Source organism: Centruroides sculpturatus, unplaced genomic scaffold (genome assembly GCF_000671375.1).
Source record: "Centruroides sculpturatus isolate CEXI.00-Female unplaced genomic scaffold, Cexi_2.0 scaffold197, whole genome shotgun sequence".
Lineage (NCBI taxonomy): Eukaryota > Metazoa > Arthropoda > Arachnida > Scorpiones > Buthidae > Centruroides > Centruroides sculpturatus.
In genome coordinates this window covers 717760-789848 of record NW_019384591.1, presented here as the reverse complement: position 1 = coordinate 789848, position 72089 = coordinate 717760, and the positions used below count along the sequence as shown (strand labels likewise).

At 27.5% G+C, this 72089-nt stretch overlaps 1 protein-coding gene across 5 annotated transcripts; it reads right to left on the bottom strand.

Annotated features, from left to right (window-relative positions):
* Positions 1-18584: 18584 nt before the first annotated feature.
* On the bottom strand, positions 18585-67828 carry LOC111624749 (protein crumbs homolog 1-like). 5 transcript variants are annotated; one of them, XM_023367688.1, is made up of 11 exons: positions 52979-53285; positions 52737-52874; positions 33842-33945; positions 29676-29887; positions 28550-28686; positions 27438-27591; positions 25914-26138; positions 25613-25849; positions 20769-20897; positions 20437-20695; positions 18585-19759 (listed from the first exon to the last, which is right to left on the bottom strand). In XM_023367688.1, exons 4-11 carry the CDS (start codon positions 29809-29811, stop codon positions 19630-19632), a joined length of 1407 nt encoding a protein of 468 aa, XP_023223456.1. In that variant the 5' UTR covers positions 29812-29887; positions 33842-33945; positions 52737-52874; positions 52979-53285; the 3' UTR covers positions 18585-19629. The 5 variants fall into 5 exon arrangements, with proteins under 5 accessions (XP_023223456.1, XP_023223453.1, XP_023223454.1 ...); XM_023367685.1 differs by lacking the exons at positions 52737-52874; positions 52979-53285 and adding an exon at positions 67482-67828; XM_023367686.1 differs by lacking the exons at positions 52737-52874; positions 52979-53285 and adding an exon at positions 67482-67828 and having other exon boundaries at positions 18585-19754.
* Positions 67829-72089: the final 4261 nt, after the last annotated feature.

Below are 72089 nucleotides of genomic sequence, written 5' to 3'. Positions count from 1 at the left end.
AGTATGGCTCTTTCTTTATAAAGAATGATAGACGATTAAACGATGAGCAAATCATGCACGAATTGCCGATTGACCAATAAAGAATCGTCTCTCACAAATAATAATTTTGTTTATACAGTTAACAAAATCCATATTTCGTTTCCATAACCAGAAAAGTCGTTGAATATTCATGAATTCCACGTTTAATTCTGTCAATATCCTTTTCGTTTTATTACAGATTTTCATAATTCTTGTCTCACGAGATTATTTCCAGTTTGAAGAGAAATAAACATCATTTATTTATTATTAAACTTTATTATTTTTGAATAATATTAGCCTGAAAGCGACGTTGACAAATTGAATATCCAGTCGTAATTCACTCAACAAATTTCCTTCTTTCGTAATTATATAAATTCTATCCATAAATATTCAACACGAATTTGTATCACAGCTTTTAGCGCAATTTTTTTCCTAATCTGCTTCCATTTTTCATATTAAAATGTCCCATTTTAATTATATTATTTTATATTTTACATTCTAATACGAAAAATGAAAGCAAATCGAGCAAAAATTATTGTGACATTGTCACAATACCGGGCTGCAATTTTTAATCATATTTGTAATTTATTTAATTTAAAATATATGCTCTTCACCTCAAATTAGTAGTGTCTTGTCCCTGTAAATCATACTTTTCCTGATAATAACAGAGTCATGTCGATCATCTATGTAACTTCCGTTATAGGAAAAATTTTTGAATTAAAATCACGTGTCTTCCGGTCTAGACAGGAAGTTCGTATATAGTTAATTGTAGTCTCCTGCTCCTAAGCTTTCTATATATGGTCTCGACTTTTATCTATTTAACACCGTTCAGGACAGACAGACGAACAGACGGTGACAGTGAAGACTTATATGTCTACAGTATTTTCAAATTGCAGCTCAACATGAAAAATTTGAAATAAAAACTGTAATACAAATCATGTTGAATATTATGTATATATTATTTTAGTCATATTCTTTTATTTTGGATTTATCTTCTTATTTATATCAAATTTTTTATTACCTGATTTTTTATTGTTTTCTTCATATATTGTAACATTATTCAGTTTATTTCTATTATTATTGTTTTCTTCATATATTGTAACATTATTCAGTTTATTTCTAGAGTAATTGGTTTTTGTGTTCTTGCAGTTTCTCTTTTTTTTTTCATTAATTTTTTAAAATTTCTTTCATCTGTCAATTTGAAAATAAAATAAAACCAAAAAAGACTATTCAATTAAGTGCAAAATCTTCAAAGCAAATTAAAAAAAGCTGAAAATAAAATAAAAGAGGAGACTGAAAAAGTTAATAAATATAAATCAGCGAAGGGAAAAACTAATAGATTGAGAGTATTTTTTTCTTTTTTCTTTCTTCTTTCGTGTTGTAAATGTAACGTGGAATTGCGTGATTGCTCTTTAGGAAATTTTATTCACCTTTAGGCTAAATAGTTTGTGTTATGTGTACATTTGCTGACTAGAAAATACTATAAAAAGTTCTGATTAAGAATTTTTAAATTTTAAAGAATTAATTCATTACCGCATGCATACAATCATCTCATCTACATGTAAAAGTAATGCTATTTATCCTACTTAATTAACTATTTAAAAAATATGTTTAAGTAAACAAAACAAATTTAATTGTAATTACTTAAAATTAAAAAGATTTAAGATATATTTTGCCGAGTTTCTAAGTAGCTCAGTTAAAATTTGATATTTCTTTGATATTAAATAAAATAACTTTTATTTCTGTAAAAGTCTAAGGAAGTAAACTATATTTTTATGTAAATATATTTGGAAAACACCAGAAAAATTTTCGGAAAAAAACTATTTTTTTTTTATAGAACTTATTTTGAGAAACTCGTTTCAAGTTTTTCGTGCCATAAGGAAGAATATGCAATATCTTAACAAGGAACTTCTCGTTCAACAACCTTAATATTTATAAAAGAATAAATAAACAAACAGCATAACTATATTCTATTTTGAATATTTCAGTTTCTTCGTACGTAAGTCTACATTAGTGGCACGATTTTTATGCCTGGTATGATTTTAACGTGGTGATAAGGATTCTACATACGTAGCTTGTAAGACAGATATTGCTAAATGCTACGAGATCAGTAGCACCTTTCAAAATTGTCGTTCCGAAGCCGCATTTTCCTTCTCGCATCTTTCGGACACATCGTAAAAGTTTTATGTCGGTGATCCGATACTTTCACCAATAACACGGTACCATCGAACACGTGCTAAAGTCTTGCGGTAGGTTAGCAAATATACAACCACTTATTCGATGGCAATCGTCTCTTCTCTGTATTGGAAAAATCTTGCCAAAATGAGGGCCAATTCTTCCAAATTAAAGACCAATTCTGCATCAATATCAAGGCAAATTTTACCAAAATAAAAACAAATCTGCTAAAATAAAGGCAAATTCCGCCAAAATGAAGACAACAAATTCTGCTAAAATATAGGCAAATTTTGCCAAAATGCTGCTAAAATATAGGCAATTCCGCCAAAATGAAGGCAAATTCTGTTAAAGTGAAGGCAAATTACGCCAAAATGAGGGCAAATTCTGCCAAAAATAAATAATATATATATATACAATCACTGTTTGAATTAGATTTATACCGTATAATTATAGGGCAAAACAAAATTGGAGAGAAGTATACGATCATCCGAGCATTTCCTACAGAACAGATGCGACTTGACTTAGATGGATGATGTCAGTTAAGCTTGGACAGTTTGCACTGGATCTTTGTCTGCCATACATCTTTGCAGAAGCGTCAACGTATAAATCACAATTTACGTAACCGCACGCATTTGTTACGGAAGTAAAATAAGCGTAAAAAGGAAACGTATAAGTTGACAAACGTCGTCGAGCCACACAAAATGCAATAGGGAATAAAACGACGACCGCCTGTTGAACTGGGTTGTTGCTTTATTCGCAAAAATCTCCAATTTATGCTGATTCGGCGTAATAGGGATGCTTTCTTGCTGATTTATGAGTTGGAAGAATAAATATGAATATGCTATAGCTTCTGTCAGCCGCCATTTATAGTGGAAACATGCTTAAAAAATAGATTTTTTTCGTCATTCGTGTTCAACATTTATAATATGGGTTTATAATAATATAACGCAAGATTTTTCAGATTTTTTTACAAAATGAAGTCATTTTAACGCTTTATATTTCATAAACTTTGCGTAAAATCTTTTGTATATAAACGCTTCAATTTTCGGATTTAGAAATGAAAAATCGAGAATTTTTACTGTAAATGAAACTTTCACACATTTTAATAAAGATTAATTTCTTTTATTGAGAATTTTATTTCCAAATTTTCTTTAAAATTAAAGTAAATTTACCATTATTTACAAGAATATTTTTTACTCTCCAGTATTAAAATTTTCAAAATTAATCTTTCGTAAAAATAAAAAAATTTTCTAATTTTTCATAATATAAAAAAAGTATTAAATGGCTAATAATCAGTGTTAAATTTGGTGTACATTTTATTAATGATCGAGCGCAAGAAAGTACTTAATTTTTTGCGAAACATAAAATTAATTCTTTAAAATTTCGTTTTACTGAATAAAACGAAATTTTATTTATTATTATTATTATTATAAAAACGAAGCGAATAAAAATATGGATTATACAAAATATATATTTTTTTAATGTATAAGCCTACACCGAATTTCAATTATTTGTTAGTTTATCTGGACGTGGAGTCATGATAAATAACAAATGTATGAAAATGCATTCGTTTGATAAGATCATAAGAAAAAAATAAATAAATATTTCAGATCGAATCTATCAGAAAAATTTGTAATCTAAATCTGAAGTAATCTCGACTCAAATTAAATCAAAATTTTATGTAACAAAGTTTAAAAACCAGCTTAAAATTCCTAATCTGGTAGTGATCTCTTTTTAATGCCTCCTCCAGATCTCTTCCAATAAACGTCACTCCCTTCTGAAGCGATTTATATTATTGATGCTTCTTTTTGCCAAATATACCCGAGTGAGTGCTCTTTTTTACTTATAGAATTGCAAATCGTACCTCCTCTTCGAGACGTTGTGAATGTTTAAATAATAATAATATGTACATAAATACACAGCGAGTTATAATTCATTCGAGCCAACAGACACGCTGACGGCCAATACAGATTAATTTATAATTTCGTTTTGCGTTTTTTTTTTTCCTTGAATTATTACTTGAATTGTTTTCTTTACTTGGATGATATTATCAATGAAATTTTGTCTAAGTTTCTTCAATTAACGATAAAGTTTCATCTAAAAGCTTGAATTATCAATGAAATTTACTCAATTTAGAGGAAATTTTATCGATAATTCAACTTTTTACATGAAATTTAGATAAAACTTCATTGATTTCATCGATAAATTTCATCTATTTAGACAAAATTTTATCGATAAATTATAGAAAATAAAATATTCTTCGTCTCTATTCGATCCTTCAAAAATGTTTCGATTCACCTCTGTCTGAAGGACGTTTTTCTTTTGTTGTCACTTTTTTATCAGCCAAAATCGACAAATAATGACGTCAAAACTGCGTCTTAAGCAAAAGTTCCTTTTTCTACACACGAAAACATTGTTCTTTTCTTTGATATCGGCTTGGCAACTTTTCCAAAAAATCAAAAAATTTAAGTGGAGAAGAGCCCTATGCCATTCTACATTTTGAATATTAACTACTCGACTTTTTTTCTAAATAAATTTTGCATGTGAAATAATTAGATGTCACGCATCTTCACGCATCTCTATGCTTATAAAAATAGGCTTATCTAACATCATTTCTCATAAGTTTAGCATTGTGTGAGTGAAAATGAAAGGATCGTCGACTATTGTAATTCTACCTGGACGCGTAACTTCTTTAAAAAAAACTGTTTGACAAAGGATAAAGTTTTGTATGAGAAGTTTTATCAAGATTCATTATCATAATTCCTGTAAGTCGCTGTTTTCTTCGAGCAAACAATACTAAAATTGCTTCTTTAAACCCAATATTTACGCATATAAAACACTAAAGTAAATGAATTTTAATTATTTTAAAGTTAAAATTATGCATATTTTTACTTTGAATATAATTTCTACAAATTTTTTTTCAATATATTTTCATAATATTTACGATAATCCAAGATATATTTTTCTTTTTTTATATATCCACGTTCAAGTTTATAAAATTACAATGTAAATTAATAAATAAAAACGAGCAAAAATTATTGTGACATCATCAAAATACCGGTTTGAAATTTTTAAAATATAAAATATATGCTCTCGATCTCAAATTATTAGTGTCGTGCACCTGTAAATCGTACTTTTCCTGATAAGAACAGAGTCGTGCCTGTTATCTATGTAACTCCGTTCTGAGGAAAAAATCTTTCAATTAAAATCACGTGACTTTCGGTTTAACCCGGTAGTTCCTATATAGTTAATCGGGGCCTCTTGCCTTAAGCTTTCCATATCTGGGGCCATATTCTGGTCACTGTCTCTCGTCTCTCGTCTCTCACAATCTGGTCGCTGATTGTCTAATCATTTGGATTAACCAATCAGCGACCGGCTTGTGAGAGACAAGAGACCAGAAACGGTGACCAGAATACGGCCTCTGGTCTAAAATTTCATTTATCTGACACCGTTCTCGAGATTGAGGAAAGACAGACAAACAGACAGACGGACTATAGTGGGAATTTATAGCTGTACAATTGTTTCAAATTGCTGCCCAATTAATTTATCTAATTATTTTTATTTATTTTCGAAGTACTAGAAGCGCTCGAGCTATTTTTTAAACGATGCTATTTAAAATAATGCTAATTAACCGTTAAATCTTAAGATAATGATGACTTTTTAATATAAAAAAATAATAATAATTACTGTTTTAAAGATAATGCTATTTTTATTATCGTTATAAACAATATTACGTTTTTTAAAAAGTAATTTATCTATTTTTTATGTTAGAAAAGCCTTTAGGTTCATAACATGATTTGTAATGATAATAAAGATGATATTATCAGATGAAGATTTATCTTCTTTATCATTACAAATAGCATCATCATAAATAGCATTAAGATTTATTGTTATAAATATCATCATCTTTAAAAAAAATAACTTATTTATAATGATAAATCTTAATGCTATTTGTAATGATAAAGATGATAAATCTTCATCTGATAATATCATCTTTTAAAAAAAATTAACTTATTTATTATCGTCATTAGAAATAACATCGTGTAATAAATTACAACATGATTATTATTTTTTTAAATGTTAGAAAAATCATCATTTATCTATTTTTTAAATGAGAAAAATTATCATCTTGAGATTTATTAGATGATGCTACTTGTAAAGGGAGTTGTAAATAGCATCGTTGATAAATCTCAGGATGATAATTATTCTAATGTTCATCATAAATATTATTAATTAACTCATCAAATTTACTTTTTCAAATATTTTTAACAACTGATCATTTCTTTGCATCTTCATTTGGATCATCGATAACAATGACTTAACCAATTTAAATTAATCACTATTAATTATGCTGATTAATCATGAAAAATGGAAGAAAATAATAAATATTTTTCTTTAAAAATATTCATTGTAATTCCTTTTCTCGGATAATAAACACGATTTTTTGTAAGATGTCATAACTAATTAATGAAATTAAATTTCTTCTTCTTCTTGTATTTTTTAACTGATAAGTAAATAAAATTATAAATCAAATTAAATATATTATAAAAGTATTATTTCTAAAATTAATTACAAAAATTCTAATCCCTTAAGCAAAATAATTCAGTCTATCCTATACGTTACTATGTAACATATATTAATTAAATCGAATTTATTTACTTATAATTTAATATGGGATAAGTAAATAAATTCGATTTAATTAATATATCTATTTCTATTTTATATATGTATTATAATATATATATTTTTTTCTATTTTATTTTCTATATTGAAGATAAAATATAAAAAATATATATATCATTTTATCATTATTTTGATGCAGTTTTTTTTAAATTGAAGGAAAAGAAATATTTATTTGTCATAAGAAAGTTTAATGTTGATCTTCAAGAAGAAAAAAAGATTGAAGAAGAAGGAATTGATATATAAAATTCTCGTAGAGTTTTCTAATTTTAACATTTTTATCGCTAAAATATTAATGAAATTCATAAGTTCAGACTATTTTACAAAATAATTTCCCTTTTTTTTTAGATTCTTCCATTTTTTTGGTTGATTTTAAATCATCTTTAACTTTACAAAGCACGTTCGATCTTTACTTAGTTTTTAAAATTATTTTTTTATCGAATTAATTTGTGTGTAAACAATAATATTAATTTAAGAAATAAAAAATGAAAATCGTAGAAAATGAGGAAAAAATTAATCGATTTATTTTAAAAAATTTGATTTTTCGAGTAGTTTTCTCTATATTAGTTTATTTTAATGGTTTATTTATATGAAAAAAGAAATATTCGAACATATTTAGAATTATTTCATGCGGAAAATACGATTTTTTAACTGTATAAAAAATGTTTAAATAATAAAATAAAAGGTCAAGAAAATCATATTTGAGTGATGTCAAGCAAAAGATGTACTATTTTAGATTGTTTAAAGAGCACAAAAAACCCAAAGATTGATTATAAAAGTTATTTTAATTCAAAAAATAACTTCTATGAAGCATAATATCGTGTTTTTCGAATGAAAATCTACAGAAAAAAGGAAAATACGTTGCGGAATTTTAATGCTTTCGAATGCAGACATCGTTATATTTAGTCGAAAAATGGAGTAACAATATGTTAAGACGTTGTAAGAAAATAATGATAAACATATTTTGCTGGATATAACAGAAAATATTCCATTATATAATAGTCAAAGAAGATGAAATATATCGAATATTCTGAAACAAATGTAAGTATATGATAAATATTATGTAAACCAGTTTGAAAATGTTGGAATTTTCTCAAAATCGATTAAAGTTTTGTCTAAAAAATATGCTTCAGTCATTCATTTTTTCTTCCAGAAATTCCTGTCTGTAGCATATTTACGTCGTTTAAAAGTAATTGGTTAAATAGTTTTAAAGCATTTAACTATCGTTTGATATGAAACTTCAATAATAATAATGCGTTGTATCAAAAACACGTGGCTTTTTTATAGTAAATTATAGAAAAATTAGTAATATTATTCGTATATCATCAATAATTGGGCTGTAATTTGAAGAAATTGTAGACCTATAAATTTCCACTGTCGTCCATCTGGTTGTCTATCTGTCCTTCCTTAATTTCGAGAAGAGGTGTTAGATGGATGAAATCCGAGACAGAATATGGAAATCTTAGGGCAAGAGGTCCCGATTAACCATATAATAACATATTTTAATTCAAAACGTTTCTCTAAAAGGAGTTAGTTGACCTGCACTACTCTATATATAGGGAAAGTATTATATATAGGAGAAGTCATCACTAATTTGAGGTGGAAAGCATTAAATTAATTAAAAATATGATTAAAAACTGCAACCCGGCATTGTGATGTCACAATAAATAATCTCTCGTTTCAGATGTATATCCTCAATGCAATAAAAAATTGAATTTTTGAAATATTATTGTGAAGAAATTCGCAGTTTTTATTTAAAAAAATGATAATATATAAAATATCTTACAGAATAATATTTTTACTTCATACGTAATATTAGAAGCTGTTCATAAATTACGTAACGTAGATATAGGTAGATGGGCATGCAGGTAGTCGTTACGATGCGTTACGGGATGGGAGGGTTTACACAAAAGTTATTTAATATTAACGTCTCGACTCTTGGGTAATGATTTATTTTTGTTTCTGAAGTGTTGTAGTGAATCCTACTGTTTGCTACAGTACGCTAGTGACGTAAACAGTAGCGAACCAAACGTCACTGTTTTCTACTTTATTGGCCTGCATGTAACTAATACAATAATATAACGTTTGTTAACTCGTGCCGTATATTATTTTTTAGTAGCCTACAATTAAGGAGGTTGATCGAGGATCTGCATTATGTAATTTTGGGGTGCGTATGCGCTACAGCGTTACGGAGCTTTACATGATGTGAATGGCAGTTGGAAAGTGTAAAAATCGCGTTACGTAATTTATGGACGATCCCTTATATATAAACAAATTATAATTGAAATTAAAATTATGATTAGATGTTTGGAATTGCATGTTCTATGTTGCTTTTGTAGTAATTGTATATGATTATTTGTTACGAATGTAAGTGACTTTATTGCAGTTTATGTACGATTTTTTTTTTTGTGGGAGGCATAAAATAGAAGATAATTTGGAAGATTTTTCATTTTATGTTGCTGTAATATTTTGGAATCATGTCATTTAAACTGTTATATATATCAAATATTACTGTTCAAACTTTAGCTATAATTTACCGCCATAGAATTTAATATTTTCTATGATTTTTCTACTTATTTCCCCTTGTATAGAGGATATATTCGATGTGTTTTCATCTTTTCTGGAGATCAGGCTCGTTTAGGGCTTTGCTCTTTAACTAAGTGTCCGGATACACTCACTTTAAAAAGCAATAAAATCATGTGGAAAGCATCCTTTTCCAAAACGCTGGCACCAACGACTAGAAGTATAGTATTTCTGTTGTTATTACTCAGCCCGAAGACAGTTGTTGCAATCAACGTAAAGCCCTCAGGGATTGTCGGCATTAGTTCAAACTCCCTTTATAATCCTGTTCCACTTAAAGATCTGTCAGCTTTTATGGCAGTTCGTTAAAGATGAGGACAACCTATTGATGTATACTTTACAGCAGCTTTCATTCGTTAATAAATTACTTCTACCGTGACTTATTCTAATAAAAATATTTAATACTTCCTCAAAAACAATATTTAAAGTTCTACAAAATATTTTTCTTTTTTTGTCTAAGTATATTTATTCTGAGCACGTAAAAAAGAAGAAATTCTATTTTATGGTCTCTTGCCTTTTAGAACTCATCTCGAGAGGTCATCTGAAAACTTATCGTTCTAGTAAATATGCTAAGAGCGTAAACTATATTCTTTGCATTAATTAATTAAATTTTTCATTCCAATCGATTTTTTTCTCATTCGAGATGCTTATATAATTTTTAAACTTAAAAAAAAAATTCATTTTAAAATTAAAAATGGATTGCGGTTTAGTAATTGCAAATTATTTACAGAACTTAATACGAGGAACAAGCATTAAAAGTATTCTCGTTACTTTAAATTTCATTAAAAATAACGGTTTTATGAAGAATTTTCCATTGAAGAAATGCTTTTGAGACATTTCTAAATTAGCTAGAAATTCTTCTAGGCCATCAAACCGAGGTTAAATGGTGATGTTAAGTTCTTTTTATCTTTTTTTTTCTGTAGTTCTGGTGTGAGAAGTTTTAACTGCCAGCATCATACGATTCTGTTTATGGTCTATCTCTTCTCTCCAGGAAATTGGATATTTTGCCATGCTATTTACTTTGTGTGGTTTTCCGATAGAGGGATGTTCTACTTGATACATTCCATACAGTCTGCCTACTTAAACTTTCTTATTTAATATAGAAATAACCATTTTGTCTTCTGTTTTTTAATCTAATGATATTTACTTAAGGCTTCGGTATGAGATAAGAAAAAAAAATAATCTATGTTATTTTAATAAGAAAAATATCATCCATTAAAAAAGTCAACTCGTGATTTATCTTATATTTTCTCCTCTTTTTTAAAATAGAATTCCCGCATTAATTTATTTTAGAAAGTGAACTACTTTCCAAACTGGAAGACCCTCAGGCTTACGTGCATTAAAAACTTCACTCTGACGATAAAAATCTTTAATTCTCTCCTGATTTAGTTAATTATTTAAGAACTTTGTCAATTTTTAAATTTTTAATTTGGCAAAAGACTACTCGCCAGGGCCAAAAAACCTTATGATATAAACACACGACTCACGAATATAATTGAATCCCGTCCCATTCTTTTCACTCTGTTGTTATGATTTTTGATCTTTACTTCATATTTTTCCGATAAAGTTTCTAAAAATTAAACTTTTCATCAAGCAAGAAGCTTTTCCTTATATATTTTGCCGTATTTTTAACTAAAAAAAAATTATAACCTATTAAATATGATAGAGTAGTAAAGTTACTACTCGTAGATTGAAACGTTAATTGTTTAAGCAGACATCCCACTGAGAAAAATAAAGATAAGGTCAATTCAAGGTTGAATTATTAAAGTGTCTTCCACGGTTCACATTGCCAGATTGAATTGGATATGACACAAAATCAATATATAACAACTGGAAGAAAAAGCGCAGGCGGTGTTAATTTGAAAGAGTAGAGAATTATCAATATGTTTTCCGCATCCTACACTCTCATAATTATCATAAAATTTTCAAATTTTTTTTTTACTGATCCGAAAAGAAAATAAAGCCGTGCAACGTTTCCTATTTTAACAATTGTTATACCAAACACGTAAAGCGTGTTTACCGAAATGATTATCATTACAATTTACAGAGTGTAAATCGAAAATTCTAAAAGCTGTTAAATATTTAACGATTAGCAAACCAAACAGAATGAATAATTAGTAAACGAATATTCTAATTTCATAAAGCAGATGGCAAAACATCAAGTCTGTGTACAACTTATTCAATAATATAAAATTAAAGATATTTACGATTTGCTTTGTAAATTTAAAACTTCTAATTTAAAAAGAATTATTTAGGTAAAAAAAAAGTTAACGGAAAAGTGTGTAAAAAACTGTAATAAATGATTTCTTATATATTTTTTGAAAGATTTATTATGATTTTTTTATTCTGTTAGTATTTTTATGAATTTACATTTTCCATTTTTAAATATATATATGTAAACTAAAAACAAAATTGTGTAGCAACATTAATTATCTTTCATTTTGTATAAGCAATAATGAATGGACTGCCTTCAATTTCAAATCTGTGCCAACAATTATACTAGATTTTAATTGCATCCCATTACGAAAATTGAAATTTTGATTGATTTTCTGTCTTCTATCTTTTAATTCAGATACGCACAGATTTTTAATGACGAAAACATATTTTAAATAAAGGTTTTTTTTGAAAAAAATGATATATTATAGTCTATAATTTACGTGCTTTTCGATGATGAATTTTGCAAAATATCGTTTAAGTCCTCCGTTTCATTACATATAAAAAAAGAAAATGTTTATAGAGTGATGAACAAAATCTTACAGGAGCACAAAGCTATAATTTTGCTCACGTGCACGTGAAACTAAACAAGAAACTACTTTTTTCCCTTAATGAGGTAATTTTCTGTTGTTTTAGAGAATTCAAATTTAGAATTTCTAGAAAAAGTATGATAATTATTCTGAGTTTGTATGCAGCTAAAGCTCTTTTATTACAAACATATTTTCTTCTCTTGCATTAAAATTAATGTATTATTAAAACTGATTATGATTTATATATTTAGAAAATGAATTAAACTTTCTAAGTTCTTAATATATAAATTAAAACGTAATTTAGAAAATGCATACATTTTGTTATATTTAGTAGTAACTACATAGCATATTCTGCAAAATTAAATGAATATTTATAAACTGATAAGATGAGACAATTTGGAAATTATGTAAGAGAGGAAAAAAGAAGCGTATCTTTTCTTAATTTTAAAAACGAAAAAATCATGGAGAGAGGATTAAGAGAAGAGCTGATGCTGGATAGAAAAGAGTGGAGAGGATAACGACACAAGCTGACTCGTTAACATAAAGGAGAAAATAGTAAGAAGAAACAATGCGCATCGTACATTGGCATGTATACATATAAATATATTGTATTTTTATGTTAAATATGCATATTTTTTTCTTATATATCAATGTTCCGGAGCAGGGATGGAAAACCTCCACATGTGCCATACAGCATGCATAATTATCTTTAAAAATATTTATGCCAAGTTTTAGACTTTAAATAACGATTTTTAAATAAATAACATAAATAAATGTAAACTAAATATAAAACTGTAATTAAAAAATACTGAATTTAAGGTAAATTAAAAAATAGAAATTGTATATGTTGATGCCAGATAATTTTTTCTAACTTGCCACAGGCTCTCTCGTCCCTGTTTAGAGTGAAACACTCGTAAAAATTTTGGATTTGGACGATTAAAAGACTTTATCAAAGCTCTTAAAGGTTTAAAAACGTTGATTTTAATCATTTTTAGTATTAAAACATGTGTATTTCCGGATTTTAAGAGGTAAAGTTGACACAGATACGAACTATAAAGTGATTTCCTGACTTATGAGTTTTTCAATCTAGACCATCGAAACCTCATATAGATATAATTTTCTCTTTCTCTCCCTCTCATTATATATGAATGTGCGTACAGTTGTGTTGTGTAGGTGTGTAGATGTATATGTGTGTGTGTGTGTAGGTGTTTGTGTGTAGGTGTATGTGGGTGTTTTTCTTATTTCTAAATTTTTATTTAGTTTTAAAATTGAATTTACTACTGCTATTTATAGATCTAGATCTTCGCTCAATAAATTAAATTATAAGAGTGTTTTTTTCTTCTTATAATAATTTCTAGAACCATACTTCAAAACATTTAAAATTTTCTAATATATACATTGGAAAATTATGAAATGGCAAAATAGTATATGAAAAAAGAATACTGTACTGCAATAAACTTCGAATTAAATTTACAAGATTAAAGTATTTTGAATAAGTGTACGATATTAAACTATTAAATTTAAAATCATTACGACAGTTCTATATTTAACAGTGCAAATTTCTTAATAATATATAGTAATAATAATCATACATAAGTCACAAGCTACAAAACGTTATAAATTGTGTTAATTAAACTTTTATAAAATATAATTCTTATTTACGTTTATTTCTAGATGCATGTAATTAGTAGTAATTAGTAACAATTAATTAAATTATATAAAACTTTTTGACTTTTATTATCTGGCACGTTTTTATCTTAAAGAATTTTGAACACTTTCCTAAATGAAAGGAATAACATTTAATTTACATATTTATCATGCATTTGTTGTTGTCATAAGGGAATTCAAAAACAATCTTCAAAGATCTTTGGATGTTACATACAAATTCTTTGGCGAATACAAACATTAACTGATACACTTACAGAATGTGTTTATTTAATTTTATCTTCCTCTTTCACACTTCACAATTTTAAATTTCTCAGATCGAATAATTTTTTATTTTTCCTCCAAATTATGTGGCCCACCAGTGGCCGAGTGGATGAAACCACTGAACAGATCGTCAGCTCGCGCTTTACCAATGGCTGCACGTGCAGATTACTAGGTTTTCTTCACGCGCATAACACCTAAATAGGGGCCATTTCCCTATATAAGTCCTCCCGGGAGGCAGTCCCATTCGGTAGATTGCCTAAATGTTACATTTCCTTACCCATCAACCCAATCCAAATTACGTGAATAACAACTATAAATGATTATAATATAATATTTATATCTTATTAATCCCATTTTACTCAATTTAAATATCGATTTTATACATTTATTTCTATAAAAATTTCGAAACTTTATTTCAGATATATCATTTAAAAAGAGGTTTTCACTTAATAGTGATCTATAGTTTAGCTTTTTTCAGTTAAGGGTCAACTAGTCAATTATTTAGGATATCCACTTTGCTACAAGACATTCGACTAGGCGAAACGATTTATTTTTATTTCCTTCCAGCTTTTGCTTCTGGTGATAATTCTTCTGGAGTAGAAATGCAGTAAGTTATATCTGTTCAGAAGTGCAAATCTGTGTATCGAATTTTCTGTTGTATTCACTCGTCCTATCTCCAAGAATCGAAAAGCAATTAACTGCTACTGATCTTTTGATAGTTTAGCAGAGGGATTACCATAATTGTCTGGAAAATTTTGCATTTCGCCGATCGAAAATGGGAATTACCAAACTGATCCAAATCGAAAATTATAAAGGAATATTAAGCGAAAAAGTAAAGAAATAAATCCTCAAACTTGATGTGGTTTGACTCGCTTAAATTGCTATTTTAGAAAAACTGCAAGAAATAACCCAACTTCTATTCCGGTTGCTAAATTTTTCTATCGTTCGAAAAGAAACATTTTTGGAATACTTTTCGAAGATAGAGCCGAGAAGAAACCAGTATGTGAGGTAATAATGACTGAAGTTGAAACAGAACGATAAAAAATTCCTTCCAGATGTCCGAGGAAACATCAGCAATCCAAGAATTGTAGAAAATAAAAAAATTTTACATCTTTCTATATATATATATATATATGCGTATATATATCGAAAGATGTAAAATTTATCTTAAATAGAAAATCGAAAAACAGACAATCTATACAAATCGTGTTTTACTTTTTATTTATTTTTTTACCTAGCAATCACTTTTTCTACATTCTAAAATCTAACTCTTACTACACTTTTCCAATAATCTAGAGTTGAATTGGAATTTAGCAACCGTGGCATATTATAATAAGAAAAAGTCTTCCATTCTTGATGGAATTAAAACTTTTTACTTTTCCAAAGAATTTCTATCGTTGTGCCAATTAAGCATTGATCACGTCGTCTATTATCCTCCTGTAAATGGAATTTCTATTCCGTTGCGTCCACCATAAAAAAAATTTTTTAAAAACTGAAACATTAACATATCACCAGTTAGTGATATAAAAAGAACAAATGCATTGTACACAGTTAAGAAAAAGAGAAAGAAAAAAGGAGAAAGTGACATATGTAACTGTCAAATTCAGTGTAAAATCTATGAGGATTTTCTCCCCTTCTCTTACTTTTTGTAGAATACGTTATGAAATAATGAAAATAAATAACTGTAGAAAAATGGACCAAAGTATTTATTAAGAGAAAAGTGGTTGCCATTCTTTCGTATGCTTGTCTAACGGTTGGAATTCGTGCGATGGAATTGTATAATCCTCTTATCCAATCATTCTAAATTTATTGAGGTATTATAGGATCTGTAGATTGTTAGTATGTGAAACATGGATAAAGTTAAATCAATTTTTTATCGTAAAGTGCTTTCAATGTAGTCGAGATTGAAATCATCGAAGTTTCCTTCCTTTAAATATAAGAACTTTACAATTGCAAGCAAAAGTGACTTTTAGCATCTTTTCCTTCTTTATATTTCTGCTGATTGAAATCGATAGCACTTGTACTTTTCACTGATAATGAAATGAGCACTTTAACTTGTCTTCTTGTCACAATAAATGTAATTATATTCTTATTAGAAATTTCTATATTTCCATTGCTTTAAATAAAAATGCATAGTTTTTGCTGCATTAAAATATGTATAATTTTTCTGAAACGAATGAAATTTTAAATTATTTACTTTAAAAAATTTTTGCACATTTCCATTTTCTTCGTTAATTATATATATTTTTTGTTTTTCTTGAGTTACATTGCAGATAGATTAAGTAATAAATAGAAAGCGTTAGAATGAAACATTTCTAAGAGAAAAAATAAAATCGAAGCTATTGAATTAAGGATAGAAAAGTGAAGCAATTTTTTTATTTAGTTTCAACTTGATAAATACATATTTCAGATTCCTGGACTTCTCAATTTAAAAAAATAAAATAAATAAATAATCTTACCAGTGGCCGAATGAATGAAACCACTGAATACTGGTAGTGGTGGTCGTGGGTTCGCACTTGACCAACCAACTGGCCACGTAGAGTATTTTAATGTTTTTTTCACGTGCCAAACACCTAAATAGGACCAGTTTCCCATAAAAAGGGAAACTAGTCCTATTTAGGTGTTTGGCACGTGAAAAAAACCCCTCCCGGGAGATATTCCTCTTGGCAGATCGCCCATGTGTTGCGTTGCTTTATCCCATCAATCCCATCCAATCTTTAAAGAAACACTTAATAAAATTGATATTAATCAATTATAAAATTTTACATTATTTAGAAACTTTTTTCTATTATTTTAGATCATTTTTAATGCCTGTAATTATCAGAAAATCTGTAATATCAGTTAATAAAAGTAGGAGTGAATGTGATTACATACTAATACCCAGGATACCGGCAGTTGTAAAAGTGTATTTGTAAGGATTTATAAATTTTAGATAATGTTTTTAAAAATATAATAAAATATTTAATATTCTATTTTGTCGTAATTGTATTCGCTATTTCATTAGTTAGAAAGCTTACAGCAATATTTGATAATTTAATTATGTATAGCAATCAGAGAGTCGAATGAGTAGTTGATTAGTGTCCTATTAAATGGAGATTTTGCTTTGGGCGAATCAACAATAGTACATTAACTGGAATGGTTAGCTAAAGGGATAAAGTCTACCGCCCGTGTAAATCACTCTTTATGAGATTTATGTGGTCAAAGTAACTCATTAGAGCGTTTCGAGCATCGTCAAAGAATATTCTCAGCTACAGAGATTCAAAGAATAAATAACACGAATGAAACGAAAATAGCATTATGAGACGATAACTTTGTGTAACTCGAATCCATTCCACGCAAAGTAACTCTTCGAATCGCATAAACTTCAAAAATTCAGATGGAAAGTGGGTAAATTCCTTTTTTCTAGAGTTTTATTCCGCATGCTCCGTCGATTTACAACGTAGCTGACGTTGCAATGTCCGTCACATGACCAGACAAGCGTAGGTGATTGATAAGTAGGGTCGTGACAAATTGATGTGGTTCTACCCCACAGGACTTTACATCTAAAATAAAAGAATTTCTTCTAAAATCGTTTTGTCTACTACAATATAATAGCGGTGACATTGATGGACTGTTTAGAAAACATTACTTTTGGATATCAAAATCTAACTATCGCATGGGTCTACTTAGTCTTAAACGTTTTGTGGCTAGAGAGGATCGTTGCCATTTTCACTCCCTTTCCAAGAGTTATCGATATTCTACAATATACACTACGATAATTAATTAATTAATATTAAATTAGAGAATATTTACTGAAGTTTGTTTGCGCAAATATCACGAAAATGGATATTAAGTTAAAATATTCCATAAGGGAAAGGAGGAGACTTGGCATGCAATTTCTCAATTTTCGCATTGAATTTTGGCCATTAAATACCGTCGTTAGGTTCTAATGAACATTATCAGTTCAAAACTTTCAATCAAATTTTACGATCTCGAAATGTTTCTGAAACCGAAATTATTTTAGATATTTGAATCTTGTCGTTAGTAATGTTTTAGTTTCATCATTAGTTCTAGTTATTCAAGATGGCCACCGAACTAATGATAAACTTGTACAACTTTAAAGGGATGATAATCGTATCAGATACAACTTATTTTATTTTCCTCCCCGCTATAAAACTTTCATTAATCAAGTTTCCTAAACTATTTCACAAACTTTTTTAAATAAATGTTTTAAAAAATATCTAGACTTAGGTACATAAAAATGATTTTTATTAGAATAAGGATATACAGAAAAGAACTATAGAAAAATCATACACGTAACGTTTACATTTATATATATTTATTTATTATGTGAGATGAACACTAAATTGTACCGAGATAAGATTTACAGACATGATGTACAGGAAATAGCTAACCGGGAATAAAAAAAAGGCAAAAGAATAAAAAATCACTTAGACCAATAATCTTCCTTCGTCTATCTCTGTAGGCTGTGATTCTAATGTCCTTCTAACGCCTGACCCTAAACAATCGATCAACCGAGTTCTGAAGACATTACCAGTACAGATCATCTGAAAATACCTTCCAGTATTTGGCAAAATCGTTTTCAAATCCTTGCAAGAAATATTTGATTTTTTTTTTACTTCACTTTCTTTTCTTTCTGCAAAGTTGGTTGGTCTTTAGCTTGCGTCATTGAAATCTTGGTTTGTTTAGATGGGTGAAAAATAACCCACTATTAAATAGGTCACGTAGTTCCTTCTTTGGAATCTTTCTAGTCATAAATCTCCAGGTATTAAAGAGTATTTGAAGAGAATGAGTTTTAAAAAAGTCTTCCAAAGAAAGAAACCACTTTTGATCACGCGCCATTCAAATTAATTTTGCTATTAATCCCGCTGAGAAAATCTGTTTTGGTCAATCTTTTTTTAATGGTCTTAACAGCGTCATTGTGCAAAATTATAATTACACTCGTAGATAAAAATTTACCACTCCACCAATTTTTTAATAATTGTTTTTCCTTTTTTTAACACATATAAAATTCTTATTGGGGCTATTTTTTATTAGTATCAAATAATTTTTTCACGCATTAATTATCTAATAAATATAAGATTAAATTGACAAATCACTTGGGAGATAATGGAAGATGATCTTTCTGGTCAAAAAATAACAACGCGATGCAACAAATTCGTTGTATGAAGATAATCCTAAATATCCTCGAATAAATACATAGATAAAAAGTAATGAAATGACACAAGAGAGAATAAATATAATTCATTCGGATACAAATACTTTGCTGAGATTCTTTCCTAGAGTAGTAATGACTATAAGCACACGCTAGCGACCCTATCAAATGATAACTAAGTTCGAGGAAAGTCTTCGTGAGCGCCATCTTCCAATAGTCTCGAATACGTTTACATCAATGCGTTCTGGTCCACTTCAATCACGAGATGTACAAAAAACTGGGAGGGGTAGATGACGTCACGACGATGGCAGGACCGAAGCGAGAGTTGTCCTCTTTTTCTCACTCTTGCTAGTCGATGAGAGGCGCGCTCAAGTTGTCTACCAAATCCACGCTGGTGGCCTCGTATCCGGGATCCGGACAATGGTTCCTTTCAGAAACGCCTCCACGCAGGTTCAATAGAAACTTGTCCGGGTCTTCGCTGGGAATATACCGTGAGTGGTCTGAGTTGATTGATTTTGTAGGTTCATTAATATCTTTTTAAAATAAACAGTGATATCTACATGCCGTGCTGGTTTAACTCCTTTTGCATTTTACGCTACGCTTCAATTATAATACGTAAAAGTTAAACTAAATTATATGTTTAACTACACGTGAATTCCAGCACGACGTTTTCCTAATACAGGCGAATCGTTAAGTAGTGAGAAGGAAAAAAGTTCCAGTAAATAATTCAATTTTCTAAGTCCAGAGCGAAATATGAATTTTTATTTTAATTAATTTTTTATTTTTTATATTTGTTATTGTTACTCTGTATTTTAGTATATATTTCCCCCGTATTTTAGTATATTTTTCTGTATTTTAGTATTTATTTTAATGGGATTCGTTTATTGTTCATTGTATCAGGGGGTGTCAATTATAGTCTTAGCGACAACGCCTGTATAAAAATAAAAGAAATAAACTTTAATGAAATTTTGTCATTAATATTGCTTCGGATAATCAATATTGATAGGAACATCTGTGTGTGTGATTTTATCCTTTCTACTTCCTTTCTCATTTATTTCTCTAGTTAACGATTCATCCCGATAAGACGATAGGCAAAATAAATCGCTTAATTTCGATAAATTAATTAAAGAAAAATACGTCTATGGAGATACTCACAGTTTTTGTTGCTTAATATCGGAACACGATCTACTCAACTTTCTCGTGAAACGTTGATAAGTTTTATGCACCCTGCAGTGACAGATAACGACCACAGCCAGCACAATTAAGCAAGCACCTGCCAGTGCAGCAGCTGCGATATAGATGTTGTGTAGATGGTCCAGAGTTACGTCTGTAGCATCTACGTTATCTCTCTCCGCCACGTGCACCGAAGTGTCCTCCAAAGTGCGTGGAAGTGGTTGAGCAGGATACATTCTTTCTGCAATTATAATAATTAATTCTATAAACGCGAATTTTCAATTTTCCACAAAGTTTAATTGTCAACTTGTTACCTTCGCATATATCTCCGGTGTAACCAGGCAAACAAGAGCAGAAAAAAGAATCCAAATTCGGAAAACACGTCCCACCATTTTGACACGGGCTTGGATAACACGGATCGTAATGTTGCGTACACCCGGGACCTGAAAATATTTATATTTCAAAATGTTACGGTTACGGCACACTTTTCCTCTTGTAAAAGCGCTGTAAAACGCCAAATCGCCAACGATTATTTAATATCTGACTGCAATTCTAAGTTGTATCTTATTTAAAATTCTCATCTCGTAATAGCAATTGTATGCTGTAGATAAACCAAACTAAAAATGGATTGCTGACTTTTCACATTTTATTTAATAGTTTCAAGCGATTTGGTTTTAAAAAAAACAAAATTAATTCATATGTAAGGATAATATGTAATTGCATTTATGACTTGATCTATACTTATGATTCTTTTATAAGAATTTTCATGTTAAATATGATTCGTATTCTATAATTAATGATTTTAATGATAATTGTGTTGTTAGTGTTTTTGACTTAATTCTTCACTTGACAAATTAATTGGGCTGCAATTTAAAAAAAATAATTATAGACCTATAAATTCCCACTGTCAGTTTGCCTGTCCTTTCTTAATCTCGAGAAAGATGGAAATCGCGACCAGATACGGAAAGCTTAGTGGCAGGAGTCCTAATTAACTATATACGAACTTCCGAACTAAACTAGAAGTCACGTAATTTCAATTCAAAAAGTTTCTCCTGAAAGCAGTTAATAGATGATAGGCACGATTCTATTGTTATCAGGAAGAGTATGATGTACAGGGACAAGACACTACTAATTTGAGATAGAAAATATCTATTTTAAAATTAAATAAATTATAAATATGATTAAAAACTGTAGCTCAATTAATTTTTGTTCTTTTTATTTTAAATTCTTTCCTTCCTATTGGCACTAAAACGATATTTTTCGGTCATGCCCACAACTAGAGCGAGGAAAGGGCACGAAATATACGAGGCATACTTTCCATGAAAATATTTTCCTGTAGTTTTCGATTGCCCGGATTCGAACTCGGGTCCCTCCTGCGTCAATTTTTTAATATTAATACAAAATAGTTTGCAATTTTTTACTTTTATTAATGTAATTATTTTTTCTGTTTTAATAAATATTTATTAACTGTTGTAAATATTTCAGAATGCATAATATATTTATGTATTCTGTAATATTTATTGTAAAAATAATTTAATGCGCATAAATATTTGTAATTTTAAACCTTTCAAAAATCAATATACATCTTTAAATATTCATTAAAATAACTTGTCGACAAATTTTCATTTTAATATTATTTTAGCTGTCAATAAAGATATATTAAAAAACGTCGTTTTGATTTAACACATTTAGAGTGCAAGCTCTAACTAATTCTGCCAATTATCTTTAAGAGCATTTAATATCAACAGAACTTCAGAAGGAATATTGAATTGCTTTCAATTTTTCACAAAAAAATAATGTCTCTAGGGTATATTCAAGCAACTCGTTTAAATTTTGAAACGAATATTTTTATTAACTTTGCGGAAACTCGAAAAATTTTAATTTTAAAAGTCAATTTTGGAAAGTAACAAAAAAATATTTCCCCCCAAAAAAATACTTTAGCTTTTCTTTTGTCTTTTTTTTACTTCTCTCTTTCCTAAATAAACTTAACATTTTTTGTCATTTTCCACTGATTTTTAATAACTAGCAATGAAGTTTCTATATTTTTGAATAATTAAACATCATATTTTATTTAAAATATTTTTAAATTATTATTTTCCTTAAGTTTACAAGCGTTAATTATGATATAAATCACGCATACATCAATTACTTCATATAGAACTGTTTATTGTTATGACTAACTCGGACTAATATATACAAATTTTGAATGTCTTCGACCCTTCAAAAATTCATATAATTTAACAATAAATAGCTATTTTAGTTGACATTAGCTAAGAATAACATTGACTGCATAATAATGAGTTCTCTAATCTTAGCTTTAGAATATCCAATCTTTAAGTAGGCGATTCGATGCCGTGAGCAGAATACTAAATACCAGTACTTCTCCATGTAAACAGTTAGATGATAACGGGAATTTTTGTAACAGAAATGATGATAACGGCTAGTGAGATAGCAAGTAACATGAAAAAAACATCAATAAAAATCGTAGATTTTATCATCTTTCGGATTTATAGTGATGATAATTGCTTCTTTGTAGATTTTGTGTATTATTCTTTATTTTGTATTATATTCTGTATATTATATATATTATATACGTAATATTTTGTATATTATTCTTATAATTGTAAGTGTACGAGGTATTTATCATAAAAACTTCCGTTAAATGTGTGTTAAAATTCATATAAGAGATTGTAAATATTATTTTTTTTGAAGTTATTAATTCTATTATTTGCTTTAAATATGAAGAAACTACTATAAATTATACGAAATTGTAAAGAAAAAATATAAAAATTTCGATTTTAACAACTTTTTCTTCTTTCTTTTTATATAATTTATTGATGCTCCCTTAAGTGAGTTGTGATTCATTATTAAAAATTTTCTCTGGAATAAGACAACGTATTACTTATTCTAATAAGTTAAATTTTGTAATGATTATTTATGGCAGTTGGGTTAACATCTTTCATGAGTAACAAAGTTCTGCTCACTTTATCTAGTATACTTCAGATAAGAAGATTGAAGATAGAAAATAATTTCCACTTTCTTAAAGCATTTATGTCTGATTATTTACTATAATTTTAAGCATAATATGCTTGGATATAATTGCATATAAAGTATATATATATATATAAATTTATAAAGTATATTTGTATGAATTAATATTGCTTAAAACAGTGGCTCTTTAACTTTTTTTTATGGATTCTCAGAAATATCAAATTATTCGGTTAAATTATCAAAGTTTTTGATCAAATTGCTTGATCTGTTATTTATTAACTGATTGTTAAAGCCTTAAATAATGGAAAACTCTTTAAATTTTATGATAAATCTGTCCAAAAAAAACAACAATCACACAAGCTAAATTACATAAAGTTTGATCTTGGATGTATGACTAATATATCAAATCTTTTATAGTAATTGATACGTTAAGTTAATATATGTTATTATATACTAGTAGCCAGGGACGCCCCCTAGTGGGCGTTCTTTACAAATTTCCATGAGGCACGGTTCCTTTGACTTTTTTGTTCCTATCAATATGCTCTACAGCTCTGTAAAAGTCCGAATGGTAAGATTTACCCCGCGTTTTTTTATGCAGCGAGAGTGTAGCGAAATGACGTCACGAGCAGTATTGGCCAATTAAAAACCAGTTTCAGTGTGTTCGCTGTAAAGCGCTTCTCGAGCGCTGCATAAAAAAACGCGAGGTTACCCTCCGAATGAAGAGGTGGCGATCCCCCCAAACTGTAGCCCCCTGTGCGNTTTGCCATTTAAACTAAAATAAACTTTACCTATTAATATATAGCTTTAACTATATTATATTCTACAACAGTTGAGATTTTCGAGGAATATTTAACTCAAATATTAGAAAGTTTCTCAGTTTATATTTTGATTTAATTTTAGCATTACATTTGCATAAATTAAATTTGAATGATTATTAAGTTATTATTTTAAACTTCCCGGTATATATAATTAAATACATAATTAGTTCACAGTTAAATGATATATTCATGGTTATAAAAAATTAAAAATTTATATAAAAATTGAATGTGTTTTTACGATTTGAATAAAAGTTTGTTATGCATTTATAAACATTTCTTTATCTAGCAACGTTAATTCACGAAGTTTACACAAATTCTATAAGCCGCATCACAACTTTCAGTATATCATGCATAAAGTTTAGGTTAGAAGTGTACTAAAATATATAAGCAACATTAAATATTCATTGCAAAATAAGTGTTGCTTATTTAACTCAACTGACACTGTCAACGACTTGTGACACGTCCTTATCTTAAACTTATCGGATTTCTTTCCAAAAGGAGGAAAATTATTTCAATTCTAATCTGAGGTCAAACACACTTTTCCATCTTATATTACTTTCACTCTCTGAGTAGATACGTTATTTCTGCTTAAAAAATTTAAGTACTTAAGTACTTTTTAGATGTATGAAAGACTCTGCTGGCATCCTAATAAATTTGTTTTCTGCATACCAGGATGCCTATAACTTCTACATATCATTATTAATAATAAATAAACATATGGAATAATAATTTATAGAATGCTTTTAATAATATTTTAATTTAAAACTAATTATGCTTATTAAAAATTAACAATTTAATATTCTCTTCTGCGTAAATTAAATTAAAAATTAAAGTTAAATTAGCTTATAGTTTATTGTTTAAATCTAATTTAATTGTTAAATTCTTATTTTGAAAACTTAATATGATTATTATTATTATTATTTAAAACTTTTTACTTATTAAGATTTAAATACTTTTGATAAAAGTTTTTACTCTATTCAAATATTTTTTAAGATTTTACTTTAAATTGCAAAATTCCTTCAACAGAATTGGAATAGAAAATAGCAGTTCTTTAGCTCTATCCTTCTTCACACTTTATTTTATGACTAGTATGGCGTGTTATCAAGGACATTTCGAACATCATTCATTTGCTTTTTTTATACATTTCCATAAATCCCTTTGGCTTATATTGAACGACCTATCAACTCTATGATATCATCAAATCAGAAAAGAGGATAATGTATTCTAGCATTGCTCTACATCCCGCATCCTTTCGCACATAAACTACTTTAATTTCGTTCGGTGTGCTTACATTTATCAGAAAACTACGCATCTTGTTTAATTTATATATTAAAAAAAAAGAAGTTTACCATTATAACCCGGATGACAGATACAACTATAATTATTTCCTCTGTCGACGCATTGCGCCGGTGGAGGGCAAGGATTAGGTTTGCAAAGGTCGACTTTAATCTGGCATCTCCTGCCGATATAACCGGGTCCGCAATGGCACTTATAACTCGCAACAAGATCTTCGCAATCACCTCCGTTAATACAAGGACTGGAATCGCATTCGTCGTATTCAAACTCGCAATGATCGCCACCATAACCTAGATAATGCAATTTATTAATTATGGAGTATTTAAATACGATTTTGAAGATCATCGAACTTACCTGGTAAACAATAGCATTTATATTTTGCTATACTATCTTCACACATACCATGAACGCATGGGTTCGATAAACATTCGTTGATGTTGATCTCACATTCTTTTCCTGTAAATCCTTGTGGACAGTCACAATAGTATGAGGTCTGATTACCGTGGCAAGTGGCATTGTTGTGACAAGGCTTCTTATCGCACTGATTAACTTCTTCTTCACATGACTGGCCTCGATAACCTAAGAGGAAAAAAACTCGATTTAATTTAAAGCATTTTATCTGATAATATCTTCGATAGTTGATTTGATAGTAGCCCTGTTAGCAATTATTACAATCAGACGACTTAATAGGCACATTTTTTATGTAAAATAATAAACACAGTTTAATTATCATCATATAATTTATATGATATTAGCTACTTAAATTACAAATAATTTTAAAAAACAGAGGGCTAAATCTTGGTATCTATAAATAAAATATGCTACAGTCTGAATTAAGTAGCATAAAAGTTGACAACTGTAATCGACCGAAAATTCATATTAACTTCCATTAAAAGCATGCTTTGCGACAGTTAAAATATGAATTTTGAACCTATAATCACATTAATTGTATGTAGCGGATATGTAACAGAATATTTATTCGATTATATATTCAAGTATAATTACAATAATTCAAGTTTAAGTTCCAACAAAAATAAATTTTGTCATTAAATATTAAACATGGGAGAAATTAATCGCGGTGTGACGTACAGTACGAAATGTATCATAAACATTATTAGTGACAGGAAAAAAATGGCGTAACAATTGTTTACGAAAATACATTGCATAAAGACTAACTCGTCTCGCCAACATGATCATTGCCAATAACACACAATCAATATAGTTACTTGTCAGAAAAAATTGTCAAATGTGCAGACCTGTCTGCAGAAAGAAGACCGTGGTAGACGGATAAAGCGGTCACAGTAACAGTAATCCTCTCTGTCACCGTGTTATCTCAAGAACGTTACACCGAGTGTACAAATGCTATCTACACTCTACACACACACGCGCGTGGCATTAAATTATAAAGGTTTCAATTTAATAGCTTTGCCATTTAAACTAAAATAAACTTTACCTATTAATATGTAGCTTTAACTATATTATATTCTACAACAGTTGAGATTTTCGAGGAATATTTAACTCAAATATTAGAAAGTTTCTCAGTTTATATTTTGATTTAATTTTAGCATTACATTTGCATAAATTAAATTTGAATGATTATTAAGTTATTATTTTAAACGTGCCGAACAATCAATTGGAAATAACCTTGACCATGACTTTTTTAAAGTCCTTAAGAAATTGGAACATAAATACTTTTATAGCATTTATGTCCTAATTTTTGTTGGCAAAATTTCTTTTATATCTTTATTATTTTTTTAAAATATTTTCTTCTTAAAAATAAAATGCTTTTTTGTTACCGTAGAAAATTCCCGTGCGATAGATTAAATTATATAAGTTTAAAAATAGCAAGTGTTTTTTTTTATTTAGGAAAGTTTTTACCATGAGGACATAGACATTGATAGGTGGTCCCAATCAATCCTTCGGAGATGTCTACGCAGAATCCTCCGTGCTTACAAGGGTTCCCATAGCAACCATCTCTTTCTCCGCAGTATCTCCCGCTGTATCCTGGACAGCAACGACACGTAAAAGATGCCTATAAGAGAAAAATATTCTTCAGCATGTGGATGGATCGGTGAGATTCTAATATCAGCTGATAAAATAGACACAAGAGCGATCAATATCCAAAATTTCAATCGCAATTCGACACGTCCAAACAATCACATGGGACATTTTGACAAGTAAGAGAAGTTTTAATATTGACAATGTCATAGTGGATCTTTTGCAAACATTCTATCGATTTTGAGAAGAATGTGGCGACAAGAGATATTTGTTTAGCTATTGACTATATGGGCAAAACGGGATAGGTAAATCTTCGATAAATTTGGTTAAAGAGATAGAAAAAAATGATAATTCGATACTCTATTTCATTGAAAATTCTTAACAATAAAAAAAATTGATAAAAATATTCATAAGGAGTTAATTTTTTCAAAATTCATTTCTTTTTTGTTAAAGTTTTGATATATTTTTCCAGTCGTAAACTCAGCAGATGTATACGGTTTGTTTATGATTTTTTCTTCAACATTTAGGCTAAAACTGGCATTAGAAAGAACAAAATGAGCAATTACTTGTAAAAATATAGGTTCCATTGTTTGAAATAAAAAATATTACTGTTTAGATTTGTATATTTATTATAATATAGAGTAGGATTTTTACGCTATATTATAATAAATATCTGTAAGCACATGTAATGAAGGGCATACGACTATATGTGCTTAAAAATATCCTACATACCTTCAGCTGCATCCTTGTTACAGTTTATGAAATTATTCATGATAGTCATCCAATATCCTTATGAATTTATATTTTCCGAAATACTACACATGATTAAATTTAAATAATAAAATATCATTTTATATATATATAACTATAGATAATAAATTAAAGTAGAGGTATCACGTAGAATTTCTATATATCTTTATATATAAAAAAGATTAATCGTTTTGCTGTGTTAAAATTACACTCCAAGAAACATTTCCAAGCTAGAATGATACCTTATCGGCTTCACTGATGCAGTTTCCATAGCCTGAACATAATACCGTAGAAGGCATTTTAGAACATTCTTGCGGTTTCACTGTAGTGTTAAGTCTCCAACTCAGACCACAAATTGCTGAAGGAAAATTTAACTTTACTAAAAAAATAAAGAAAAAATAAGTTAATTCAATATTATTTCGAAATCTTTATCATTTAATTAAATTTTAAAAAGTTTTGAGTTAGCAGCCTACAACAATTTTTAAACAGTTTTATTTGCATTGCAAATTAGAAACGGAGAATAAGTGCTATATTATATTAAATATGTTATCAAAGTAGAAAAAATAATTCCGAAAAAAAGTGGAAGAGATAAAAAAAATTCTTATAAAAATATGTGGTTCTATGTAAATATCTGCTGAAATATCTGTATATTTTAATGGAAAATAATTTTAAAATTTAAAATAGATTAGTGAGTGGTTGAAAAAATGAAAATGGATAAAGGAAGATATTCCTTCTATTTCTATAAAATATTTCAATCAATTTTAACTAAAATATATATTCTGAAAGATCTTTCCTTAAAGCAATTTCTTTTTGCTTTTCTTCTTTTCTTCCACTTCTCAAGATTATTTATTTTCTTTTAATCCGTCCAATATAATCTCAGTAATGGGTGATTTAAAACTTAAACTACCGGTAACAAATTAAATAGATTTCAAAGTAAATATTTATTTTTTTGAAATATTTTAAATGAATCTAATACATTAATAAGTATGAAAAGCCTGTTTTACTTTAAATGCAATATAAATATCTACCAGAATTCGAGTACATAAAAGAATGTTACGTATAACTTTTTTGGACACAGATGAAGAAAATGTTATTTAAAATGAAAACAGATTGAAGTTTTTACTGTTAAATTTTTAAAGTAGAACATTATATCATCCCTTGTGAGTAGCCTATATTTTCAAATTTATTGCTTTTCTGCTTTTCTAACATGAATTTATATCACTGTCGTCAGATTTAAGTTGTTCTTAACCAGATTTAACATTCCGAGACTTAAAGAGGGGATGATGTATGCGCAAATTTAGAGGTTGAAAGGCCCAGACAAATAGTCGACATACTTCATTTGGCTTATTACTCAGAACCGATGCTTACCACTGAATAAATGCACTCCCGCTGTTAATATATCCGTTCCGAGGGAGACATTATCTTTGATGTCAGCTGGTCTGCTTATCAATGGTACTTCTGGTTGTTTCATGACGTCACAAGTATAAACTTCTTCCAATGACATCGGATTGATGGTTAACTGGAGAGTAGTCCAGTTTTTATTGTCGTTGTCTTCATAATCTGATACGTCTATCCAAAGCCTAAATTCCAAGGGAAACTACTCAAAAATAATTCACCACTTTAATGCTATTACAATTATAATTATCATTTACATACTACTTTAATACTGTAATTATATTATTATGTATCGTATTTGATTATGTCATGTAACGCTGATGATTCTTAATGATTATTTTAACTGTTATTATCAAGTAGTTATTATTAAAGACATCATCAACTTCGACATTGTTAACTCAAATGGCCATAAGAGAAGAGAACTTCGATTCTTATAATAGAAGTAATAACATTTCAATTCGACTTTATTAAAATCTCTAAATTTTATTTTTTAAAAGCAATAAATATCATTAAATCGTCTTAGAAAACAATTTTCCCGGATTACTCTATATTATTCTGACTTTTTACTTTATTTTTTGCTCAAGTAAAATCGATGTTTGCCATCTGGTACACGTTCGTTGATAAAATAAATTATTTATTCGAGAGAACAGATCAATGAATCTACCTGATCATGTGATTATATATAAATAATGTGTTTGTATCTATATAATTTATATTATTTGGGTCTGGCAATGATTAGCTTTTAATAATTTGCGATGAACAATAAATGAATAATATTGATTGGAATTAACAGAATTACTGGAAAATTCTATTTACAAGATATAAAACTATTTATCAAGGTGTATAAAATTTTACTAGTTTGAAATGTTTAATTCGATCTCCATACATGTAAACGTGGAACCACCTGTCGATTATTTCATCACGTTATCTCATTCCTAGCTTCAGAAACATCTAGAGTAGCAAATGGACAGAAAAAAATCTATCAAAGGGAAAATAACACAGAAATAGAAGCAGAGATGTAATGGAGCTTAAGTCATTGCAAAACCTCCAGATATTCTCTTACGCCATTTGACTGCTACTCTATCAACTCCATCTGGATTTATTGATTCAGAAAGAAAGAGGGATTATTTCTTTTTTTCCTTCTCCTAAAAGATCGCTAAAAATTTTCTAAAATCGTCCAATTTTTATTAAAAGAATTAATGTTTAAGAATGCGACATTAAAATCGCGGGGTAAAAAACGACGTTGCGCAAATGATGCGTGACTAAAGATCATAAACATCTATCTTGCTTAGTATATACATAATTTAATAAAATAGCTAAACGAATATCAAATAAATATCTTTAAAGATATTTATCCTTGCTTAGTTACCCTTTTCATTAGAAAGTTGTAAATGATGTCACTCAAAGCATCTCAAGAATCTTTATATGTAACTTGTTTTGTATAAAGTTAATGTAATTTACTTTATTCCACTACTTTGTCGACTTAACGAACTATTTGTGTGAAAAGTTATCAAAAGAGATAGAAATCGATACAGGAAATAACTTAATTCAACAGACTTTGCTCGAATCGATTTGACTTGAAGGATTTGGATGTACAAATGTTATTACTTTTGCAAATAAACCTCGATTGTTATAGATTTATTCCCGTGAAACCAACTAATTTGGCAGAAGTTTGGTTTAGTTTGGTATTCTAATGTGAATTTCTTATGGTTATCCATATGCAGTTTTATAGAATGTTTACTACTTAAGGTTAAGGTTAAATAAACAAAATAAATTTTGAGGAAAATACATCCGAGAGATTAATGTTGCCTTATTGTTCTAGAAAGGAAATTCAATTAAATAGAAAACTTCGTTCCTGTGGGAAGTTTTCTTATTATGTAAAGCAGGTATACAAAATTATTCACATCTCCATAATTCAAATGCTTCAACAGTTACGTGATTCTATTACACTAAAAAGCATCATTTTTGAAGCTTACGTGTGTTACACGAAGCTTGTAAATTTTATAATTGTTGTTGGCACTTCCCATTTATGACATATGTTAGATTATTGGTGTGTTATGACTTAATAAATTTACGGAATTTTCAACAAAATATAGTTATTCGGTATTCCGCTTGAGTATGTCTACCTATAAAATATTCTCGAGAGAATATTGTTCTACGTTAATTCCTGTTTTATATGCTGACAACAACTCTGTAAAATTTTATTCTTTCGCGCACAAATGTTTGGTTTTTCAACTACAAGCTAAGGTTTTCTAAAATACGTGACATGATATCAAAATTTGCGTAAAATACCGTTTCACCTAAGAGAAAATAGCCCATTTAATTTATACCTGTGAAGATTATTCAATTTATTTAGAATTATTGATCATGCGACAATTTTGAAACTATTCTGCAAGTTGGACCTGAATTCTTTTATTTTAATTTTCTCAATTATACCCATATAATTTACATACAATCATTGAATCATTAAGCACAGAAATGCACCTTTCCAAATAGCCAATTAAATTAGAAAATGACCAATAATTAAATAGATTTAAATGAGAATTTCGTCGAATTTATTGTGCCAATAAGGAATTTACAGCGCTTAAAATAAAATAATTTATTATGGAATAGGTCTCATTTGTCATTCTGTATGACAAATTATTAAAAATAATTAGATTTAATTAAGTAATTACTAATATATGTAAATTATTGCAGTTTAATTTTTTAATTAAAAAATACCGAACTACGTCCATATTATTTCCAAAATTTTTTAATAAAATTCCTCTTGGAGACAGCTAAGTTGAATAAACCACAAATATTAAAAAGAATTGACGTCATTCTTTTCGTTACCATCCGGCATTTGACACGTTCAATATTTTATAAGTTTAGAAACAGAAATTTAATATCCGTAAACTTAAGTGGAAAAGTCAAAAATTTACTTTTATCAATCGGTTTTTCAAAAAGTTAAATATCCAATGTTTATATATCTTACAAAATGTCCTATAAAAAATTTCTATTCTTCCCCTTTTAATAATAAAAATAAAAGAAATAACATTTCTTAAAATATAATTACAGTAAATACAATACTTTTATTATTTTAAGGAAAAAATATTTAAAAAATTCTTTCCGTCCTACGGACATTAAGAGGCCTTTTGCAAGTCCATTATTGGTTCGGCCAGGCCCACAATGGGGCGGTCGGGTGATGATGGACGAGGCCCGACATATCCTGACGGAACTCCTCCCAAAAAATTCCTAGGGAGTTTTCGACCCGTCCGAATTCGATTCCGGGTTCCTAGAGGGTAAGGCTGCCACCTTGACCTGTCGGCCATCCGGCCGTCTTAGTCCATTATGGGTTCAGCCAGGTCCATAATGGGGTGGCCTGGTCGCGAGGCCCACAATGGATATATCAGGCTCCATACCACGACATATCCGAACCATTCTGCGAAAAATTCCTGGAGATTTTGACCCGTCCGGATTCGATTCCGGGTGCTCCAGAGCGTTACCCCAACTACTCAGCCATCTGACCATAAAAACAAAAAATAAAATAAATTAAAAAACAATACTTTTTAACTTATTACTTTTATTTATTTTTAAATAAAATCTTATTTATAACAGAAATCAATACTAATCTAAATTGATTCGATTCTTCTATTATTTCCTGAGTCGTTATTCCGAATTCAAAAGAAAATCGAAATTAAATGAACCATTCTTTTATATTTGAATTTTGATTATATTAAAACTTTAATCCCATTATTATAATCTTTAAAATAATCTTAAAATATATCATCATATTAACATGAATAATTTAAATAAGTGACATTTTCTAATTTATAACACTTTTTTTAATCTTTAAAAATAATCTCGTTCATACATTTTCTATAGAAATTTATAATTAATTAAGCTACGATGATTAATCCAATTTAAAATTTTATTGATCGTATTTTATTATTTAAAAGTAATCTTACAAAAGAAACATCGATTTGAATAAAGGTTAAGAAGTAGGCCTAATTTTAAAAAGAAAACGTCGATGATGTCATTTTAAAATAACTAATAATCATTCTTACGTAATTTAAAATTCGTATTTCAAATTTAGAAACTAGCCAATAACGTTGAATTTCTATTGAAAAATTCAAATTTTTGAATTTCGTCATACTTACGTTAACCAATCACCGAGCTGGAGATCTACTTGAAGAACGGATACAAGTATACCGTCTTGAGGAGAGGATGAGGTTGTGCAAGGGTCACCTACTTGGCAAGCGATCTGTGGAAAGAAACGATAACAAATAAGAGATTAAATAAAGAAAAAATTTCCACGTTTTCAACGTTATACACTTTTTAAAATTGCCAATAATTTTTATTTAAAAGTTTTCGTAACATAAAACAAATTGGCTAAATAAATTTACTGTATTTTAATATTTTCCCAAATAAATCGTTTAAATTTACTCGAATAGAAAAGTATTTTTGATTTGTTCAAATTATATTATTCTAAAATATTATTTTGTAAACAAGAAAACCGATTTCTGATAAACCAATTCATCAAAATAATTTAAATAATACTACTACCAAAAAAAACCAAAAAGTAAAATCAAAAACTAATTATTTATAAAATTCAAAGCGTTTATCAAATAAAAAATAAATTGGTGTGTGTCATATTCTTGTGAATAAAAGTAACCAATTTTATAGATTTCCCGGTAGCATATAAATTTGATTCCGTACGAAATAATCTTTAGATCTCTATGGACTGAATCATAGAGATGTGAAGATTTTATTTTCTTCTTTCAGATTTACAAAAGAATTTCACATTCTTATTCGATTGGAAAATAATCTTGTTGAAGTTTTTTTTTAAACATCGATCAATTTAAATCTAATTGTATTTACAAGATGAAGTGTGCTCCTTTTATTATTAAATATGCCGATTTTTATTAAGAAAAATATGAATATTCTCATATTAAAGAACGGGTAATGGATATAAGATAATACGGTTTTAAAATCAAAAATTTGCAATATGTATATATATTTTTTTTATTTGTAAATACTGTATTCAAAATTCGAAATTTGATTTAACACAAATTTCTCAATAATTTCTTTTTAATGTAATTTCTGTTTGACTAAATCTTTGATACATAAAATGGACGGTACCGCTTCCTTGAGGGCGGTAGAAGACTCAAGTGGGCGCTGGGGGAGTGGGAATTGGAAGATAGGGGGAAAATTCATTTGAAGCAGAGTAAAAACAAAAAAAGGTAAGAAATACATGCACTAAAAGGAAAAGGCGTTAGTCCGAAAAGTTTAGGAAACACTAGACTAAGTCGTCCATTATATTAAAAATACCCTTCTCATTTTGTTATATTTATCCAATAAGTAATGATAAAGTAATCATCGATTTAAAAATAAAACGAAATAAAACTTTTTTCCTGTTATTATCTCCGAAAACATTCGTAGGATTCTTATCAATTATTGCTGAAGCTTCCAACTACTATTTGTTTTATAAGCGAGCCATCCTATTCATCATATTAATTTAATTTAAAAAATGCAGAAAAAGTGAATTATTACTTAGATCAGAGACTTAATGGATGGAGGAAAAAACGAATGGAAAAAAAAACAGCATATCAACAGAAGAGAATCGAATAACAAACATAATACAGATTCAGCATCCATAAGAATCAGTCATACCTATTCTATGTTATCCTGCTTATTTTGTTGCTCAAGATTAAAGAATTGCTATTAAATAAAAATATTAAATGTTTATATTATTATTTTTTTTATAGTTTATAAAAGTCAATACTTAAAAAAAATATTCCCGTTCTTATAAAAATACAATAAACATAAAAGGAATATTTGTTTTTAGAGGATCCATATTTATTTCGATTTATAAAAATTTAAGATTCAACTATAAATATTGAATCTAAATAAGTAGTATATTTTATATAAAAATTTCCCCCCTCCTTCTCTATAGATAGTTTGGATAAATGTAAGATTTTTCTATGTAAGTTTACCATCAAAGAACAGTTTTCAACCAGAATTTCTAACAATCTTTTTGACTTTTTATTCTGTCATCCTTTTTTTCTCTATTATTCTGGCACTTGTACATTTTAAAAATTTATTATTATTACTTTAGGATCGAAAATTTTCATTTCAACTTTTTATCAGACACATTAAGCCGTGTCGTTTATCATAAATAGTTTTGAATTTCGATTTTACTTTTTACATTTTTTCTAAATAATAGTTTACCAATGCAATTTTTCACGATAAATANGAGATTTAAACAAAATCCTGTTATATATTTTTATTTTCATACGAAACAAGATGCAGTTTGGTCGAAGAAATATATTTTTAAAAAAATGCATTTTTAAAATTATTTCTTCCTATAAATCCGCCCTTCTCTTTGGAATATCGACTGTACAAATACTAAAATCGCATACAAAAGTTTTTCGAAATTCCAGTTCAATATAAGACATTCTGATATTATAATGTCTATATAGGAAAATATTAAGTTGGAAAAAAAAGGAGAAAATGTTAAATTGATATTTCGCTTCGAAAAAGACATTTTAAGTATTAAGGTCGTTTAAAAGACATTTTAGAAAATCGAAAAAAGCTATCTTTACTATTTTTTCTGCCCTTTTTACTAGTTTTTAAACAATAATCATTTAGATAAGTATTTCTGTACAAATGATATCGACAGTGTTTGATTAAATATACATTAAATAGCTTAAAAATTTGTAGATTTTGATTAAAAATAATAATTTTTATATACATATACTCAATAAATCTTTTTCATAAATTAATTACTATAATGATAATGATCAAATCTATGTTAAATACCTTAAACTTTTGTAGCTTTTAATTAAAACATAATAATAATTTATATATATATACACTGAATAAACCTGTTTAAGAAATTAATTACTATGATAATTTAATTCTGAATATCTGAATAATTTTTATTAGTAAAACACGCGAATTGTTCATCCCTCTTTTTTATATTCATAAAATCTCACGTGCTGTTTGCTAAAATGGAGGTTTCTACACCGAATAATGAGAAATACGCGAGCAAGAATATAATATTTAATACTTTAAATCACTTTTTCTATCCTTTTCTTTTTAATTATTACTGTATTATAATGTTATTTTTGTATTGCGTGCCGAACAATGCAGTTCTACTTGCTTTTATAGCGTTACGATGATAATATATAAAAGTAAAACAAGAGCAAAATTAGATTTTAAAACAAAACACCTTCTCCTAAACTTCAATAATAATAAAAAATAAAGCCCAGAGCGAATAATTCTGCTATCTCTTTCTTTCTACAAGCAGGAAAACTTGTACATTTTATCACCACGTCGTTTATCGATCAGAAATCTCAAATATCTGAAGGAAACCGCAGAGAATTTTAAAACATAATTTAATATCTATAATATTATCCTGTAATATAAACACATAAATGTTAATTATATATATTAATTAAATAAATTGTAATTAGTTAAATAATTTATTAAATTCAATTTTCTTATAGTCTTAAAATAAATCGATTTTAAAAATTCATAGAGATCAGAAAATGCTATTAGATGACTTTTATATATATATAATCCCAATTTTATTTTCTTAAATGGCATAAAACAGAATCTAAATTTTTTTCCTGTTAAATTCTCCGTAGGAAAATAATATATCTTATCAAAAATTACTGGAAATCTTAGCCATTTTAGATACGGTTTTATAGATCGATTAAAGATATTTAATAGACCTATTCTAAGATCCTTTTTTAAAAATCTGGCTTCATATTTTAATCCTAAAGAATTCCAGAAGTTGTTTTATGGCACTTCAAATGATAAAATGATTATTAAATTCGCCATAAATTACAACTTAACAATATTTATTAAAACAAAATCTGTGATTACTTGCCATATTTCTCTTTAAGTATCAAAATTAAAATCATTATAAGTTTTATATGAACTTCCCTCTTTAATTTCATTATTTTCCCATTAGAAAATAATCTCAACTTTACGTAGTTATGAAATATTACTGTTTAACTATTTTAAATTTAAATTTTAAATATCCAAAGAAACAAGAAAAACCGACATTAACGAGAAATAATCAATAATAATTCATTTAAAGTAATTACAGAAAATAATTAAAGATGTTTATATAAAATATAAAGGTAATTTTAAATATTTAAATATTGTATTTATTATAGGAATTCATTTATTCGTCTTTATAAATTGAATTTTTGCGAGAAGATGCTGATTAAAATAAATTTATAGAATAGAAATATTGTATCTCCGATAATTTGGCATTTATTTTTAAAAAATTAAGATATTTTTAAAGTTATATTAAGTATAATAGCTGTATTTTATTGAAAAAGAAGAAAGTTTCGATGTCTTTGGACATTTTCTAGATGATTGAAGATCGTTTTTCACTTAAGAAATGCTACAGAAAGGTGAATGGATGAAGATTTTATGAGAAATGCTAGAAAGGAATCAATTCGGATAGTTATAATTTAACTTCACAATGCAGAAACATTTTTATTTATTATATTCTAATTAAATTCGAATTTGTCATATAATTAATAGCACAACACAAAAGTATTTTATATAAATAAATTATATTTTTAAATAAGCGTTAAAATTAAATAAAATTGTCCTTATTTCGATTTTATATATTAATAAAATGCTAATTTAAGCAATACATTAACATAATTTGTGCAAAATTTCAATTATTTTTGATTGGATTTTTAATCAAATTTAATAAAATTTAATCAAAATAGCAAAATAATAAAAATAAAAATTTGTTTAAAAATTGATTTGATCAATAATTTAACATAAAATTTCTTAACTTTCTTAATATATTATTCTAGTGTTCACTTAATAACAGGTTAAAAATGTTTCTAAAATTTTTACTTTCTTAACTTAATCGGATTTTTAAATTAAGAAGTTAACAAGCATAAGAAAATTTCATCTTTCTAATGAAATATTCATTTTAGATTTTTATAAAATTTCATTTATTTAACTAATTCTTCTGTATATAAAATTTATTTTTAGCAAATTATTAAACAATATAATTTTGAAGTAATGTTTCTTTACATCTACAAATTTTCAAAATTACAAATTTAATTATTCCTTAAAATAAATGATTCAAAATTAAGTTTTAGTTAGTATAAAAATAGAAGAAAATAAAGTTTATTTGTGCTAATAAATAAAATTTATAAGAAAAATTAACAAAATAACGAATAGCAAATGAATCGAATGGTCATTAAGTGTTTTGAACATAAAACTTTGCCTCTTAAGAAATCAAACTTGATTTTACTTCTAATTATTCGTATAATTTAGGTTCTTATCTAAAACGTTATGATGACTACAGCAATAAATAAGGAAAATTATCCTTAACATCAGATAAGAGAATTCTCGGTTTCTAAATTGCCAAATTATGAACTTATTAAAGACTTTAATTGAGAAGTTGGCAATTTTATAGAGTCTCGTAATTTTCTTCATAACATTGCAGAATCTCATAAGAAACAAATAATATTTATGCAATTTTCCAATAAATTGCATAAATTATAGTCTATACTTATTACAATATCGTATTGTACTGTTACATATTTAGTTAAACCCTTACAATTGGACTAAATTGGATTGAATTTTCGTATAGTAACACTGTTTGGGATCAAGTTTTAGTTATCCTTTAGCAGATTGCATTTAAAGAAATCCATCAAATTCTGCCCTATTGAGTTTAATTGTAATTCAGCTATATACATGCCCAAAAGGAAACTAGGACTCCTAAATATTTACTATCAGTCATAAAGTTTACGGCTTTGGTCCTCTGGAGACTACTGGACGATACTAAACTGTGTAATAGAAGAATTTGAAATTATGTTGACCACTTACTCTGCAATAATAAAAGCAGAAGGAATATACAAAGTATGACGTTAAAATTTTTATTATTCAGAAAGTGGTATGCTTTATTACTTAGCAATTGCCTTCATTTGTTCATTTTCCTCCCATCTGTTAGTTTAGTCTTTATTTAATATTTAAACTAAAATACTATTTTATATAGTCCAGTGACTTTCTTGTAGGAAACTTCTAACACTTCATGAAAGTTTTACTAATTGTTAATTACGATTTTAAATTTTTATAAGAATTTTATGAATTAATTAAATTTTCATTATATATTTTTAAATATTTAAAGATTTAAACTTTAAAAAATATAAGCTTTTGTCACTAAATCAGCGAGTAAATAACTATAAAATTGCATGAAAACTGGATTTATAATGAAATATTTTAAATATTTACGAAAAAATAATCTAATATTTTAAATTTAATTCAAAATTTTAAAATCATTTTATTTTATTTTGGAAATAAGATTGAACGTAGAATATGTTAACAAGATTATTATATTCTTATAGTAAGGACATCAAAAGTTATAGAATAAATAAAAAGTAAAGCTGAATCTGAGTAAGAATTTAAAACATGTTTACTATTCTGAGGATCTAGGTGAATATAAAATCTGTAGTCGAAGAAAAATAAATAAAATATATAACACATGACACTAGCAGAGAGTGGTGGTATTATAGAAACCATTGAATAAATCAGGAAGGGAGGAATGAATAACGTCAAAGAATTCAATGTCTTGTATTAATCTTTAATATACACGGAATTGCTGTACAGAATGCCAAAAAAGTAGCTTAAGAAATAGCACGTCTTTAATTTTTTTTCCTTCCTAAATTGTGAATAACGTAAAGAAAAACTGGAGCAATAAGTGATAGTTGATAGGAAAAGGAACCTGCATTTAGGAATCGATCTGGCATTGGACACTTTCCAGTTATGAGACAACAGTCGAGAATACAGAAGACAGGTGAATAGATGCATTTTTATAAATAAAAATTAAACGCTAAGACGAATTTTAATTTAGGACATTTAAAGGCGATAACGAGATTAGATGGGGTGATGATGAAAGATTTAAAGCCTTGTTAAAACTAACGACACGGTCAAAACTTCTATACAATGTTATTCAATTCGTATACATTTTCTAAAACTACTGAATCTCTCTCCCGAGATTCACTTTTCTGCTTGCCATGCAGAAAAGTAGTTATACGGAAAAGCCCCCGGGCATCTTCATTCATATTTTTGAATATAACAATCTAATAATACTCAGAAAGTATAATGAGATGAAGAAAATATATTGTTTGCTGTTGTTACGCGAATTTCTCTTATGAAAGAATATGATAAAATAACTGTTTAAATTGACTTAGGTAATTTAAAGTTAGTGATATTATAGTAATTTTTCCAATGACTTATTTTAAATACATGTCAAAAACGAGCTTGTTATTAATGGAAGAAGATATAAAAAAGAGAACAGACAATATAGGGCAGGCTGGTTCATTCATTTTACTGACAAGGCATTGGCATCTCTACAAATGGTCAGATCTCGGACCTCCATTACTCCCATTGTTATCAGTCCGGCAGATGAACCATTCTTAAAAAATGGATATTCCTTTAGTCAAATAACCATTTAATGATAAACGCGAGATATAATTTACATTACTTTTTTCCGATTATTTAAACTATGCTTCAATTTATCACTATCTCAGGAAAAAGTCATTCCATTTGTCAAAATCCATAATAATAATAATAATATGCTTAAATATACTTTCATAAATGAACTGTAATGATATCTCGCATTGTANTTTTAAATTTTGACGTAACATTTTTCAATTTTTTAATATTGGCATTTAGTAAAATAGAATGATTCTGGTTTTTGTGATTTTTATACAATATAAAGAGTGCCCGGCTCAATTTATTCTAATGAAAAATTTCCATTACATTATTCAAGAAAACTCCTGAGATTTTTGCATTGAAAGATGAAAAATTTATATTTTAGAAACCCGACTTACAAACGGACGTTTTAATTAATTGCTTTGTTTTGACAATAAAATTTTCTTACAATTAATTATCTTGACGGAAACATTAATTGTTGCCACATTTATTAATGCAAAAATATTTTGTTTTCCATCTTAAATAACAATTTTCGAGAGTATTTTAACTACAGAATTACATTATTATTTAATTGCATATAGTCTATAATTTTAAAATTAATTAACATTAATTGAATTTAAACACGAAATATAATTCTAATTTATGTAAGGGAAAGAAAATAGATTTATACAATGAAAGAGGTTCACTATTATAAGAAGTCAAACACAATTCAGGATACAGAACTTCTAAAGATGGATAACAAGGCATTCCCAGGTGCAAAGATTCTGATTATCTATTAGATAAGATATCGAGAAAGATAAAAGAAAGAGAAAAACATCATCACCAAAGTATTTTGCCCATATCCAATGGTTTAGCAAGCATAAAAAAAACGTGTACGACTCTTTTATTGGCACTGTATTTCAAAATACAGGATTAAATTGTTATGTAAAAACTCATTAAAAGAATTACAGCGCTCGCGAACACGCTACAGTAGCGAATATTGTAGTAGAGTTAATCAATAGTTAACCTAGGAAAACTAATAAATTTTAAAGAAAAATCATTAAAATAAGAATTTCTAACAACTAAGAGTAAATTACATTGCATAAAATTCTTCCACAGAATAAAGATATAGGATTAAATCAGGTATAACACTAGTTAATGTTATACACCACGTAAACAACTTTCCATTAGTGGAATATCTGGCACCTTGTCATGATGAAAGCAAGAGAAAAATCTGCAGTAAAACGAAAACCAGTACTAACACATAAAAGAACATAACAACGTCCGAAAGTTAATTAAATATACAACTACAGGTTGTTGTCATTCAGACAAGAATTAAAATGAATAAAAACTTTGAAGATATTACACAAATGTGAAATAATATATAACGTCACCTCCCTCCATTATTAATCATAGAGAAATTAATGCGTTTTTTGCTGAAAAATAAAGAAATATACAAAAAATAAGAATTTATTTCATTTACTAGAAAATTTAACAATGTATAATCTCTTACTAGCATTATTTTTTCCAAAAAAGGAAGAAAAATGACATAAAAAACATTTTTTTGCTTAATCTGTTCCTTGTTCTCGTAATAAGGAAATTTAATATTGTGTATTAGTTACTACTTTCAAAACACTTTCAAAACAGTTGATCCCTTTAAAAAATTCTTAGATACATTTAAAAGATTTACAAATTTTTTTAAAATCAAAATTTGAATTACTTTAGATTGAAGAAAAAGCTGTAGATGTGTGTAATTTCATTACTCCAATGGGAAATTTAATTGAAAGAATTAACTCTTTTGTTCAAGAATACCAAGAATGTTCTTTTAGCTTTTAATTCTGCTAATGATTTATTAAATACAATTAATTAACAATAATGCAATTTATTCAATAAAAACGATAATATTCTTTGTTTTCATTTTAAAAAATATAATAGTAATAATAATAATAATAATAATAATAATAATATGCTTAAATATACTTTCATAAATGAACTGTAATGATATCTCGCATTGTATAGCAGCTGTATTTTAAGTTAATATTGATAATTGGAGAAGTAAAACTTTTGAAAACTTCTCCCCTATTGGGTATTGTATATCTGTCGAAAGTTGATTTGATACTTCAATCGAAAAGTTTTTCAGTCTACGCGTTTATTGGTTTCTTCAAAAGCAAAATAATAATTAAAAATTTTATTGGTTAAAAGAGCATCCTTTTGCCAGAGGTTTCATTTGACTCGAACGTATTTATGAAAAAGGAATTGTAGTTTCTAATTTCGTTTTCTCATATTCAAGCAAACTTGAAGAATATTTTCCAGTTAAAGAATATAAAATTTCGATCGAAAATCGATTCGGTAACTACCTTTACAAGTTTTTAAATTCTGAATATCAGAAAAATCCTCCAAAAAATTCAAAAAAACTTTGCCATTCGAATATCAGATTTACTTAAATTTCAAAAGGATCTCCGGAATGGAAACGAAATCCAATCGTCGTCAGATATAAACTTAAACAGAGTGGAAGTTACCACCCATTGCAACGTTATGAGTGCTTAAGACAGATGTTTTCATTAATATATTTATTTTCCAGAAAGAATAGCCACACCCACGCATCGTCTGTAATCTGGTATCAGCCACACCCTAATGACGCATTCCCTTTCCAGAAAGAGAAGGCGTTGCTTGCATTATCTAAATTTAAGTCTCAAACTTTTCACAGGAATTAATAATTAAGAAAAGCAGAGGTCGAAGTTCACGAAATTTGATCAATAACAATTATGTATTAACCTACTAACGATGGCTTTTCCTCGATTATTACCATCTTTAAAGCTATAAGATTTCATCATTAAGACGAATTACTTATTCATTTCTTAAGCATTTCGTATGATATAATGGTAGTTTACATTTACCACAAGAGATTAAGAGGGAAATGAACAGATATTCTGCTCTGAGTTACTATATTTTCCCATATTAACTACAAATCTACCGTATCGAATAACACGCGCACTTATAAAATTAATGATGTAGTTACGGTTATAAAAGTAACTATATCAGTCGAGTTTATGGATAATTTATAAGAATATTAATAGTATCGAGGATCATATTTACTTAAAAGTTAATAACTTTATTAATTCATTAACAGAATAGAAGAAATATAAAAAACTTCTAACGTCAATAAAGCTGTCAAGAAGTATTGTAGAATCAGTAAATGCCTCAGGCTCTATAGTATTGGATATTGAGTATACTACGTGACCATTTGATCTTAGTAGCCTTTATATAAAAAAAAGAAAGAAGAAAGAAAGAATATTTTTACGCTTTAACTTCTTTTTAAATCGAAAATATTCTCAAGATAAAGATTTTTTTTAATATGAAATAAAAATGAAGTTTTCATGTAAAAAGATCACGTTTTATAAGATTTTGAAATGGCGACTTCTCTTTATTTTAAGTTTAAAAATGACTTTTTTCCTCTTTTTTTTGTGAATTATAAATATTTCTAGCTTGAAAAAAAATGTTATAGATTTTTATTTTTGCAAGAATTCCTTGATATTTAGCGTTTATACGTGCTTGTGTTTATATGTATATATATTTTGTAAATAAAGAAACTCGTATTATATCATAATAAAAAATTTATCTCTAGGATATTTATATGTAAAAGTTTTAGATGCATCTTTCTTGTTTTTTTTTATTTTATTTTATTTTATTTGTACAACAGTCGAACTCTAAAAACACATACAAATTTTCAACTTCCTTAACTTAAAATAGAAGTTGAGACTTGCGTGTTTATGCAAATAAAGAAATTTTTTAATTTTTTAAAATTTACTGCGTGATAATTCTTATAAAAAATTAGAATTATAGAATTTAAATATGCTTGTAAAATATATTTGAATATTTTCGGAAATTTTTTTTAAATTTTGACGTAACATTTTTCAATTTTTTAATATTGGCATTTAGTAAAATAGAATGATTCTGGTTTTTGTGATTTTTATACAATATAAAGAGTGCCCGGCTCAATTTATTCTAATGAAAAATTTCCATTACATTATTCAAGAAAACTCCTGAGATTTTTGCATTGAAAGATGAAAAATTTATATTTTAGAAACCCGACTTACAAACGGACGTTTTAATTAATTGCTTTGTTTTGACAATAAAATTTTCTTACAATTAATTATCTTGACGGAAACATTAATTGTTGCCACATTTATTAATGCAAAAATATTTTGTTTTCCATCTTAAATAACAATTTTCGAGAGTATTTTAACTACAGAATTACATTATTATTTAATTGCATATAGTCTATAATTTTAAAATTAATTAACATTAATTGAATTTAAACACGAAATATAATTCTAATTTATGTAAGGGAAAGAAAATAGATTTATACAATGAAAGAGGTTCACTATTATAAGAAGTCAAACACAATTCAGGATACAGAACTTCTAAAGATGGATAACAAGGCATTCCCAGGTGCAAAGATTCTGATTATCTATTAGATAAGATATCGAGAAAGATAAAAGAAAGAGAAAAACATCATCACCAAAGTATTTTGCCCATATCCAATGGTTTAGCAAGCATAAAAAAAACGTGTACGACTCTTTTATTGGCACTGTATTTCAAAATACAGGATTAAATTGTTATGTAAAAACTCATTAAAAGAATTACAGCGCTCGCGAACACGCTACAGTAGCGAATATTGTAGTAGAGTTAATCAATAGTTAACCTAGGAAAACTAATAAATTTTAAAGAAAAATCATTAAAATAAGAATTTCTAACAACTAAGAGTAAATTACATTGCATAAAATTCTTCCACAGAATAAAGATATAGGATTAAATCAGGTATAACACTAGTTAATGTTATACACCACGTAAACAACTTTCCATTAGTGGAATATCTGGCACCTTGTCATGATGAAAGCAAGAGAAAAATCTGCAGTAAAACGAAAACCAGTACTAACACATAAAAGAACATAACAACGTCCGAAAGTTAATTAAATATACAACTACAGGTTGTTGTCATTCAGACAAGAATTAAAATGAATAAAAACTTTGAAGATATTACACAAATGTGAAATAATATATAACGTCACCTCCCTCCATTATTAATCATAGAGAAATTAATGCGTTTTTTGCTGAAAAATAAAGAAATATACAAAAAATAAGAATTTATTTCATTTACTAGAAAATTTAACAATGTATAATCTCTTACTAGCATTATTTTTTCCAAAAAAGGAAGAAAAATGACATAAAAAACATTTTTTTGCTTAATCTGTTCCTTGTTCTCGTAATAAGGAAATTTAATATTGTGTATTAGTTACTACTTTCAAAACACTTTCAAAACAGTTGATCCCTTTAAAAAATTCTTAGATACATTTAAAAGATTTACAAATTTTTTTAAAATCAAAATTTGAATTACTTTAGATTGAAGAAAAAGCTGTAGATGTGTGTAATTTCATTACTCCAATGGGAAATTTAATTGAAAGAATTAACTCTTTTGTTCAAGAATACCAAGAATGTTCTTTTAGCTTTTAATTCTGCTAATGATTTATTAAATACAATTAATTAACAATAATGCAATTTATTCAATAAAAACGATAATATTCTTTGTTTTCATTTTAAAAAATATAATAGTAATAATAATAATAATTGTAGGAAATTTTTATTAAAAGAAAATCTTATGTGCTCTTAACTTGAATTAGTGAGAAAATATTAGAAGTGAGTTATACACTAAAACAAGCACTTGTGTTAAATTAGGAACTTTGATACCAAAGTCAACTAGGTCAAGGAGTGTTTGCAGAATGTCCTCAATTTGTTAATTTGTTCTCTTATTGTATTATGTAACTAGAAAAGTCAATTAAAATCGACGTTTTATGAAATGTTCGAAGAGAATCTGTAACGCTGTAAGAATATAATGAGAACATTTATAAAAGAAAAGGAAGAAATCTGTATTTTTTCTCCCCCACCAAAAAGTGGAAGAGAAAAATAAATAAGAAAATAAGTAAACTCTTCTGGCAGAATTGTATAAGACAAATATCAATCAAAATCAATAATCGGAAGTACTCAGTGCAAAACACCAGAGAGTAGAAATTCAGTAGTATCAAAGGCATAGATAACCTACTGAAGAAAATCTAAGATTCCATTAAGGAATAAGACGAAGAAGAATTATTTTTTTTACTAGAAAGCCAAGTTATATATACTCTTGAATTCTTGAGAAAGAATCAATAATAAACTTATTTTAAAAGAAGTTACACCGTAGCTCCTTTTTTTTTATTATTTAAAATAATTTAAAAACTGGAAAGAAATTCCGAATCGTACTGATGCCATAAAATATGCTATATAATGAAAATTTACATATCAATAAAATATCTACTACCAAAAACAAATCCATTTTTATTATAGAGCATATGTGCCAGATTCAGATATCAATTTAAACATCGATTGCTTCTTGTTTTAAAGTCAGAAACGTTTGGAAGAAATATCATGAACCGTGTTTTATTATCAATGATAAAACCTAATTAAAGGAAATAAATAAGAGACTTGTCATTCACATTTACCTGCGAAGGTTACGTACAGAAACTTATTCAAGTGCGAAATTCATATGAGTGACAAAGCCCATTTCACGCTTAGTAACCGTATTAATATCAGTTAAAGTAATTATAAACTGTCAGAATTATTTCACATGTCAAGTAAACTTTTTAAAATTCCATATTTAACAATTTCTTTGTGAATAATTTCTATGTACAAACTGCGCGAAAGAATCAACCGAATGAAGAAGGTAATTACATTTCTTAAGTTTCAATCGAAATAAATTAGTTTAAATCGCTTTTTATTATTTATAAATTGTATAAATAATGGACTAGATGGAATTTTCATAGTGCTTTTGTAATCCACAGACGAATAAAGTAAGAGAATGTCATTGAAAAGAATAAAGATATCAAACTTTTTAGTCAATCAATCAATCAAAATATCAAAAACTGTCCAGCGAATTTTTTTATTAAAATATTATAATAAATCATTTTTATTTAATATTCGTACTTTTACCAATGACTTTCGTCGAAATAATAACAAAAATGGCTTCTTTAAAAGCGTTTTTATTGTATTTAAGGTAGAAATTATGCTTGAGATCGCACACATAACTTTCGAAAATCAAAAAGTTAAAGGGTTGTTTAAAAAAACAAAAAGAAAAAAATTAAAGCACAAATAACAGTCATATCGCTTTTGAAATTTTAGGAATTAATTCACAGAAGTAAAGCTAGTTTCAAAAGATAAAAAGGTAAGAAAAACATGCTGTTTTCTATCCTATTTTAGAAAATCCTGCCAATCCAGATAGTGGTAAGTATTCTCAAGACAATCATTAAGATAAAGCACAAACTCATTTATTGTGTTTTACAAGAGTAAAGAATCGAAACCTTTACAAATTCGTATGCATTCTACTGGGCATTTCTTTTGTGATAATGGCCAAAATTACAACAATTCTTTTATTTCCAGTATCTCAATAACACGCTTTAATTACCAGAGTTTGAATACGTTGTTTGGACTAAACTAAGAAAAGACAAAACAACCGAACGAATAAATCGTTATTTGATGGATGCAATGATTAAGATTTTAAATAATCTTAACTTAATTCAATTTAAATAATGCAAATTTAAAGATTTAATATAAGAGATAATCGATTATGGGAAATCGAGACGAAGGATTAACTCGGTTATTTCTGCTATTTAAAGTGTTCAATGAATAAAACTGAGTAAATTTCAGTTAATTAAACTTATAAAACATTGTTTTATCTTCATTTTTATTTCATTAAATCACCTTAAAAAACATAAATTACACGTCAAAAGCGAGGAATAGAAATTAAACTGGGTAAGTTATTTCGTTGAAAAGTAAGTTCTCCAGGTAGAGATAAGTTTGAACTAGAAATCATCTATCATAAATGTCTGGAGAGAGATTAGACTTCAAAGACATCTCATACTTTATATAACCTTATATAGTTTTACTTTTCGTCACCAGACGGCAATGTGATCCCAATAGAAGTGATTTATGGAAAAGTCTGCAAGGTCTGATTGGTGGAAGACTAGGAGCTGCTTATCACATTGAATGATGGGTAAGCAGTTTTTGTTGCTTTGACGAATGCTCAGTCAGACAAGAAGTGACAATCGTGTCTGGATGGACAGGAATTTCAAACGCCATCCAATAATGAAACTTCTGCAACAAACTGGGATCAGTCAAATGGAAGAGGCTGGAGCACTCGTCAGTTTGCTTCCTTTGCCCTCTTCCAAATTGGCCATAAAATGTTTAACAGCAACTTTGCAACACTCTTAAACTATTAAAAAGTACGAAAGGGCAATTTCGATTTTCAGAATACCTAAAACGACGAAATTAAATTAGGAGAAACGGGGAAATATTTTTTTATTCAATTGTAAATTTGATTTAGGTCTGTTTATTTAATGATTGATCCGAAATTTGGCATTGAGTAACTTCATTACGCCGCTAACCTTTCAGTTCAAAACTATCAAATTTACTACTTTTCAACGTGAATCTTATCGAAGTGAAAGGAATTCAATAAAAATTCTTTTTAATACTCATATTTAAATCATTAACAATGGGCATTTGTTTAAAGAAAACAAAGAAACGACTACTGTATATCATTAAATTTTATCTGATAACAAAGAATCAAAGCATCATTACTATCGCTCCGTATACAAACCACAATATCCTGCCGAGCTGACGTAACGTTTCTTTAGATAATAAATTACATATAAATCTATGGATTCTTCCATAGATCGATATAGAAGTTTATCACTATGAATAATTATTGCAACATAATGTCATCTAATAAAATATCATCCGATAAAGTACACGTAGTTTTATATAGATTTTTACCACAATCAATAGCATATTTTCGATAAAAATTCTAAATTACCAAATAATTAGTTTATAATATTCTAGATAAAAAAATAAAAAAACTATTTACCATAATTCGAAGTTAAATTTCCATTTTCTTCTGGGAAATTTAGTTTCAAATTATATATTTCGCGTTATAATCGATTTATTCGCGGAAAAAAAAAACATTTTCATTTATTTCGTTGAAAACTTTCGTATAAAATAAACAGACGAGCTTTTAAAATTTATTATTTTTGCATTTTCGTCTTTTCAAAATAATGCATGAAAATAATTCCAATTTTATATGCATTTTTTATTTATTTATTTTATTAAAAACCGATTTAAAATTTTTATAAAGGAATAGATTATAAGACAACTTAATTTTTCTTTCGGTCCTATTAATTTTGCTCATTATTCATTAATTTTCCAAATAATACATCTCGTTTAATTTAATTTTATTTTTTTGTCTTAATTATCTAAAACAATTTTAAATAAAAAACATTATCAAGTAATAATCTACAAGTTAAAAATAATTCTTCTTTTTTAAAAAATAAGTAGGCCTTTATACGTATTCCCTCTTTCGTCTTTACTTAAACAAACGAAATTTTCATTGAAATGGGAAAAAATGCAAATGAAATTAAATTCTTTTCCATTTTAACAACAAAAGAGCTTCTTACTTTATTATAATTAGCGTCATTAAGACCTTCTGTTCGATAATACAATAAGAAATGTTAGAAACATTAAATGTGGTCGTATGAATTAAGGTCAAGCATTTTAGTTGCGCTCAATTTACTTATGTTTTGAATAAGAGAACAGAAAGGCATAAGAAATAAAAATAAAAAAATGCTCTGTTCTATTGTTAAGCTCAGTTTTGAACATGGCGTTCCTCGGGGAAAACGGATTTGCACGAAAATGGTCTATCGACATGAGCTGTCGAGTAGCATTAAGTGGACTACTTTTAAATTACATAACTGAACCAGACTTTACTCTCCAGTTTGAGGATAATGAGATAATTTTATTTACATATTAATTTTGCTTTAAGGCGCTACTACTTCTTCTATATTAAATAGGGAAAAAACGTTTCTTCTCTTAATTGTTTTCGTATTAAATTTATGATTTTTTTATATATTAAATAAATAATCATATGAAACTTTTAAACTCTAATGTAATTAATTATCTTTCAATCGAAATTTTTATTCAATTATCTATTAAATTTCTCGATAAGGAAGGCGAAAAGTGTCATTCAGTTATACTGTACTACTTAAATTAAAATTGTATAATTTATAGAATTGTATATTATAGATACACTCGTGTAAGGTTCCCACTTGGACACACAAAACTATCCAATGATACCATTGCACTTCGCTAGGTATTGTTGATCCAGAAGACTTTTGTCATCATTTTGAAGGCAACGTCATTGTTTGCCCAAGGTTTTAGACAAGTTTCGTGTTTGCCCCAGATCTATGTCCTTACTACAATGTTTGATAATCAAACATTCTCCCCACTCAGATAATCGACTGGCACTAAAGTAAATATTCAAATGACTTTAATTTTCGAATATCCGACAATTAATGTTCTGTAATATTTTTTCCTTATCCTCTACGGTACTCGAGAAACCTTATTGAAATAAGGAGAGAGAAATGTGACAGAGAGAAGAGAGGGGTTTATTACTAGTGACGTTTAAATTTACGACATTGATTGGGTCGTAAATTTCTAGAGAAAATAGTCGACGTGGTGACGCCATATAGGGCATCAATCAGAGTCTGAAGTTCTCCTACCGATAGGACTTTTGTAACACTTCCGACTCATCTTAATATTTTAAAAAGATGCCAAGGTTGAGCGTGTTTGTTTGCCTGACCTGTTAATATATCCGGGATTTTTCTGGAGGTTTTCCAAAATGGATCGAAATTACTCCATTAAAAATACTAAGGTGAAGCCATTTTTGCTTTCTACTTCCATCATTAATATTAAAGAATTCATTAAGCAAAATGTATTTAGCAGAAAGGTAATTTAGAAATTAATATAAATGATATGTAATTAAGAAGATTTAATTCCGTTTGAATCGTTTCAAAAGTCGAGAAAACGATTTATTTTAATTCCTTTTGCGGATATTTTTTCCTTCATTTAAAAAAATACCGTTTAGTCAAGCATATAAAAATATATTATAAATAATCACATTACGTATAATTAAAAGAATATTTTCCCATAATTTATTATTTCCTTTTTCTAATTTGCAGATCATTTAGAAAAGAAGATGCGATCCACATTTTAAGAAAGAATCTTCTGTATCATTTCGAATAACCTCTAAAGCACTATACATTAAAATAATTACACGTCTTTCCTTTCGTCTAATAAGCAATGGAAATTATTAACGATAATTATGGATAATAAGAGCTATCATAATTCATTGTAAAATGAAAATCAATGCATTCAACTTNTATATAAAGCTCATTTTAATTTATTTTAAATCAAACTTTGTTAATTATATTTATTATTTTTTAAATGGAAATAAAATTTTGACAATCTGAACTAAATTTAAAATTTTTTTTGTTTGGTTGGACATCTGATTTCTTCATTGATTTCTCAATTGCAAAAGATAATAGCTGTCTAAAATCATTATTTATCTAATCGCGTGATTGTTCAGTTAACGATGTTCGATAGATCAAACTATAGTTCAAGAGACTGCCCATTGTCCTGACGAAAATGAATGTTATCGGTTTTCTTAGATACCTTCACTCCCTTCAAAAATATTCCTCCTGTAACACAGTGGCGAATGTGCGAAAATTGCAAAAATTCCTAAATTTTCATTAAAATTCGAGTCAAATGCTCGAGTAAATTTCATTTACATTCGAGTAAAAGCTAATTTTACTAGAGGAAAAAAATAATGGAAGTTAATTAATTGTATTAACAATTTAATTATCGATTACAACAATTTTCATCTTTTATAAATTAATATTAGAAAAGGAGCTTACATATAATAATTGAATTTTCCTTATATTCCATTTGCAGAATGACAACTGATGAATGGTGTTTACTGCCCTGTAATTATTGTACTGACGCATCCACTAAGATAAGCATGCGACGGAGAAGGCATTAATTCCATATATTTCATTAAGAAATAAATTTAACTTAAAGCGAAATTTATAAATTAACATTTATTTAAATGGCATATTTCTTAACGTGTATTAATCGTTCTGAAATTTGTTCTACGCCAATTGTTTTCTAATAAAATACTTATGTTTTCTTTAATTTTCAAGCAAGATAATTGGTAAATCTCCATTATAACATTAATTATTAACGAAGGCCGCTTATTATTATATAAGGCTATTGTTACGTTATAATTAATAATATTATAATAGAAGGTAATTACGTTGATATTATTGCAACAAACTATAATAAATATCAAGCAATAACATATAAAGTGTGAAATCCTATATTTGTAAATGGCATTTGGGAAGAAGTCAAGAGATGAAAGACACATATATATATTTGATCCCAGATGGGGACAACTCACAGGTTTTAACCTCCCAGTAGCCTAGTTGGTTAGAAAATTCGGCACATTATCGTGAATGTGGGTTCAGCTCCGTCCCCAGGCTATATAGCCTATATATATATATATACCTTTTTCTGTCTGGTTTTATTTTCTTCGAGTGTTTCTACGATTTATACGTTTATGCTGTGTATCTAAAGTGTATTACCCACTAACAAACACAATTTCTGTATTTTTTTTCTATGGGTCGAGTGTTGCTGTCTTTAAAAGATTATTAAATACATTAAATTACTTGTTAACAGGTTATAATTAACGAATGGAATGAGCTAGAAAATTTTTTCACTCTTAATCATAAAGAAATAATTATTAAACTCAAAAAATTACATTTTGATATACTACACGAATACGAATTATTATATAATTTAACAAAATGATAATTAATTTTCATATTATTTGAGGAATAACTCTTGCAACAACACACTCGTAATTGCAATTACTATTTTTGTTGAGTTTATCCCTATTTTATGATTAATTTAATTAGATCTAAAAGCTATTAAAGCCATTATTATTAAAAGTCGGCGGTTCCGAACAAAAGTTCGGTATCCGAGCAACTATTTCGAATTTTCTGCAAAATATGTGAAGCGAACAAAAGGATTCACCACAAACCATCTCTTTCGAATCATCCGATTCGCTCGCAACTTAAAGTATTAAGTTAACTCAAGTGAGCTTAGCAGAGGCATACTAGCAATAAACCTCTCTTTTATAGCTACTCCATCGTCATCTTGATAACTCTGAGATAATTAATGTCATCCCTATAGCTAAAGAGATCTTACAATTTACATGAGAAAAAAAATATATCTGTATAGATATTTTTTATTTTATTTTCCTGGATATATTTCTTCTTTTTATCACATATGGTTTATATCCCATTCCTTACTGGATTTTTATAAAAATGACAAAGTATTCGGTCGGAAATACTATTGAATATGTGCCAACTTCCTTCAGTGTAAATACGTGATTTTCTTTTCAGTTATATTGTGGAGACGATGCTACTTTTTCTGCACAATATTCCGATATTAAGACTCATCGATTAGACAACAAAATAGTTTTATCAATGTTTATATAGCCGTAATATTTGCCTCCTGTTTAAAATAAATTCTCTCCTGAAAAATGTAAATAATAGAAAATCAAGTATGTGCTCGAAACATACCGGAAAAATAAAATACTTTTTACATAAAACGCGTTTACGGTAGCGATTTTCAATTATCTTTATCCTTTAAAAATAAACTTAATTTAAAATTTTATTAAGTTAATACTTGTTTGAAACTAATAAATTTTTCAATGTGAATATGCGCTGATAAGACAGTTGGTCCATTCTTTCTTGAATGCGTGCGAGTAAGATGTTCTGGAGTAATTACAAGTTGGGTGTTAATCCCAATGAAGCATCTTTAATCGATGTCCCGAATTATCATGTCCTTGACTTCCTCTCTTGAAACTAACTAATCCAAATATAATCTTTAACACAAGAGAATTCAATTATCGAGCTTATAACGCTCACATCTTTGGAATATTCTACAAAATATTAGAATTTTCTTCGATATAAATATTATTTTTTTGGCATAGCTTTTAGAGGGAATAATCTTTATAATAAATTATTTTGAATCTCGATTTTTTCCCTTTATCTATTCTGTTTAGAGTCCTATATATAGTACGGGAGACTAACGTATTCCATTTTATATTATTGAAAAATCTGAATTTAGAAATTTTGGAATGGAAAATGATATGAAAGATATCCGAAAAACTCGGATCAAAATTGTCCTTTTGGGATGGAAATTTCAAATAAGAAAAACAGAATCTTGTGCATAACAATGAGATTGGAGTGAGTTTCCATGGTAACGCATAGCTTCCTGGATGTTACAGTAATAGAAGGTCAAGTAGCAATCAACACCGACAACACCAAAGTAAACTCAACTTTTTCTAGACTTTTGTTTTGTTTATTGTGACTGGAATTCCAACGACTTTCACAATTTATAATTCTATATATTTTCACGAATTTAGACGAAAAAAAAGAAGAAACAATAGGTTAAAAAATGTAAGTCATGGTATAAAATAAGATTCTTTTAAAAAAAACTTGTAGATTTATTGATAAAATATAAAAGAATGTGGTTTCGAATTACATAAACGAAATAAAATTTTATTTCGTCGGTTTACTTTGTAGCATTTTTTAAATTAAGAGAAAGTTTAGAATTGGAAATAAGGTACCCACTTCATAAATCTGGCAACCGGCTTCTAACAACTTATTCAACCCTTCTACGCTAAAAGCACTATCCTGTTTGCTATTGGAACTGACTTCGTAATGGAAAGTCGAAGAATCTTATCCAGGTTTTTCACTCAACAACACGATGAAAGGCCAAATCAACTCCTTTATGGCGGTTATCAGATATTTTCAAAGGGTAGAATACCTCTACAACAAAAGCTAATCTTGCTAATTTGTTACCGGGGAAATATTGTTATTTCATTTTTACATACCTTTTCTGCTTGGTAATTTTATTTATGAAACACGTATAAAATCCTTTCCTGTGTAAATATAACACAGGATAATAAATAATGTATTACAGTATAATAAAATATAAGCATTGTTGTAGATGAATAATTATTAAATCTGAAAAAAAAAATTAATTAACAAACGTTTTTTTCTTAATAAGCTCATAATTTTAATAAAATAAATCTTTATTTTGTATATTTTTGAAGTAAGAATAATATTTTTATCTAAATACCTTATACAATAACTAGAGGATGCTATTATAACTAATCTGGGCCATTATTATATAAAAAAATAAAATGATTATTTAAAAATAAGGATTCTTTTAAGTTTATCTAAAATAATATTTTGTTATTTTATGTAGAAAATGTTAAAGAGATAAAATTTTATTTAAAACAATGAATTGTTTCCAAATTTAAATGTCAAGTGTCCAATTGCATTTTTGTAAGAAATAATCATTTTAAGAGAAGTTATAAAAATAATTTCGCGAATAAAATGTAATAAATTTCCGAAATAATCTTAAAATTTTTATTATTTAACAAACGAAATATTTAAAAGGCGAATTTTTAAACATTCTTCTCAAAGCTCTTATTAATTTCATTATTATTATGTTTTTAACGCGCATTAAATCTACAAAACGTTAATTTAAACTATAAAAATTGTATAAAATTGTTGATTTTATAACAATATACCATTTAAAAAAATAATTTTTTCAGAGAAATTTATAATAAATTTTAATTTTTATATACTGATTTTCTTTATTTATTTAATTATTTTTGAAGCTGTACCATTTAAAAACAGGGAAACCAAATTAAAAATATATAAAAGAAAACAAAAGAAGATTACTTCCATGTAGATTTTACAATATTTTTTAAAATATTAAATATAATTTCAAAGTACCGTACATCGATTTGAAGTGAATATTATATTTTATGAATGTTTATACAGTATTAAGATTAATCAAGGAAAATTATCTAAATATTTATTTTTTAAAATTTCTCAATAAATACCACTCCCTTTCTTTCATTTTTTACGAATTATAATGATAATTACAGTAAAAATATTTATTTATATTAGTAACAAAGTTAATTGAGGTCTTACTTTTTAATTAAAAATATCTTTTGTACCCTTATGAAATTTCAAAGATATTTATTAAGAGTTGAGTTAAATATTTGGATGTGTAATTATATATTTTTGGAAGTTGGTCGGTGTCAACACTCGGATCCCAAAGGCTGTGAAGGAAGTTGCTACAGTTATCAAATGTGTCCCAATATTCCCATTGGCAACATTGCAGCCTTAACTGAAACTGACTGTAATTTTCTCAGATGTTACGTCATTAGCCTGTTACATTAATCGCATCTCTAAGTAAAAAAACACGAAAATTTTAATATACAACCCCAGGGAATATTTTTAAATATGCCCTTTCTAAATATCTAGAAGCTAAGTAAAAAATTATCAGAATTATTATATAGAAGCAAATGATGAGATTAAAAAAAAGTATAAATGATACAAATGGAGTAAAAAAATGCGGTAATTGATAGAGTCAAATATGCAAAAAGAAGAATAAGAATAGAATTAAATACGTGTTTATATAAACTTCATTAAAGTAATCCCCGGGATGATTAAGCTAAGATTAAGAATCGACATAGAGATACACTTAACAGGATAATGGATCTAGAAAAAGACGACCTTGATAGATGACCTTAAGAGTCGATATGAAATGAAAAATTACTTAGAGATAAAAGGATATAAGTTAAAAATAAAATACATTAGAAAAACAAGGCAGGGGGAAAAAAACTTATCAAGTGATTTGTTAGAAAATTTCGCATTTTGTCAGAAATAAATGACTTGTCCACCAGTTTAGTAACGTTGCATTCGCTACATATGATATAAATTTAGTAACGGTAACAAGCAGGTATTATCGTGAAACAATGTGACATCCGGAAACGGAAATAACCATTTTTAGTGTAAATGGAATACGAGCAATTCAAATTCTATTCTCCAATTCCCAGAGGATTTCCAATGTTAAAATTGATTTTTAATGATGCAAGATTTTTCTTATACATTAGCCATTTAGAAAAAATTTTTAACATAATTTAAGAACTTAGTATCTAATTTCAATTTAAAATAAAATAAAATAAAAATTTACGAATATAATCGAATAATTTATATTTAAAAACGTTACTTAGTTTTCAAATTTATTATAAAATTAGTTAAAATTTTAATAAAAATATATTTAATTGTAAAAGTAGAAAAGAAAAGAAAAATATTTTGAAAATACTCAACTGAAACGAATAAAAAAGAAAACAAACAAAGAGACTTCTCTTGATTAAGGGAATCGATAATCATTAATTCACCAGTCTGTAAACGAAAGACAGTCTTTATTTAGAAGTTTAGAACAAAAGAATATGTAATGAATAAAAATAATTATAACAAGAGGATAGTTTCGAAATTAACAATTTTTTTTCCTCCTCCCTTCCACCCTCCTCTTTTGTCACTTTTTAAAATTTTCTGAAAGAAAATTGCCGATAATAATCGATGAAATTTCAAAATTAACAATATGACCTTACATTAATTTATTTACAGTGGTGATTTTTATTGACTGTTTTCTTGTTTAAAAGGTCTCTCGATACCCATAACCAAACACTAATGAATGAATCTAAAGAAGGATGTTTATTTTTGTTGTCATGACGACATTTTAAATCGGAATTACAAAATTCCAATTTATTTTACGAATTTTTTTTATTTTTTATTTTTAATTTCCGTTTTATTCCGAACAAATTACTCTAGTTTTATGCTTTTCTATAATTGTCATGAAGTTTCTAGTACGTTAGATAAAAGTAAGAAACAAAAAGTAAATTTTGAAATTTTTTCAACGCGCCTCATGATCATTCGAATTAATCATAATTAAGCTACTATTTTTAGAATTAAAAATGCTTAAAATCGTTATATTTAACCTTTAAATGTCGGCATTAAATGTTAACAGAATGTGTTTAATTAAAATAACATTCCAATATAATTTTTTAAAAAATCTGGCACTTCTCCTACACGACTTTCCCCGCACTCGAACAGGCGGTCAAGCCTTATTTTTGGAAATAAGGATGAGCTTTTAAGAAAAATGCAAGTGACAATAATAATTATTTTTAATAAGTTAAAAAACTTGTACCAGTAAATCATTATGTCTGACCCCACTCGAGATATGACACTTTTCTAGTCTATCTTCCCTCCCGTTTAACTTACAACCTCCAAAAGTCAATTTCCCATATATAAAAGTATTCCTGCCAGATTTCAAAAGTTTTGGTCCTTCGGGTCCTGAAATTTGAAGCAAAATATGGACCAACACACCCACACAATACCTACATAGACACATCCATACGTACAGAATTTTACTCCCATTTCTGTTTTTGGAATCAGGACATCTTAAAACATGGAGAAATGCAAAAAACCCGGAGGGCCAAAATATCATCAACAACATTTTCCCTCTGTTACTTCAACAGCCGGGAAAATAAAAGTAAAAAAGAAACAAACCAAAAATACTTCGACTCTCAATTTCATATTTTTTATTTAATAAATAATATAAATTACTATTAATATATATAAAATGTTAATTATTATGTAATTAAAATTACCATTTTTTTAATTATTTAATCTTTCTACGTGTATTAACATTATCTTTAAAACAACATTAAGCCATGCAAAAGATAAAAGAGATAAAGATAGCCGAAATTATTAAAGAATTACTCTAAATTTAATGCGATGATCGTAATTTTTTTAATAAATAATTACGCCTAAATTATTTTTTAAGTAACAAAAGATGTAATCATCCATTCTAATGATGTTTTCTCACTATCTCAGCGAAAATCACGAGACCGAAACAAGAGTTTTTAATCTCTGATACAACTTTTAACATGTGTTAAAGAGCATTAAATATTTTTTTCGTATAATAAAGTAGGCCTATTTACATGCATTATACACATATTTATATGATTTAGCTATATATATAGGTTTATAGGTACTAAGAGGACCTATATAAGGCTTTCTTAGTACCAACAGGGCTCAAAAGATCTTAAATATCCAAAGGCCCATTATGGGTTCAACCAGTCCGACACTGGTTAAATCCGTAATGGATTAATAGAATTTTACAAAAATTAGTATCCATCAATAATTTTTGCTTCATTTAAAAAAATACCGTTTAGTCAAGCATATAAAAATATATTATAAATAATCACATTACGTATAATTAAAAGAATATTTTCCCCTAATTTATTATTTCCTTTTTCTAATTTGCAGATCATTTAGAAAAGAAGATGCGATCCACATTTTAAGAAAGAATCTTCTGTATCATTTCGAATAACCTCTAAAGCACTATACATTAAAATAATTACACGTCTTTCCTTTCGTCTAATAAGCAATGGAAATTATTAACGATAATTATGGATAATAAGAGCTATCATAATTCATTGTAAAATGAAAATCAATGCATTCAACCTTTGTAAAAACAAAATAAACATTGTTTAATACTAGCTTCATGTCTAATGGTTTCGATGATTATATTTTGATTCTTGGTTAATAGATGTTATAATTAATAAATAAACGTATAAAACTGAATAATTAGTATGTGTGTAGATGTTATGTAGCCATAATCCATTGTGTAGATATGAAGACTTTCAAGTGAAATTGTTCTTCTTTTCGCATGTATTGTTTACGATATTTTACGCAGGAAACAGTTTTCTATTGACGAGTTTCTGCATCTCTTATTTCAGAAATACAAAATGTAAAAGGGCGCTTTTAATATTTATCACAATGTATCATATATACATTAAAGAAATTGATAAAACACGATAAGAAGAGAAAATGATTACATAAGTGCATGTAGCCAATCGAATTTTGGCATTAAACGGAAGGAACCATTCTCATTGATCTCCAAATAAATTCTAGAGATTGTGTGCCAACGCTTGCAGTTCAATATTAGACGATTTCACTCCAGCAAATAGAAAAAAAGGGAAACAATCACCTTGACAACTTCACTGATAAACGTGAAAAATTCATTTTTCTATTTTTAGAAGCGTGCTGCGATTAAAACTGCAGGTCTTTCAATACTAGGACGTCCAATGGCATTAATCACTTTATCCATTAACTTGTTTTACCTTTTAATGCAGAACAAAATGCTGCATCTATTGAAGAATATTCTAGAGAAGTGATCAAACAACAAGAATGCAAATTTGTAATAAAAACAAAAAAAAATTTAAATTACGAAAAAAATAATAATAAAAACACAGCTANTATATTTATTACGTGGATTTCGAATAAAATTGGCTTTTCACAGCCACTGTGTAAAATCAGTGCAGTGAAGACATTTTTACAGGTGACTGTAATTACTGGGTTGTTTTCATTCAATGATAAATTACCTCGCTTTAACTTTCTCCAAGTTTTCAATACATTAGACTGGGTACTCGATATGGGTCATAAATTTGGTGACTCAATTAAAGGAAGACCCTACTTTCCTATTCTATTGCTCGATAACTTGAGAATGGTCGTCTATCCTTCTTTCTCCTTATATAGTAATTTTAGTTATTCTGTTCGAATTAAAAGCAGTTTTATAGTAGTAAAATTTTTATTTAAAAAAATTCTATTCAATAAATTACATTGTTCCAACAAAATACTGATTTTAAAATTACTTTAAAAGTAAATTTAAACGAATTAATCAGGAGAAAATAAAAGTAAATTAGGAGATAAGCTGAATGAGTTTTCTTTTATTATTACTGTATTATTATTATTCTTATTATTATCATTATTTTTCAGTTAAAATTAAATGTAAGAAGCGATTTAATTTTCATTTCATTCTATTTGTTGCAAAATAAAGAGAATTTGAATGATAAATTAACATTATTATGAGATAATTTAAATAGTTTTATTTTTCACTCGAAATGCAAATTGTAATAATTTTCGAATAATTTGAAATTTTCTTATTCACGTTTGTTGATATAATACATTCAAAATAAATTTTTAATATTTTAATATGTAAATTTGTGTATTAATACCAGAGGACACGAAGTTATTTCAATGAGAATAGATTGCTTTGTTTTGCTGTTGCTTACAAATTCATCATTAAACAGTGAGAAAATTCAATAAAATCTTAGTAGAAAAAATCTATTTGTAAAACAAAACACATTCAAACTGCATAATATAAAGTTTTGATACGATAACATAGTTCAATGTCTCAAAATTTATTGATCTGTTTATCAAACATTATTGAAATCGGCTTAGTAATCAATTAAATCAATTTGTTTGCGATATATAAACATATATTATGCTGTATGCATAAGGATTATATAGATGTATACATAATATGATCTACAGTTCCATAGACAATTCTGCTCTGTAATAATCTGTAAGGTATCAAACAATGGATTTTATATAAATTATTAATATATATATATATATTATAAATATATCTCAGTTTTAATTCTAATGAATAAATATAATATGATAATATAGTAAACAGATTTTATTTTGTTTCTGTGTAAATCGTGTAATACAATTAGTTCATTGTATCGTTGTTACACTTTAAAACTAAATTATAATTGAAATTCTTAGATAATAAATATTAAATAAATAAATTCGCTAAATTATTTTAATTTGTGACATTATATTGATTCAGTCAATCAAAATATCGAATATTATTTACAGCGTAAATGTCAAACCAATTCGATTTCAATATTTAAAACATGTTTCGAATGGCGAATATTTTCCTTCGAGGGTTTATTTTGTGTACTGTTATTCTAAAAACATCCGAAAAAATATGTCATAAAACTTTTTTTTTTACTATCGATTAATGTAAGCACTTAAATCGCCTTGTTAAAACCAAAAGTTGAATCTGCCCAACTTACTTTTTACATTTTTTATCTTTACCTATTTCTCTTTTTGCTTTTTATTAGTTTATTTCCTAACGTTCTTTTTTACATTCAATTTTTTATAGTCCTGTTTTTTTTTCCTATTTCACTTCTTTGTTTGTTAGGGAACATTTCATTCTCTTTTGCATTGTCTCACGTGAAACGTACACAGTTTTTCCAATTATGATTTCGTTTTACAAATTTTTTTCCATAGTATTTTATGATGTTTTACTTTTCTAATTTAAATTTTTCTTTATATTTTAAAGCATTTTTATCATTTCCTTTCCATTTTTTCTGACATTGTTTCTCTTATATTTAATTTACGCAATTTTTTTAAAAACTTATTTTCGTTTCATTTTCTGTTTCTCTCGCTTTCTGATGTTCCTTTCATCGCTTTTAACATTACATTTTTCTCGCTTTCGCACTTCTCGATACTTTTTACATTTTACTTTTTTCTAATTTTATTCTCTCTTATTTTTTTATAACTTAATTTCTTGCCATTTTACCTTCCATTCTTTAATTCTCTTTCATTTATTCCCATTTCCTTCCCACCCTTCTAAACCAGAACTACTTTAAAACAAGGTTAGAAAATCCCAGAAGGCAAAAAAAATTATAAAATTAATTCAGAAAAAATAAAAAATAAAATAAAATCTCATTATATAAACCGAATATAAAATATTAAATCAGTTAATTCGATCGATGAAATATTTAAATATTTAAAGGCCAATAAATTGACTAAACAATTTTCGTAGGTCATCAAATGTTAATTAAATATTTTTAAAAACTAATTAACAATTTGTTAACGTCTAATAACAATTTTCAGTTAAGATAGATAATCGATTTTGAACAATCAAATCGATTTTTACGTAATTGTTAATCACTTTTTTCCATTAAAACTATTCAAAATAAACTTAAATCATTAATTAAGTTTTAAAAAGTAATTAAATAAATTCGTCTTAACGCTTCGTTTAATTATTTATTGATAACTGATTATAAATAGCGCTCCGAATGACACGAATTCCTTTAATTTATATTGTAAAAATTAATTAATGTTTAAAAATTAACCGTGATATAAATATAAATGAATTTATATGAATCTATTAATTGATTTTATAATAATCACAAAAGTTATAAATTTAAAATATATTAAAGAAAATCGATACAAACTTATAATCACGAACAGAATGAATGATCTACTCAACCTTTTCCATCATCCAAAGTCATTATGATAATTCTATTTACTAGTTAATTAAATTTAAAATATATTTTTTAAATAAAAAATAACGTATATATTTATTATTTTTTTTAATTTTCCCCTTCCTTTTTGAAGATGAAAATTATAAATTTATGCAAAACATTAAATATTTCACGATTATCTTTCATAAAAATAATATCTAAAAAATTCCTAGGTTTTCGCTATTTACATTTAGAATTTCAAAAATATTTGCATTATTTCTGCATTTGCTTGTATTTCTTTTTATTATTTTATTTTAGAAATAAGTTTCTATGTTTTCGGCACGCAGCTTCCTTTCGGAAAATTACTTTTTTATAGATTTTAAAATCTCTTCAATCTCCTTCTGCAGAATCGCAGAAATATACGCTTTATAATGTAAAATTGGCTATTTGAACGATAGTATTTTCCATTCGATTTTGTATTAAAGTATTTTCACACCATCCAAAACAATGTATTAATACAGTTTCTGGCGGATAAAAAAATATCCAGAATTTTTATTAAATAGTTTGTTAATTCTAGTCTTATCCAAACTCAATTTGTACTTCGAATCAATTGGAAACTTTCGTATAATTTAATGCAATTGGAGGATGATGCTTAAAAATTTATTTATAAAACACTCTTGGGCATAAAAGGGGCAATGATTAATTTATTTTTATTGCTTGGATGAAGAAATAAACAAACGGAAAGTAACAGGGATCAGAATTCAAAGGTTTGGAGTGTTCGACTCATGTGCTATTCATCAGAGAACTGCATAGGATTCTCAAGACACGTATCTCTCTTAAGGAAAAAAACGAAGACGGCGACATTCAAATGAATCACACAAGCAAGAAATTGGAAATATGGCCAACAATGCATAACAATTTCCTTCAATAGAAGCACATGGTAGACAAGAAATCTATTTCTCCTCTTCCAAAATACTTGATACTCCATTAACTTATTCTTTTCTTTGCCGTTTTCTTTAGCGCTTTACTAATGTTTTATAATAAACAAGTAAAGATTAATGAAATTCTACGCTACTTAAAAGTTATTTCCGTAAAATATGCGCTAAGGTCTAGAATTTTGAAATTTTTATTAAACTAATTTCGACCGTCTTAAAATTAAAATATGCGATATGTAAATTTAACGACAGAATCGACGAAAATAAATTGTAATTTAATAGATTAAGAGGCGAATTTACGTCTAGAAATTCATATTTTTTACACAAAATACACAAAAAATATGATATTATCCTATTAATCAGTACAGACAGTTTGACCGATTGTTTTCTTATAAACGTCATCTCAGGTAAACTTTTCTCCATTCGAACTTATAAAGAATAAAAATGGAGATCTCATTTGTGATATAATGAATGGATGCATCAGCTGTATAAAGCTTTAACTCCTATACTAACAACGCCATGGCTTTCGCGCTGCAGATGTCGTGTTCAATCGCTGTGCATCGCTGCACACGTCACGGGAAAAGTAAGAAAAGTATCCTCTGTCTAGTACATATATATATATATATATATATATATTGATTCTTTATCCATGAAAAATTTCAATTCTGTTGCTTAGTAAAATTTTGCCAAATAAATAAATATACATACAAACATTAAGTATCAAATTATTTCCTAGTTTATTCTCTAAGATTTAATTTCTTCTCTCAATTAAGCTCCTATTTTTAAATATTTCATTTCTAACTCTTGATATTACAGCTTGTTAAATTATTATTATTAACCGCTAATTTACGGAAGAGATGTTTATTAATTAGTTTAATTGTAAGTAAGAGGGGCTGAGTTAGCTCTTTCAGCTCTTACTTAGTTTAAATAACGCTCTTACTTTCAACATCTGTTTTTAATCTTTTTTCCCTCTCTCTCTTTTATGAATTGCACTCGAAACTTCCATATTTTTTTATTTTTTAATGGAAGGTTACTAAACTAATAACAACTATTGGTTTATGGAAGAATGAGTAGGGAACAGCAACTTCCATCCCAGCCATTACTTACTCAAGGCTGCACATCATCCACAGGGGCGATGGGTGACAAAACCCAGGGCAATAAAACTCGAGTGACGTCATCCGAGTGGGAACAAATGCTCTGCACTGTATTAATTTTAATTCGGCGATTGTAGAGGAATCGTGCTTCGTGTTGAATTTTGTCGTCTTATCGTGTTATTCTTTCTCTAAAAACTAGAAAATTGAGCGATGCGTCCCGGAGGAGAGAGAGGAAATGGTGATGGTTTCTCATATACCATTCATCTAGAGAAGTTTGGTGGCGGATCTATAATGTTTTGACATTGTGACATATATCTTCGGCACTAGTCTTGTCGAGTTATCGACTTGGAGGAGAAAAATAAAATTACCGGATTTCGGTTTAGAAAGATTGGCCATATGTCGGATTTGCGTGTAATCGCTGCGTGGAAAATAAATGCCGATGACGTCACCGAATGTCACTTTTGAAGAATGAAAAATTAACTCCCACGCAAAGTCTTTTACTCTGATTTTACACCTCTTTAAATTTTATAAAACTCCCTGAAGCGCAATGATTCCGTGTCGCCGTTTCTTCTCCATTTATTATTAAAATTTTATTTCCAGATTAACTTTTGAGTATTTACTCTTTTGAAAATATAAGGATTAATGTAATTGTATACATTTATTTTTGACTTTTAAATGTATATCTTTATTCTATAGAACTGTGTAAATAAAGAACGACAGGGGAAAAAATTAAGTTTAGAAGTTAGAACACTTCTATACAACTGGGAGACGACAATGTATTAAAGGAATAAAAATCGTATAATACATTCATAAAGAAAAATTGTTTAAAAATTATACACAAAAGTCACGTTTTTTATGAAGAATTTTAAAATGTAACAAGATCAAAGTTAAAAAATAAAAAAACGAGAAACCTCGAAGAATAAAATGAAAAAATTGTATTGAGAAACTAAAACAAAAGTTGCATTTTCGGTAATAAAATCGTTTCTAACTTAAATATGAAATATAATCTGGCAAATTGTGTAGAAAGTAAAGGAGACAATGCGAATTTCGCTTGCCTAACGCTTCGCTACAAAATTACGTTTTATATATCCAGCAACATTTCTCAATAACCATCCAAGTTTGGAAATTCTCCAAACTCCAACCACAAGACAAGAATCTAAGAAGAAACACGAAACAGACTGGCAAAAATATCATTTTCGGGTATAAAATCTCGAGAAATGTTTACATAAAACTCTCATAAAACATTAACAAAGTAGAGCGTCGCGCGACGCTTTCGTAGGAGTATTACAACAGAAATTCGAAATACCGCTATAGATTTTTTTTAAATGAAATTACAAGTACTCACATTGGCTCTAGTTAGTACGACGTCCACATTTTGATTAGCTATCTGCCACGACCTCTGACCCATTTGTAATTGTGGCGAGGGACAGATTGGTTGGACCCCTTCTGACTTAGTAAATTGGGAAATTTCTGTGGGGATTGCCATATCGAAAGGCAGACAACTTGGAAAAATAATGGCAAAAATAATGAAGACGATAGACATTATTAAAGTTCACCTTTAAAATATCATAATACGGAAGAACTCCATTCACAACGTGTTTAGCTCGCTACCAGCAGAACCAGTGATGTCTACGTGTTTCGTGTTTCCGTCTGTCTGTCCGATCGATATATCCACGCGAGGGCGCTCACAAACAGCGGAACGACTGGCAGAAAATAACTTGGTGAATATTTTTGACCAAAGCGGGATGTATAATGAACTACACGCATTTACATTCATCAAATATGATACCGTGAAACTGCACGCTCGACTATTCGTGCTTAAACAACTATGTTTACAATTAACGGAATACCGAATTCTAAAATATTTATAATCATTTTTATAAAGTTTATCACGTCATTCGGCTATTTTTAAGAAAATTTTATTACAATTTAACACGTTATTTCTGATAATTGATGGTATTTTTAAAATCTATGCCACAACGCCAAATATTAATTTTCTTACAATTGTTTAACGGCATATATTTTTTAAATTTTCTACGAGAAATTCCATAAAATTGTCTTTACTATCTCTCTAATAATGCAAATCGGTACATACGATCATTATAATAATACACTCGCTAATGGAAATCTGTGGATTCAGAAAGTACAGTACATAAAAATTCAGACATTCGAAATTATAAATTTTATGACTTTACTTAACGAAAATCAGTTAATACGCTTCTATAAAAATCGCCATTTTTATTAAAATTATCACTAAGACGGGAAGAAACGTTTAAAAATAAATTTTAAATAATTATTTAAAATTCTTCTCCGTATTAAAAATAAGAAAGAGCTTCTTAAAGATTAATCATAAAACTGTCTAAAAATATACAAAACCAAATTCGATTTTATTTTTAATGTCATAAAATTAATGTGATAAGTTTATTTTGTTTTTATACTTTTTTTAAACTTTTTCTGAGAGAATTTCTTTTATTTTTCACAATATTTTAAAATAGTCAATTTTAATTTAATTTTCCTCTGAGCATTTCTAACGTTATCTACTTATTGTTCTTTTTTTTTTTTAGTAATAGCTTTTCGGGATAATATCTTATGTTTTTAACTCTTTTTTTATAATGTATTACTCTATTTCTTGATATAAATTATTCAAAACTTTTTAAAGTTATTGAAGGAAATGCATATATAGAGCTGTGTATATGTATTCTTCTTTCGGATGTTGTTCGAAAGTTTTATGATAAATTGAATTGGAAACAATATAAAACAGTTGTGATTAAAGTAAAAGTGTAGAAATTGTAAGTAATAAAAGAAGACAAGTGTAGTAAATCCAACATTTGATGATACAATACCTCAAAGCAGAATTTATCTGACCATTGATGCCTCTCTGGATGAGAAATTGCTCAAGTCTGATTTCCTACCTGATATACTTGGCTTCTTCTTAATAACCTAAGGGAACTCCGAAATAACTCATAATATATATATTGGAATTTTGTATAAAATAAAAACCCCATAAAAAATATGTATTTAATCTATAAAAATATAAGTTAAATTGTATATTTACACGTTCGATAATGTATATTGTATAGTCTAATATAATAAATTTTATGTTATGAATGAATTAATACACTTAAATGATTTTATTGATCTCTAATTATATTTTCAATAGAATTAATCGGGACGAAAGTACTATACAATTGAATTCAATACGGCGTATAATATAATATTGTTCAACAGCGTTTCCTTTATGATAAATTTCTGCAATTTCAGCAATTTGAATGTTATCGGTTATTGTTTTAATAATGAAATGACAATATTGAATTAAGTGTCACAATCTTGATACAAACGTCAAATATCTAAGAATCATTCAAGCAATAAACATGCAATACTGCTTCCTGTTAAATTCACATTGCTGATGAAATTCACAGGAAAAGTTTAAATATTCACTCTTCAACTGTTAATATTGTATCTTCTTCTTTCAATCGAAGGGAAACCGTCAACAATTTTACTTCCTAATTTTTTATATTTTGAAAAGTTTAAATTTCTAATTTTATTTACTCGAAAAATAATATTTAATAGATGCTCCATTCAAATCACTAATAAGGCAAAATTAAAATTAAAATATTAAACACGCTACAAGTAACTTATTAGTTTAACTACAATTTTCAATACTTTATCAGTTTTGAATTTAAAATGAAATATATAAAATTGCAAATTGCAAATTACAAAATATAATAATAATAATAATTTATATAAAACACCGCCCTAATATTTATTTAAATTTAAAATATTGTATAATTTTACTTTATTAAAAACACCTTTTAGTCACTCTTTATTTATATTTACATGTTTATCGTTTTAACTTTAATAGATGTAAATTACCATTAACTTGTCCTCTAGAAACGTCTAGAAGTTCCTTTAAGTTCTTAAATTTTCCTTTTAACGTTATACATCTTTTTGAAAAACATAAAGTGACCCATTACCTACTTTACTGTTTAGATTTATTTACATAGTTATCTTAGCTGTGCATCATCCATATAGATAAGTCTTTCTGCTCTATATTTACTATCGATTAGTCTTTCTACTCCAACGATCTTATAAAGACAGCTGTTATCTCACACCTGAAACTTTAATGAAAGCGATTTTACGGTGAGATTTATGAATGCATCGTCTTTAATTTATTTACCCTATAACTTAGGAAATTCCAAAAGGAGTTTACCTATGAGAAACTTTTAATAACGCTATTAAATCTAAAATGGCAATAAAAAAGAGACGAAAAATGTGTTATTAATTAATATTATTATTCTGTAATTTGAAATATAAAAATAATTTAATTACAATATAATTTTTACGAAAATAAAATCAGACATCCAGCTTTGATTTATGACGGAAGAATTTTTCTAGTTATTTAATATTTGGAGAAATTTTTTAAACTTTATATATTTTTCCCCTATTTAATGCCAATTTATGTAGGGAATTAGCGTGTTTAAAGCTGTAAATATAGTGAAAACGCTATTTTGATTTCTACTCAATGCAATTTTGATACTATTTTGATTTCTAGTTAAACATTTTAAGAACATTTTGAATTTTATATATTTCCCTTATTTAATGCCAATTTATGTAAGGAATTAGCGTGTTTAAAGCCATAAATATAGTGAAAATGATATTTTGACTTCTACTCAAGCTATAAAAGAAATAATATAAAGTATAAGAGATTTCGGAAAGAGTATAACAAAGATCTTCATGGCTTAGTCTATTGTTTTATAAATGTAAAAACATTCAATTTGAATAGTAAATCTGACGGTAAGCTATAATATTATATAACTAGATGGTTAGAAACAGTTAAAGTTCTTGTCTGGCTGTGATTCTCTATAGAATTAACGGATTTCATAAATTATTATTACAGATATTTTATTCTACTATCAAATTTATCTTACACGAGAAATTCTTGTACCTATATTAAATCCTTGTCGTACGATTATAGCGCAACTGACATGTTTATAAATGGATTAACAGCGCCGAAAGTCTGTAAAGTTCTGATATGTTGTAAATTAAACCTTATTTTATGAAAGGCGGCATTATATATGGTGTTGATTACAAATTATTTTGAATCCGACGAATGAAATATGGAGTGCATATTAAATAAGTATATTATATTGAAAGCTTCCATATGACACTCTCCTCACTTTCCATATAATATATCAAAGCATGGGTAAAGACAAACACGACATCTGTCAGAAAACTTTTGGTCATAGAGGTCCTTTGGGAACATATAGTCAAACGTATTTTTATTCTCTTTGTTCCTTAGTGATTAATGTCTTTTCTTTCTTCTATTTATTTTCTACTTATTTCTCTAATGACTCCCGGAAGACTCATCAAGCCGAATGTCATATATGTAATACGCGGTTAACTTCTATTTTTGGAATTTTTCTCTGATATATAATTAAATTTACATCCGTAGAAAAGCTCCTATATTGTTTCTGCTTACACATTAACTGTTCAAAGTACACGTTCGAAATTTCGAATTTTTTTTGCTACGTATGGTAGAGAAAGTCGGGTAAGATAGATTCGTTTATTTTAATTAATAAATTTGTAAAATAAAAATATATTATTTTAACTAAGTAGATATAAAATACATTGTCGCATCTTCATAACAAGTCGTCAAATTTAAAATCTGCCATGCATTCTTGCAAAATAACTACATCAATAGCACACCATATACCACAGTGTCATTGACAAGTTTCCACATAAACTCAGACTTCGAACAAAGTTTCTTCTTAAAATTTTATTTAATAAAATATTCAATAATTATTACATTTTTATTAATTATTAAGCGCTTTTATTTAACTTGCTTCGTATGTCCACAGATTTTTAAACTCAAATTTTATCCACTTCTAATTAATAAGGCTGAAACTTTGAGGACACAACTAATTCCGATAACAATGATGTTTTATGAGGTTGG

What these genes read in the sequence shown, in the direction of transcription:
- LOC111624749 (XM_023367685.1), bottom strand. Translation starts at nt 67,679, where the DNA reads ATGTCTATCGTCTTCATTATTTTTGCCATTATTTTTCCAAGTTGTCTG. An exon ending in GCATCAGTGAAGCCGATAAG is followed by an intron (nt 27,592 to 28,549) that starts GTATCATTCTAG and finishes TTTCTCTTATAG; the next exon opens with GCATCTTTTACGTGTCGTTG. An exon ending in TAAATGCTATTGTTTACCAG is followed by an intron (nt 25,850 to 25,913) that starts GTAAGTTCGATG and finishes TGCATTATCTAG; the next exon opens with GTTATGGTGGCGATCATTGC.